This window comes from Schistosoma haematobium, chromosome ZW (assembly GCF_000699445.3).
Source record: "Schistosoma haematobium chromosome ZW, whole genome shotgun sequence".
Taxonomy (NCBI): Eukaryota; Metazoa; Platyhelminthes; class Trematoda; order Strigeidida; family Schistosomatidae; genus Schistosoma; species Schistosoma haematobium.
The window spans coordinates 70,779,400-70,851,488 of record NC_067195.1 but is presented as its reverse complement, the minus strand read 5'-3'; the positions used below and the strand labels follow the sequence as shown (position 1 = coordinate 70,851,488).

The window sequence follows — 72,089 nt, the reverse complement described above, 5'->3', positions numbered from 1 at the left end:
AATAGGCCGGCCCCAACGAATCCACCGGACATCGTGGCAGCACACACAGATCTTCCTATAGATGTCAATCCAGCAACGACGGAAGAAATCAGAATGGCTGGTCATCAAACAAATCAAGAGCGGGAAAGCAGCAGGACCTGACAACACACCAGCTGAAGCACTGAAGTCAGACATCGAAGTAACTACAAACATGCTTCACCTTCTATTGAAAAATATTTGGGAGGAGGAACAAGTGCCGATGTACTGGAAAGAAGAGCACCTCGTCAAGATTCCAAAGAAAGGAGATCTGAGCAAATGTGAAAACTACAGAGGCATTACACTACTGTCAGTACCAGGGAAAGCATTTAACAGAGTGTTGCTGAACCGGATGACACTACGGATCATCATCGAACAATCAGTTGAGTGGAACTCACCACTGTACATCAACTTCATTGATTATGAAAAGGCATTAGACATTGTAGATAGAAGAACATTATGGAAACTTCTTCGACACTACGGAGTTCCTGAGAAGATTGTTAACATTATCCGGAACTCATATAACGGACTACAGTACAAGGTCGTGCATGGAGGACAGATGATAGACGCATTCCAAGTAAGGACCGGAAACAGACAAGGCTGTCTACTCTCTCCCCTCCTCTTTCTTCTGGTGGTCGACTGGATTATGAAGACCTCGACATCTGAGGGAAAACATGGAATAAAGTGGACAGCTCGGAATCAATTAGAAGATTTGGACTTTGCAGATGGCCCAGCCCTCCTATCACATACACATGAACAAATGCAGATAAAGACAACCAGTGCAACAGCAGTCTCTGCATCAGTAGGCCTCAGTATACACAAGAAGAAAACCAAGGTTCTCAAATTCGAAGTGGAAAACAACAATCCAATCACTCTTGATGGCAAAACTCTGGAAGATGTAGAATCCTTCACATATCTGGGAAGCATCGTCGATAGACATGGAGGTTCAGATGCAGACGTAAAGGCGAGGATTGGCAAAGCAAGGGCCGCATTCCTACAATTGAAGAACATATGGAACTCAAAACAACTTTCTACCAATATCAAAGTGAGAATCTTCAATACGAACGTCAAGGCAATTCTACTGTATGGAGCTGAAACTTGGAGAACTACAACAACCACAATCAAGAAAGTACAAGTATTTATAAATAGCTGTCTACGCAAGATACTCAACATCCATTGGCCGGATACCATCAGCAATAGCCTTCTGTGGGAGAGAACAAACCAACTTCCAGCTGAAGAGGAAATTAGGAAAAGACGATGGAAATGGATAGGACATACATTACGCAAATCACCAAACTGCATCACGAGGCGAACCCTAACTTGGAATTCTGAAGGGAAGCGGAAAAGAGGAAGGCCAAATAACACATTACGTCGGGAAATAGAAGCAGATATGAAAAGGATGAATAACATCTGGAAATAGCTGTTAAGGATTGGATGGATGGACAGGGTTGGATGGAGAATGCGGGTAAGCGGCTTATGCTCTTTCACGAGGAGTAACAGGCGTAAGTAAGTAAGTAATGCATGGTGTAAAGTAGTGACCAATTTGATTATCAGAGCTTAATAAGAATTGTTACATAGTAACCTCTTCTTTATCACTATACATGACATAAATGTATGGGCGACTTCGGCCATTGTTTTAAGGCTATGGAAATCGATGCATGTTGATTCAGTTACTTATAGACAAATCGACTTAACCTTTGATCTATATATATTCAGAATGAACGAATTTGAAGTGAACATAAGATTGGGGATACTACAAAGATACATGTTAGACCGAATGTTGGTTTTGATATAAATGATATATTGAAAAGATGTGATAACACGTTAAAAACCTATGGAAGCCGGAAACTCTGAATGTCATAAACATAGACCTATAGTTTGACATAAAGTTTCCAAGTCCCTACTTAAAAAGTCTTCAATTCCTGAAGTTACTAATTACAAGTGGACATAATATACGTAGTTTTTATCTAAGATTATTTACCCATTTATTTTAAATTCTAGGTCTAACTACCTTTAAAATAATGATAATGAAACTAAGTTCAAATAGGACTTGTTTGGCTGGAATCATGTTTGAATGTGCGTTTGTCAGTTTGTATCACTAACGTATTTAACATAGATTTCACACATACTTGTTCTCAGCTTACTTTCAAGGTGCACTGTCTATAAACACGCTACATCTAGTTACTGACGGACTTTAAACTACGTGCTTATATATATATATATATATATATATATATATATATATATATATATATATATATATATATATATATATATATATATATATATATGGTTTCCGGTGTCGATTACTATCGAGTTCTTATTCATTGATTCAATAAATATGTGTAATTACATAAGTATGTATCATTATGTATTCGGTGGTATAATCTAATTGAAAAAAAACATGAATAATGTAAGTTATTTTTATTCTTGGTAGTGCATTACATTGAGTGTACCTGACTACATAAAACACAGCACATAGTTTTAAGTTTGTCAATAACCAGATGCAGTTTTCTTACAGCCAGTGTACCTTGAAAGTAGACTTAGTACAAGTATGTATGAAATCTATGTAAAATACGTTACTGATATAAACTGACGGTTGCATATCATTAAATTAGTAAGCAGTATCTGGGCATTAACGTACAAATCTTTATCGTCTAATCTGAATGATTTATAATTAGTTCTGATCAATATCTTTAGTTAAGGAGAAATATAAAAATACAAATGGAAGTATGTTTGCTCAAACAGTTGTGATATTCTTTATCAGACAAGTGTTGTTGATTGATCGGCTGAATTTGGAAATATCAACTACTGTATCCAAACTCAGCCAATTAAAAGACCGAACTCTCATCACAAAACCTTATGGTTCTAGTCTCGATATTTAACGAGACAAAAAACCAGAACTATTTGAAAAGATTATTCTCGGACAAACTACACGTATGGTACCGCCTGGTTACCATGTTAATTCGGTTAATATAAAACTGTGACAAACATCACCTACAAATGTTTTGTTCCCTGCCCATTTATTGTTTCTATTACTGCTCAAAATGGCTTTTATCCTATGATAGATGAGTTTTTTAGTACCTTACCTAATAATTACTATATTTTAGGCTAGTAATGAAGAAAGCACTATTAAATGAAATGTATTTTATATATAAAACAAATTTTTTCAATGTTGGTGAGAAATAAATAAGAAACCGTTCTCTTCAACAATTAAAACTATAAATATAAGACATTCTCACAATTATACGAATGCATTTTATGTATGCTTAGAATAAATGAAATTTCTTATGTAATCAACCACGGTTAACATGTGCAAATTGTTAAAATACTGTTGATGGATCGATACTGTTGATTGATTATTAACGAAATACTTCTAATAAAAGTAACGATATTTAGACAGTCCAAAGTAATGTGGGAGTCTGATAATGAGTAACATTAGTATTTATCGAAGTTAAAATGTGTTTGTAAGGTAAATATGCGTGGTAACACTATGTTAACGTTTAAATGGTATGGCAGTGCTAAACTAATCGCTAATATCCGAAGCAGCGTACACATAAGTTTTGTTATGCATTGTTGTTTTCTAGTACGGGATAATAGATCATCTGGAGCGTCGAAAATTCACGACAAAATATGCAAACCAATACTATGGAGACAACAGACACAAAGTAGTATGATTGTATTTCTAACATGATTTTCTTTTTGAAACTGACATGAACGTTAAGAAGGTAGGAGCATTAGGAAACGATTTTGTGAGATTTTTCGATTCAATTATGACATGAAACCTTGATGACCTACAAAACTGAACCTACAATTTAAATGTATCTCTATATAAACAGTATTTTAATGTCGGAATGGGACGGTTTATGATTTTACATTTGGTCATATGTGGATATTAAAAAAAGAATTTAAAACAAATACTCAGTTGTCATGGATCTAAAATGATTTCTTCTTCTTCGTTTAGTAAAATAAATAAACTACAAAACGCATAACTCTTTCAACAAACTATTTTATTTAATAACAATCACATGTTATAAATTATTTCCGTTCATTCTATCGAAAAATAAGATTCCATATGAAAACATAAATTTAACGTAACAATGAGATTTAACTAAACAAAGTTCATTTCTTTAGTTCAAGCACTATATATATGTAATTATTAATTATTGTAACTAAGTTAGTTCCTTGGTTTGCAAAAATATAGAAAAATTTTAATTAGTTTCAGTAATATTCATGTGATTGCTTAAAATTTAAAGTTTTCTTTGAATTGTGAACATTTTAAAGTTAACTGAAATCTTATCATGATATTTACTTACTTACTTACACCTGTTATCTCCCATGGAGTGTAGGTCGCCATCCAGCATTCTTCAACCCACTTTGTCTCAGGTCTTTCATTCTAGTTCTATCCAATTGTTGTTCATTCTTCTTATATTTGTCTTCATTTCTCGGCGTACTGTGTTCTTTGATTCTTCTCTTCTCCTTTAGCCTTGTGGATTCCAAATAACGGCTTACCTTGTGAAGCAGTTAAGTGCTTTACTCAATAAGTGTCTTATTCAGTTCTAGCGCTTCTTCCTAATTTCTTCCTCCACTAGGATCTAACTGACTTCCTAAAAAAGCCATAACTAGAAAAAAAAGATAATTCAAGATATTTCACTTATTATTAAAGATAAGTGTAAGTCAAATACTTGAAATAAGTTAGATTTGAATAGATTACATGCAACTGATCATTTTAGTTGACTAAAAGAATAAACTATTTAAACATTTTTCTTAAAAATGTCTATGTTATGTTACATTTCTTGAAACGTTTTTTAAAAAAAGAGGTGAAGAACACCCTTAAGATTTTATTTTACTACTTACTTATGACTATCACACTACTCATTATGTAAGACTAAACTGATATAAAAGAAAATGGTAGTTATTTTCCAATGATGTTTTATGAATAGTTTAACTGTATATTTACTCTATTCAAAAAAAAAATAATAATTTTGACAAAATCTATTCCTTTGTAATCACGGGAATTAAAATGACAAGAATGTTAAAAACGAAAAGAGATTTATTTATTTGGCGTCGTTCTATTAACAGAATATGAAATTCGTTCATTTTGATGACGATTATAATGAAAATATTTAATGTTTATGACAAGTCACATTGATACGAATAAATATATGTACGTACAAGTGGAGAATCTTTGGTGGATTGTGTTTTATGCACGTTATATATATATATATATATATATATATATATATATATATATATATATATATATATATATATATATATAGAGAGAGAGAGAGAGAGAGAGAGTTGCGTTAGTAACGCCATATTAAAATGCAATCTGTAAGATGAATAAAAGTGATATATTATCAACTAAAATCGCTAAATAAATTTCCCTTTATTAGAAGAAACCTGAATGCTCTCATTAGGATCTTCAATAATCTATCAGTTATTTCACTTAGATTGTATTTTGAAATAAATAGAAACGAAATATACCAATATACTAACAATTCTTTGAACGCATCAAAGTTTTGCGCAAAACTTTATCAATATTCTTCAGGAAATTAAAGATCACTAATTTTCGGTAATAATAGTCATATACTAATAATTGTTTCAATGCGTTGAGTAGTTTTAAAATCCACAACAAGAACAGTTTGTCATGATTATATATAAAGGTATAACAAGGCATTCCGTTTATTTAGATTTCAAACGTTACTTTGTTTAATGTAATTAATAACACATCTGAGAATGAGATTTAGCTATCCAATCTTCGTTCGTTTGTAATTGTAGTGTTATCGAAGATGTTGTAGACAGATAATATCTGAATACTTTTTCATTGGATTTTCTTCAATATAACAAACTTGTTATCACCTATTTAAACATTAATCATTATATGAGTTGGTAATAAGGTTCTGTGTAGATTTTTCATTGTCCTAGTGAAAACTAACAAATTGTGCAGTTAATTGAGTTTAAAGTGAATACAGTTATTACTGGTTATTAAATATATTATTCAATTTTCGGCGAGACTCTAATTTATGGATGAGCCAATCAAAGGCGTTTAAAGGATTTCACAGTTACGGCGCCAACTTCAGTGCTTAAGGCTAACGCATGATGGGTTCACAAGGAATTTTGTACAAAACGTGATAATTGAGCAGCTATAATAAATAAAACGGCGAGACTGTAATCTGTGGACGAATCAATAAGGTATGAGATAATAGATCTCGGATTTTAACGCAAAAGCCTTTCATCCATTTGGCTAAATAGATTTCTGGCATTATAGCTGATATCAGTTAGTGATGAAAACCCAATATATAATTCCTAACTGAGGCAAATTATGACAATTATGGCGAACTAGATAATAAAAGTACCAGTGACATTGGCTGCAGCCAGGTACTACAATATATACGGATGTTTGGAGAGCCTATAGACTCCCACATAGGCTTGGATATGTGCATCGTGTCGTCATCCACAAGTGATATTTTGTGTACTCAACAACCGGAGTGCTCACAAGCAATATTGAAGCTATGTGGTCGAGGGCTGAAAGAGTTTTTGAGACTTTATCATGGATCCAGAGGCCGACTATTCTGTAGCCATATAGATGATTTCCTCTACTGCATGCATTAGGATTTTAGAACCTCTGAACCTCTTTCTAACCTTGACGAGTTTTTGAACCACGTATAAGAAGTGTATCCGCTATATTTTCTTGGTTTTGTATAATATATTTTTACTCTATACTTACTGTTCGCTGATTGACTAATATTCTAAAGGTCACTTAAAATTCGTTCAAAGGTCGTCCATAAATTAGAGTCTCGCCTAATTTTCTTTGTAACAATCTCTTTGAATCAGCTAATCCGTTTCATTTTTTTTCAAAAAAAAAGTCTCAATTTATCAAAATTTATGTGTATGGTCAATTCAAATAAATAAACAGAAAGATCTCCTTTTTCCATAAATAAGTTATTGATATTATTTAGTACTTTCATTAAGTCTGTCCATAAATCATAAGATCAATTCACTTTAATTGGCTGCCCCTTCATTTCTTAAAATGTAGAATTTACTATACAAATTACATGTAAATATGTCATCCTACAAATTGGAAATAGATCAACTTTGACTAGTTATTAAATCTCTTTTGAAACTTAATCCATTTAAGACCACACATAGATTCAACCGATCGATGACATTAAGATAAATTAAAAATAGATTCTTGTTAATATTAAAAAGAACAAAAAGTAATTTGTAATCAAAGTAACTAATTTTGTTACTTACTTACTTACTTACTTAAGCCTGTTAACTCTTGTAGAAAAGAATAGGCTACCCACTAGGATTTTACAGCTTAAATCATTAACTGATCTTAGATAACTCAAAAGCAGGAAGCACTTTGCAGTTCTTACTTCTTAAAATGGGTTCCCATATCAATGTGCACTCACGACACTACTTGAAATCGAACCCAAGACCTGTAGATCTCTCAGCGAATTCTTAACTTTTACTCCACAGATTTGACATGTAATAATTAAGATTCAGTTTCAGGTGTTCTAATAAGAAGCTATGACTAGTGTAATTCCAATGCGAAATACATCAAAACTGAATTTCAGTATTTATGCTTCATTGTATAGATCATTCCTAATGAAAGAAGCACCATAATTCATAAAACAAATCAGAAATTATTTACTCAAGTCATGAGAACTAATCGAATGTTAGATTCAAATTTCGCATTCATTAACAGTATACCATTTAACTTAATATATTTACTCTACCAATTTAAAAATGAAACAATTCAATGATTAAAAAACAATAAGATGGCAGGATAATAGTGCATTTAGAGTTCGCAAAATTTATTACGAATACGTGAAGTTTACGTTTTTTAGCAAGTTTGTTTTCTATGGGATAGGGTTGCTGACTCCACGCTCAACTGTCCTCCTTTGTGTGGGCTCTGGACCGGCTGTAATCCTAGGAGAGCTACTCACGGTACTCAATATACGTTTATCGGATACCATCAGCAACGAATTACTAAGGGAGAGAACAAACTAACTTTTATCTGAAAAAGAAATTAGGAAAAGACGTTGGAGGTAGTTAGGACATATATTACGGAAATCATCAAATTACATCACATGGCTAGCTGTAAATTGGAGTCCTGCAGGGAAACGTATACTGTTTTCAGTAAGGCGCGCAATAAAACTTGAAAATTGTACAGATTTTAAAAGTTTAGGACGTTCATTCATTCAACATCCATTCATTTTTTCGGTGTTTCTATTAAAATTTATTAACATCAAACCATTTCATTACCTTAGTTCACAATATATCTACATTGATATTCACTGTGTACAAACACTTGAATGAAATCACTACATCGTACTTAAAATTTCATTAGTTTACCATTTTCGATTTCATATTATTTAATGAAATAAAAATCGATTCATCTCTTTTACTCTCACTTTATTGATTTTGGTTTGCGATTCAAGTATTTCAATATTGATTATTCAAAGTAAATAGATCTTAAAGAAAATTTTAACATTCTCAAATAATTTCAGAGCACTTGATAGATTTTGTAAGTAAAGCACATGTTAATAGTGTTATATTGTTTCGCACACACAAAACAAAAACAGTTAATACCTTCAACATTATTAACGCAGTTAATGCATTCGTATGTACTCATATCTGGTTCATGTTATAACAAGCCTTAAAGAGAGCAGTTTGGGATTGACAACTAAATGATATATATGTAGTTGTGTGGCACAATTTAAATTGTTACTAATCACAAATCAAATAAATGGTTATATTTAAATTGACATCATCAACCACAAATGTTTTTATTAAGAAATAAAGATAAACATCTCATATAAGTCTTTTGAAACGCTATTAACAGTTTTTAAGATTAGAGTATATCCATTTTATTTTAAATGTTCAATAAAAAATTCGAAAAGAAACTGCTAGAAGGGGTTTTCAACGTGAAGACAGGCTCATAGTTTGATCTCTCCTGACAATAATTTAATTAGTATGAAGAAACTTTTGGAGGTTGAGGTATTCTTACAGTTTAAATCAGGAACTGATCATAAGATAAACTACCATTGGTAACCTGAAAGCAGTGAACAGTCTTGTCATCATAGTATGGAAATCCTCAACAGTGCTTATCAAAGAGTTTGCATCAAAGATTCGGATTAGAAACATTCGGTTGCACACCCGAACATGTGACCTCTAGACTGCTAATTCAGCATCTATTCAAGAACAAGATGGTAGGTTTTAGGTTTTAATAATGGGTGCTGAGCCAAGTCCCTTACTAAGATGAAACGGGCGCCCAATATTTTTTAATGTTCAGTGTTGGTTTTATTAAGATCAGTTTATGGTTTAAACTTTAAAAAAATTATTTGATTATTGGTGCAGGGTTATGTGAAGATTGTTAAATTTTCTTAGTTTTCGTGCAGGTGCACTTCTAAGATTTCCCATTCTAGGGTAAAACAGCTATCCTTGCCTTCCTGATCAATTATGATGGTTTAACTAAGTTCAGTCCATGGTATAAATCAGAGGAAGTATATAATTCATAGAATTAAAGAATAATAGCTTAAACGTTTCAAAAACCAATTCACCTAAAGACTTTATTTCACAAAATTTCTTTACAATTAATTGTACTTTTTTATTATGCATATGAAAATTTATAAGTGAATTACAAATGCGAATTGCGTAATTGATTAATTTAATGAAGAATATTGAGAACGTTTTGGATATATTATCATTCATAGAGAAATAGTTCGAAGAAAATATACGTGAACCTTTTGACCAAGTATTTTCTTTGATTTTGATAGTAATGTTGTAGTGAACAAGAACACCAGTGGGGACAATCGAATGTACTTAACACAAAATTACAGGACTTGTTAATAAAATCTAACAATCATAAAGTAAATGCCTAATTTGCAAAATGTCCACCAATTGTCTCAAAATGACTCAGACTTCATTGTTCTTGCATTTTCATATAAATTGCATTCTGTTTCCATTCTTTACTGTTTGATCCTCTTATCTCTCTGCTTCCAGATCTTCTGTTCACGACTAACATTATATACTACTTATGTCAATATAAGTAGCACACACCACAATGTCACCTGTTATTATTTAGACATGTTAGCTTTCCTTTAGAAAAACTGTTAAGCTTGACAAATCTCATCTATTTTTACTTTTGTAAACAGTAGATACTTACATTGTTTGCCAATTATTAGATGATTATTTCTCTGCCTGCCTAAAAGTTGTATATATTCTGCATTATAATTTCATCTAAAACTGAATATGTTGCTTGAAAATAGCTCATCATATATTTATTCACGTAAATTTTCCTTTTCCGGTGATAGTGTGATGTGTGCTACTTATATTGACATAAGTAGTATATAATGTTAGTCGTGAACAGAAGATCTGGAAGCAGAGAGATAAGAGGATCAAACAGTAAAGAATGGAAACAGAATGCAATTTATATGAAAATGCAAGAACAATGAAGTCTGAGTCATTTTGAGACAATTGGTGGACATTTTGCAAATTAGGCATTTACTTTATGATTGTTAGATTTTATTAACAAGTCCTGTAATTTTGTGTTAAGTACATTCGATTGTCCCCACTGGTGTTCTTGTTCACTACAATAGTATTTATTAGATTTACTTTCGTAAGTATATCTCACACTATCAAACATTTGTATTTCAACCTATGAAACTTCAATAAATAGATTTTGTTATAGACTTTCATATGTTCAAACATATCAGCTCAATATTTTTTTAAAAATACACCGGTCATAAATAAGCCTAATGAAATTTACAGAATCACCTTAGAAACTGTAAAGTTCAAAGCATAGAAACAATGGCTTGTTATCCCTAGACGTCGTTAGTAAAATCGTTAGTTTTTAATAATACATTGATCAGAATTTACAATGGTCTTCTGTAATCCCTATCGTCAAAATTTGTGATTTAGAAAATCTTATATTTGAACTAAATTATATATTGAATATATTTTTATTATATCCCAATAAGTAGAAAAAAAATTGTATATCTGACGTTTCGTAACTTAATATAAACTACTTCTTCCGAGTAAACAAATAAAATATATTCATTATTCACTCTCTATCCAATACTCAATTTATTTGAAACTATTCAGTTCAACTTTAGCATTAATATCTATCACCAACTTATATACATATAGAATTTCATTTATTCTTTACATCTCTTTATTCGTTTCATTGTTAACTATGTATTTTAATAATAGAACTAAGTAAATTTGAAGTACGTTTAACTTGATAGGCATTTCAAAAGAATTTCAATTTTTTTTTGTTTTTGTAAAAGGTAAAGACGAATTTATATCTAGAAATTTAGATATAAATCTTTCATTTGAACTGAATTGTAAAATTCCATTGAAAACTTACATTTTGTTTTATCTTGACTTATAAAATGATCTTATGAATGATACTAAAGGTAAAAAAAACAATTTCAGTATGGTTAATTTATATCTGCTTCTTATTAGTTTCTAGTGAATATATATATATATATTGTGAACATGTAAGTAATGTATTTGTTACGGGTATACTGTATAGCTGCATACATTATCGATAATTTTGAATATATATATATATGCTACGTAAAGGTAAAAGTATTTTGACTTGATTCATGATGGTATCCATAACTTCTAGAACTTCAAAGAAAGTTAAGAGCAATTAACTACTCTAAGATTTAATTATCTCAATCTAAAATAATAATGTAAAATATATATTTAAGTAAGAACTGACCAAGCATAATAATAAATGTTAAATTAATGTATCTGTGAGCCTAGCAAAATACAATGTACCATCTGTAAACATAACTGCAAAATAGGGTTTAAGAAATAAAATAAGATCATAAGCACACATAACTTATTCTAGCTTCTGGACAAGCCAATTTATTCATTCTTTTTGAGTCACATTTTGACCTTATCAACCTTGACTGTTTTCATATGATCGCATTTGTGTGTACATCTTATCCTACTCATCATATGTCTATAGTTTATTTTTGTGTGACTATAAATATTGATTAACGCATGATTAAATCGAGTTGGCACACACGCTTTCTCCATTGTGCGTCATTTTGCTTCGCTCTATTCTATTCGTTTCATCTTATACATTTCCTGTTCCGATAAATAAGTGTACAAAATATATGTATTCAAAAATCCATTCTCGTATTTGACTCATTTAATTCCATTATTCATCAAAATGATTTAAGTCGATGAAATATACGAGGACAACCGACATGTGTATTTCGATAACAATCAGCATACAATTCAACTGAAATCAGATGATAGATCAATCAAAAAATTGTAATGATATTCAAATTTCAGGTGTTTTGATATTTCAAAGCTTCTTAAAACATTAAAGTAATTTAACTCCATTCATTTCTTTTACTAATTCAATACACTTACTAAAAATACAGCTTGATTCCATTCAGAAGACAAAATCGAAAAATTCAACTAAAAAAATATTGAAAGCTCATTGAATAATTTACATGGTATTGTTTACTCAAATATTCCTATTGATGTTTAGCACTGTAACTGATCAGTCTGTTATTGGCATATGTGCATACTGTGTGTATTGTCTCGATATAACATTAATTCACAAGTATCATATGTGAAAATGGATAGTTGCTAGCAGCGGGACTCAGAACGTGCGTTTCGTTCCATCCGGGACTCGTCAGTTGGAAGTACCTGCACCTGAGAGTTAATGATCATTCTGGAGCTCGAACTCAGTACCGTTCGCTTCAAACACCATCGCCTTATCCACTTAGCTACTGAGTCCTGATAGCCACCTGCATGTGTAATGGGGTGACGTTTAAATTCACTTGGTATTGTTTGTTTTACTCTTCTCATTGATGTTTAGGACTGCCATTGATTGATCTCTTAATGGCATATGTGCATGCTGTGGCATTCGAAGCGAGCGGCACTGAGTTCGAGACTCAGAGTGAATATCAACTCTGAGGTGAAGGTACATCCAGCTGACGAGTCCCAAATAAGACGAAACGCACATCCTGGATTTCACTGCTGGCCACCTCCATCTTTTCATTAGATAATGTTTAATAAAATATTGAATTATAAAAAAATGTCTAAAATAATCATGTTTATTAACCAAAATATAAGTTTTATTTAAGTTTCATAAGTAAATTAAAGTACACTTAAAAGTTTCTTCAAGTCATGGTGACTTTAAAATATCTTTTTTCTTCCGCTATTAAAAATAAAAGTGAATTTAATTCACATGAGTACTGACGTATTAAAAAAATGCAACTTTTAACAAAGAAGATGTAACTTAGTAACAGATTCTAGGGAAAATACATGATACCATTTTGAGTAGAATTTCAAGGATAATAGAAATACTACAAAAAACATAACTTTAACGCTAAACGGATCATGAGTTTTTTTGACAAGTCAATACAACTAATATGGTGTGTGCTACTTATATCGACATGAGTAGTATATTAAGATAGTCAAGATTAGAATGTCTGGCAGCAAAAGGTTGAGAAGGAAAGGATAGGAACGGAAAACAAATGGTATAAAAATGCAGCAACAATGAAATCTGAGACGACTGACCGATATTTGGGAAAGAAACAGCCAAGTTTGAAACTATTTACTATTTACTGGGAAGTTCTCAGGTTTTACTAAGATGTGCTGTAATGTTGGGTTCAAGCGACTTCAATTTGTATCCCACTAGAGTTCTCGTTCACTAAACTAATAATAAATAAACCTGATAATCGAACCTCAAATACATAGGTTAGTAGATGATTTGTTAAACCAATATCTAACAACTATGCTCATTCATATCCATTTTATATAATATAGTTTTAATATACATTTGTCATTTGTATTGTACACAAAGACTCATAAATCTGATATTTATTTATTAGGAGCTTTATGAGTCAATAATTTGACTCTTGTGAGTAGTTATTGTTCAGTCACAAAACTTTATCAATTAAGATGATTGACTTCATAATTCGCGTAGCATTTCTTTTTATGTAACAAACAAAAGATGGTAGGAGGTATATGAGGATGAGGGTGATGAGATATATCTATTCCTACTTCAATGAAATTTTTTCCAAAATATTCTTAATTAAGAATTCAACTTATTTCTCTAATGTTCAAATGACTAGGATTAGAAGATGTACAGAACTACACAAATAAACTGAATTTTGCGACCCTTCTGTAACGAAAGTGTTACTGTGATGAATCGTATGTGAAAAGCATTTATCTATTCATTGCACTGTGGAAATTTTAACTAGATACAGACAAACCAAAAAGACTGATCGAAATTTAGTCAAGAATATTAACAATGAAATAATTGAAATCATTTTAATAATAATATAAACATTATCCTTTCTAAATAAGTTATTGGCTATTTGAACTCAATAGGTCAGTGGAAATGGAGTTATGAATTTGAATCTCAGTGTGAAAACGAGTACTAATACGCAAGTACATCTAGCTGATGAAACCTGAATTAGAAAATAATTACATCCAACATCCCACTGTTGAGCTACATCCTTTATTGTGCTGATGTGAAAAAGAAAGATGAACTCCTTTTATTTACAATACAACGTACTTTCTAAACGAATCAGTTTTAGTGCAAACAAGTTCAAACTATTAGTTTATAAAAAATCCATATTAAATATCTAAACTGTGAATACAGACGAATTCGCTACGATAACTCAGTGTCTGTGTTTCAAAATTAAATTTCTAATGAACGTATCATAATATTCCATCAAGTGTATCATCTTATTATTCTGTCTTTTGAATAATAAAGTATTGTTCTATTCTTATAATCGCCTGATAAAAATACCGATCACCATTAACGTAAAAATTCTGGTGTTTTTTTTATCAAACCGAGTGGTCTTTGTAAAACTTGCAATTCATCGTATCGAAAACAACACCATAGATTAAACATATTAGATATATACATCAATTTGATGTAAATATGATAAATAACTTTTTATCAAGTCAGGTTAGACATTAACATCGTTGGACGCCAGCTCTGTGATCTAGTTGATTAAGGTTTTGTGAGCGAAACTGAAGGCCCTGGGCTCGAATCCTGCCAGCGGGATCGTGGATGTGCACTGCTGAGTATTCCCAAAATAGGACGAAACGGCCGTCCAGTGCTTCTAGGTTTTCAATGGTGGTCTAACATCAATCGGTTCAAGATCTCAGTCGATCAATAACTTTTTGTTATTCCAGACATTTTCGTACATTTGAGTTTTGCAAGCTTTAATCACAAAGTTTTCATTATCTCTAGATATCATTTTTCGAAAAATTCTTTATTACAATATTGTATACAACATAACAATAGTCTTTCGAAGTATTTTCAGATCTTCATGATAGAGATCATATAGAAGATTTACGACGTTCAGTACAGTGATCAATTCACCAAATATTAGCCTTAATATCATATTACTAAAACACTGAGAAAATATGTATATTCATTTATTTTATAGATTATTTTCTTCTTAGATTATCAAAATGTGATTTTTTAGCTTAAGTAATTATTATATTTATTTTTGGTGATTGATAAACTTCATTGTTCCAGGGTGCACTTAGAACTACCGGCAGTTTCCCTTCATCCTTGACTATTGTCGTGTTTATTGTAACTGAATCAAAATGATCAATATTCATCTGTTTGATATCTTTCTTTGAAATAATATCGCCTTCACATGATTCTAAAAAGTAGAAAGTGACTTGATAATATAAAGATACTACTCTACAATTGGATAGTTTTCATTGACATATTACATAAATCTTGAACAATGGAGTTCATTTTCCGCATAAAATAGATGTCTAACATCAAAATGACTACAACTACGATTGTAAATAAACTGGTATTAGTTCATTGGGATTCAGGAAGTTGGTTCAAGTACTAGGAATTTTCCATGTAGCATCGCCAGATTTTATTAATGATAGAGATGTGAAACATGAACATATGTACATTTAACCGAATGTTTTCATTTAGAAAAGTTATTGATTTAATGAAATGGTATCATTCATTGGGATTAAACATGAAGTGATAATTAATCCTGAGTCCAAAAACCATTAGCAAATATGAATATGATATCACCGAAGGAGGTAAGCTTCAAACTCCATTAGAAAACTGTTGTTAATGAAAGGAAAGCAAATCGTAGTTACAATAACTGTTCATCTATGATATGTGACAGTTATCTCTTTCAACAGTTATAATTAAATTTACTGGGAGGATGAGAGGCGAAATGTGTGGAACCACGGTTGGGTTAGACATTTTGTGATAGTTGGGTCGTTGAGGTTCGTTTTTATAAGGAACTGAAATAGACTAAGTAGTGGGTAGTCATTTTGTTCTCCTTTAACACCCAGCACGTAGCTATATTATCGAACCTATACTAAGATGGAAGATCTGTTCAATCTTCTTTGATTTTCAATGATCGTACAATCGTTGTCACTCCGTGATGCTGAATGCGAATTAAACAGTCATTCACTAACTTAATTGTGTGTTTATTGCTTACCATTTTTGCAAGATACTCTCTAAAACTTAATGAGAATCCATAGTCAGCGCAACTCAACCATTTTGAATATGGAAATATTAAAAGTTCAGGTACTGTCACGAATTCGTTGTTAATAAGAATGTGTAATATTGAATGATAAAAAAGGAATCTAAAAAATAATGTACTTGTTATGAGTTCGACCTTTTAACTTAAATTCAAGTAAACATTTGTGGACGGTAAGGGAAAAATAAATTTTGCTCAGAAGCCACATTATAAGGAATCTTTATTTGATAGTTTAGTTTTTTTTGTTGTTGAATTTCTTGTGACAGTGACAAAAAATAAAGTATACACTAACACTTTAATGTAAATCAAAGTGTAGTTTAGTTCTTAAAAGGCCTTTAAATCAAATTCAAATGTTGTATGAATATCAAATTACTACTTGAACGCAATTATGAATATGCAGAAATGAAGTATTTCATGTCTTATATATGGGACTTTAAATATAATTGACTGAATCTACCTGAAGGGTTACGATCAATTAACGCTTACCAAATTTGCCTCATTCAATGATTAAGCAATAAAATAAGCATAATATTTTGTCAAATGATGACAAATTAAATACAAGTTGTAGAGCACGTGCTCAAATTATTGACCGTGTGTTAGTCATGTGCCGTTTCATATTCATATGATGTAAGCTAACAACTAATATATATTAGGCGCTACTTATTCCATTCTTTTCATAATGAATTTGTACTCATTCTGAAAGGCTTTTCTTTGTTACTGTTTAGTGGTGATTTTTTCATACACTAGCTAAATTGATAAAGTTCAGTGTAATACATTGTCTGAAGGGTCTTAGCTAAGTTGATAAAGACATTTTTATGTGAAAAATGTATACGAACATTACATTTGAATATATATTTATGTTTAGGAAGATAATTAGTATTTATGACTGGTAAATAATATTCCAGCTCATTCTCTGAAAAGCAAAGCAGAGGAGGTAGTTACACTGCAAATCTTTGTACTAAATGGGATTTATCAGGTATTTATTTATTATGCTAGATTTCAGTACATAAAAACGTTTGGTTCCTATGCAAAGGAACAGTTCTCTTAATAATAGTATTCTGATATCATCTCATTTAGAGCCAAGAAATAAATAAATTCACTTTAGTCGGTTATCAGTACTTGGCTGTTTCTTATTAGCTCAATCTCATCGATAATGAGTGGAGAAAGTAACTTGAGCTAATACTCTATTCAAAGCTCTTTTAACCGATGGTTTTAGACCCAGAATAATGATTTTATTTAATAACACTTGCAGCTTAATAAAGTATTTGAAATCTGTTAAAATATTTCAATTAAGAAATGGGATTGTTTTAAATGTAATTCATATCAACTTACGAGTATACAGATAGTAAATTAAACCCGTTCAACAACGATGACAAAGAAAAAGATTAGTAAACCTACAAACCAATTGTATATTGATGGAGTTTTGTTCTCTGAGCTGGATGGTTTGGTCGTGGAGCTTTCATCGTTCTTCTGAACGACATCATCATCAAAAACTTCAGAGTGAAGTGAAGTGTTCGAATTTCTCCATATGCATTTCACAGCTTGTTCTGTACACCTCGACGTTGATTGGTTCTTATTGACCTTAAATTTGTCATTGTTTACTCCTTTGTTTTGGTTGTCTCCCATTGCTTTGATTTTTGTTCCTATATTTGTGAATAATTTTCTTGATTGGTTGATAAATTGGATCGATCCACGTGGACAACTGCGGACACTCATTTGATTGGAAAAATGTGGAAATCTTGGATAGAGGAAATTTAAAAAACACCAGAGAAATTTTAGAAGCCTGGCACTCATCTCAATCAGCAATCAACAAGCACATTGAAATCGATCCAATTTATCAAACAACCAGGAAAATTATGTAAAAACATAGGAACAAAAACCAAACCAATTGGAGACAACCAAAACAAAGGAGTAAACAATGACAAATTTAAGGTCAATAAGAACCAATCAACGTCGAGGTGTACAGAACAAGCTGTGAAATGCATATGGAGAAATTCGAACACTTCACTTCACTCTGAAGTTTTTGATGATGATGTCGTTCAGAAGAACGATGAAAGCTCCACGACCAAACCATCCAGCTCAGAGAACAAAACTCCATCAAAATCATCCACCTGAGCCACAAATCTTCTCCACCACCTCAAAATCAATTGTATCTCAAGATCATAATGAAAGGGTTCATAAGATCTTTTCAGTTATATGTTTGTATGCACTATGAATCAACTATAAATATTTAGAAAAGACATTCATCTATGGCAACTATTTATGCAAAACCTCGTTTAATGATTTTCAAGTTTTTGTTTATCGTGAAAATCCGGATTCAGTTACATTGCACTTAAATTATCCTCTAATTATTATATAGTGAACAGTTTATTAGAATGTAACTTTACAATTAATTAAACAAGTCTAAAGAATTTCCAAGAAGAAATTATATAAAGATTTTTATATTCACGTTAATTTTCTTTTTAAAACGTGACATGATGCTACTGTAAGATCAATAGGAACAAACTGCAAGTGTATACATGGAGGGACTTTCACACACAAAACATTCAAAATGGATCTTACACCGGCCCGCAAAATCCCTCCATACTACACAAGCCACCTTGATGCCCATGGTCATGGTTCATTCTATAACATATTCTACACTATAGGAACGAGCAGGGCTTACAACAGTACGCCTACGCGACCTGCCTATATTGATATACCAAGGAGCTAATTCGAACCTTCAAGGAGACATACCTTGCGTATATCCCTTCTAACTAATCCATTATTCGTACGAACAGTTATTGTCCTAACTTTTCCGTCGTTATCTATTTCACAACCTTCTACTACTCCTAAGGGCCACTTTTCGCGGGTAGAAATGTCCGAAGTCACGATTGCTGCATCTCCTTTCTGAAAATTGCGATGTTCAGCTGACCATTTTTGACGTTTTTGTAGGTTCGGTAAATATTCTCTTAACCACCTTTTCCAAAACACATTACCTAGATAATTAACCTGTTTCCAACGTCTGTCATGTTTATCTCTGATGCTACCTTTTTCGACTATTCCGTCACATTCTCTTAATAACAGAAAACTATTTGGCGATAAGGCTAGTTTATCGTTAGCATCTTGGACAACTGGGGTTAAGGGTCGATCGTTCAATATCCTCTCAATTTCGACCAAATAAGTGCCTAAGGTCTCATCACTTAAAGTCTGTCCTCTGGTGATCAACAATAACAGTCGGCGTATTGACCTAATCATCTTTTCCCAAACTCCACCCCTGTGGCTGGATGAGGGCGGATTAAAGTGCCACCCACGATATTTGATCGATTGTCAATGTACATTTCTACAGGCTTCCCTCTTCTTCCAATAAAAAGTAATAAGGCCATTATAAATGAATCAGTATTCAAACTACATGTCATTTCAATATGTACTGCTCGTGTTTGCAAACAAGTAAATACACATCCATATCTTTTTTTCAATGACCTTCCTCCTTTGACTAAGAAAGGTCCAAAGTAGTCTACTCCTACCGCTGAGAAGCTATACCAGTCTTGTTGTAATCTACAAGCTAGAAGCGATGCCATCAGTTGTTGTCCTGGATTCATCGTAAACCGCCGGCATGTCATACACTTTCCTATTACTCTCCTAACCGTGCTGGTTCCTTTTACTATCCAATAGCTTTTCCGAACTGTGGACAGTACTTGAGACGTTCTTGTGCGCTTGTAAAATGTGATCGATAGACGAACCTACCAATAATAAAGGGAAACTCCCACCACCACATTAACGCCTCTTGACCTTGTACGACTGTATCTCTTTATTAAACAATCACAGTTTGATGTTCATTGTAAAACAATATTGGCTTGTTGACCCATTTTTCCTATTCTCTGGCTACTGTTCGGTATGTTATTTGTCTGTTTTACCCTGTATTAATAGACCGTACTGTTTGTTTGTACACTAACGATGTTAATTTATGTTTTAGAAACAGATAAAGTTTATATAGTCAAATAGCTTGCTTGTTCTGACTTTGGCCAAACCAAGACTCTGTATTCGACGGTCTAGAGAATAGCTCAGAATTAAACCTGTAGGAAATTGCTTCCTACAGTGCCCTTGTTCTTTATGATAATTTCTAATTATCATCTCCGTCACTAAGTGTTGACTGGGTAAAATTATTGAATGTTTAAAAGCATTGAGGAAATCTGAGTAGCTTGGGAGACCCCCAACACAGACTAAGCCGTCAAGCATTATCGGTGATAAACCCTTCAGATCATTATGACTAACTACTTTACTGTTGTTTTTAAATTCACTAAGTAATTCTCCATCCACCTCTTTCTGAACCATCGTTAAAACTTTACGCTTGGCGATATCAAGCTCCTTTACTTTTAAGCATCCTATATGAACAGATCTTTAGTGACTCGGTGAACACAGTACCATCAGGAATTCTAAGCCAGATTACAGCCCTGACTAATTTCAACCACTCAGAATAATAAGAAAGAATGGGTGACATGTTGTATTTTATGCTACTCAAGTTAACCCCAGCAGTTTTTCTAAACTCAATACTGTCAGGAGTAGGTTCCGGACAGTCATTAATAGTTATACAAAAATCGCCATACAGTAAAGTAGGACATTTAAACGAAGCTTCAAGATCGGTCAATTTTTGTATACTCCTTGAGGTTCAATCACCTGGGTTCTGTGACGACTTTACATAACTCCATTGTTCAACTTTCGTATACTAGTGCAAAATAGCGAAGCGGTTGGTTTGTGGCAAGCCCATTTGGCCACTGTATCATTTGTCTACTCATTGTAACTCAGACACTTAATTCATCATGTTAATTTCTGTGTGCATTTCAGACTCTTAATTCACTATGCTAATTTCGGTGTGTATGATCGAATGCATGTCTGTACATTAACCCTTAAGCTATCCTCCTATTGGTTACAATGTACCGATAATCGATAATTTATCCACACCCGACTAACTCTCAAAAATATATATGGATTTTTAACACAGACTTACACTCACTCACACATACTCACTTTGTTTCATCGTGTGCTTGCTTGCTGTACGCTTGCGGATTTTTATTAATCATTGACAATAAATTATCTCTACAACTGGTGTTCAGGCTTTTGAATAATCTCGCGTAAAATCCATAATTCAACCAGGAGATTTGGCCTACATTAAATACTCAGTTAACGGAATATTATTTATTGGAGTCAGATATAGAGAACATTAGCCTCAACAGGCTACATAGGTACTATACCGGTTTTCGGTATTCTTAATGTAGTATAACACTATCATGGAATCTGTATGGAAGTTTACTTTGCAGAAAAAATCGGGCAGACTCCTCCGTAAGACTTCACTCAGCCTTACACTTAACACCCCTGCCGACATCTCAAGTCTCGGTATAGTGACTTGTTTGATAGGTGTTACTCTAGATTTGCTGTTCAACTAAACCGTGCGTAAACAACTGCTCCATAACCAATCTCTGAAGTATCACTGAACAAATGTAATTCTACTTTCGCGTCAGGTTCGTCGATTCTGTTCTTGATCCCCCAAGCTACCGTAACATGACCTATCTGACGCATAAAATTCACCCAAATTAGCCACGTGGACATGTATGGCTCGTTGAGAGGCTGATGCCAGCCTATTTGGGACTTACATAATTTTTGCAAGTGAAGTTTGGCAGTAAGGCAGACTGGATCAATTAGACCCAAAGGATCGAACAGAGAAGATACTACAGATAGCATACCTCTCCTAGTCAAAGGCTTTTCCGGTGCATCAAAGTGAAACATAAATACATCTTGTTTGAAATCCCATTCTACACCTGGGGTTTGATGTGTGGTATCGTAACTCGTTGACATTTCTATCAAAGACTCCTATTTACATACATCAGGCAAGATAGTCCTTACTTCTTCCGAGTTAGTAATCTATTTCTTTAATTTAAAACCTCCTCTATATAATAATTCACTTATCTGCTTAACGAACTTCTTTGCTTGATCACAAGTAGAAAAGGATATCAAGCAAACATCAACATAGAAATTTTTTTGACAGCATCTACGACATAACGATCATAACCATCATAGAATGTTTGGGCTGTCTTATTCATGACAAAGTTCACACAAAACGGCGATAATGTGACACTAAATGGATGAAAGGTCATTTGAAATTCAGATGTTTCCCTCGATATGTCTTCCTCCTTCTACCACAGAAATCTTAAAGCTCCTCGATCAGGCTCAAGAACCTTCACCTGCATGAACATTTCCTCAACATCTACAGAGATCGCAACTGCCTCCTTGCAAAAACGTAATAATATACACACTAGCTCAGCAGTAGTGTCGAGTCCTTGATAAATCATATCATTTAGGGAAACCCTTGCAAACTTGGCGGCACGATCACGGACCACTAAGTTTTTTTGGCTTCTTCGGGTTTAACACTGCATGATGAGGTCGATACCATCGAGGGCGATAATTTGGCTGCAATTGTATTTCAGGGACCTTCTCCTCATAGCCCTCAGTAAAGTTACTTTCAATACTTTTGGTATACCTGACGTGCAGACTGTCATCCCTCAACAATCTACGCTTCAAACTCTGCAATCTACTGTTTGCTACTTCATAATTCCCCACTTTCCTATTTGGATTCTTTTTCGATGGCATCGGAACAATAAAATGACCATTGTCGAAGCGTATGCCCCTTTCCACAATCTCTGTAGCTGCCTTATCTTCTACTGATACTGATTTATCACTTGAATAGAAATCAACAAACTACATATCATAAAGCTTGCGTATATGGTCCTCTAACGTCTGTACTTTACTGGTATGATTAATAACTCCTTTCCTAAATTCCGGGTATGATGCAGGTCCGAAAACAGTCCACCAGTAAACTTTTCACAGCATACGTGTTTTTCCTTCCACCCAACCGCTGGTCCAACACCCAATGTGCCTCCGGCACGTCGCAACCAATCAACAGTAGAACTTCTCCAGAGTCTAGGCTATCTATTGGTACGTCACTTAAATGTGGCCACTTAACTAGATTGTTCATTGCCGACTTAGTCGGCTTATGCCCTGGTATACTTTCCATGGTCGGAGCTCCTTCAATCATTACGAGTTCAGACCGATCCAAAGAATATACCTCAAAGGGAGCGCTCGTGACCTTCGTTGTTCTATTACCACTCACAGTCTGAACTACCACTGACTCTTGGTCTTCCTTCAGCCCGAGCGACCTCAAACAGTCTGACTTTATCAATTTTACATCAAAACCATTATCCAAAAGCGCACAACCCACAATTTTGGCATTTCCCGATCTCAGTCGTACGGGAGTCATTCCTAAACACACTTGACTGTTTAGTGATTTAGTGAATCCGCAATAATTCTACGTACCGAGTTTATCATTCGAGCAATTTGTTGTAGAATCGTTGTACAACAGGGAGTGATGTTTTTTCTCACACCTGTCAACGTTACAACTCATTGTCAACTTACATTCATTAACTTTATGCCCGTGCCTAATACAGACACAGTAAATACCTTTGCTTTTTGTGTGAGACCGTCGATCTTGAACTGGAAACGCTAAGAATCGTGGCATTTGTCAACAGAGTGGTAATTGAAACACATACTGCACTTAGATTTTACAGTTGAACTGTTCCACTGTCCCGATTGCAAGTGACAGTTCGTCTTCACGTTATGTCCCTTTTTCGAACGATTCGCCAACTGTCAAAAACTGCTACTGGCTACTCATGCACGAGGTAGACTTCTACCTGAAGTTTGTGCTGATTATGTTGTTCAGAAAAACGATGAAAGCTTCATGACCAAACCACCCAGGTCAGAGAACAAAACTCCATCGTAATCATCCATCTGAGCTTCAAATCTTCTCCACCGTGTTAACGCCAAATGTATAAATGCATATATCCAAAAAAATATGTCATTCATTTGGTGATGGGATATCATGTTAAACCTTCTATGTATATGCTTTATATAAATAATAATATTTAAATAACAGCGTTTATTGAACTTAACATATACACAATTTTATAGAATCTAGATAATCGTAGAATATTTCCCTAATAGATATTTTTGTATTTCAGTACGTGTGTTGGGTTTATTTTATATTGCAATAGTAAAGCTTCTTAAATAATTTATGTTTGTTTGTACAGAGTTATGGAGATTGTTAAGTTTAAATTGATATCAAGAGTGGATCAATGTTAAACCACCATAGAAGCGCTGGACGTCCATTTCGTTCTAGTATGGGACTACTCAACAGTGCGCGTCCACGATCCCGCTCACAGGATTCGAGCCCAGAGCCTTCAGCCTCGTGCGCGAACCCTTAATCAACTAGACCGCTGGGCCGGCATCCAACGGTGTTAATGTCTAACTTTAACCAATCCACGTTTATCTACATTTATCCATTATAGTCAGATGAAGACTATTAAATATTACAGAAAACATTAATAAGTAAAATAAAAACGAAATGGCTGTATTGAAATATTCTGGTGTCATGACCTAGAGTAAATTATATGAGTCAAACTAAGTTTTTAAAGGCAGAAATCTGCATATATATGCAAATATGTATTGTAACGACAAAGAAGTCTTGAAGTTTCCGAGCTTTAGTGTTAGAGATAATCAAATAGAAATGAGTATCACATTAGTTTTAATGAAAATGTCAAGTGTTAAATAAACATCAGCCGTTGACAAATGTTCCTTTAACGAATATTTAAGATTAATAATATCCAATAATTAGAAGGTTGCAAATGAAAGAAGCCTTATAATATTTATAATAATATAAAGGAATATGGGTACTTATACTATATTGGTGAGAAGGTCATTCGTAAGTTAAGGTAAAGAACTATTAAAGGGAAGGTAGGAGGTTATCAGCCCGTGATTCCTTAAATCATCTGAGACCTTTTATTCATTTTGCAAGTAAACAAGTGTATCGAATTACCCTTAAATAACTTTTTAACAACTTCCAGTTCCAAACATTAGTTGAAAATTTATTGAATACATGAATTACATGAATACAATAAACAAATGAGCAAATAGTTTCGTATCAGTAACAAAATCAACTGTGGATAACCTGTTGCAAAAGGAATGATGTATTATCAAAGCATTTACAATGGTAATATTTATTAAAAGTTGTATATTAAACCGCAGCATGGTTTGAAAGTAACAGTATATATTTATGTATATTTATAGGTTGAAGATATTATACAACTTTCTTCAATAATTTAAGTTGTCCTCAAGCAGTTTTATTGTACTTGTTTACCAGGAATTATTCCTAACTAAGTGATTATGGTTTGTGATATGATTAGTAGCCAAGAATTTCCGCTATTATACCGATTCAATAAAAATGTCAGATATTGCATCTGATTATTTTAACCATCCTCCTGAACTGGTAAATTGAACTTGTTAGTACTCATCTGGATAAACGCATATTTGTGAAAGCTTTATCGAAAGAAATGCGAATCTATTTAGACACTAAATTAATTTTAACTTGGATAGGTGGTTAGGGTGATCTGGTTTTATTTAACATAATGTTTATGAACATTTGTGTATTTTTCGTCATCGACCAGTTATTTTTATCCTTATTCCTTCAGTAATAAGTTGCATAGTGTTTGGAGCAGCATGACTTAAAGCCTTCGGAGATTTTTATAATAGGACGAAACCTCTGTTTCGGATGTCATTATAAATAGTGTATTCAATGATTTCCATATGTGATATAATTTGTTAAAAGTCAATGTACATCGTTGAAATAAAATTGAGAATTCTTTGAACTGTGTTTTTTCCAATCCTTTCAAATCTACTTTGGATATTTTGCTATCAAAACAGAAATAGTAATGTTCTTTGGTAATTGATTTTATTAAATAACATTCATTCTTGATACTACTTACAGTAGTAAAACATTCAAACCTAAAAACGTCTTATGGTAACAATTATTGAATAACAATTAAACTAAAGCGTTGATAAGCAAAGCTGGATGATGGCTAGCAGTAGAATCAAGGACGCGCGAATCATCCTATCTGGTGCTCGTCAGCTGGATGTACTTGCGTCCTAGATTTGATGCTCTCTACGGGACTGAAATCAAAACGTTGATATTCATACAGATATTCCTTTTCATATCTCCGTAAATGCTTATTTCCTCTCCCTGATACTTGATAATCTATTTTCGTTTTCTCTGAGACCGAAAAAGATTCTTATCAGAAGAGAGACTCACTTCGACTTCTTACGTTTAAGATACTACTCACGACTATAATCAGTAAGTATTTTTAGCTGATCAGACATTTAATTATCAACCGTTTTTTAAGGATGAAAACAGTTTTATTGTACCGTAACTACCTTGTGTATTTCAAGGTTTTATTTGAAATGTTTATTTTTCAATCTTTTTGATAAACACGTGTTTTAGTCAATTCATAAATTTAGAAAAAACTTAGCAAAAAATTAAGTGTTAACTAAAGTTCACAAATATATAATACAAGAAAATGGCTATATCAATTACAATAGAAATCATAAATATATCAATATAGTCGGTTTACTGGGATGGTGTGTATGTACACATATACGTAGCGTAGGGGAAAAATATTTAGTCGTCTTCTGGTGTGTGCTACTGATGTCGACAGATATAAGTAGTATGTATCAATAATCGACATTGGAATGCCTAATCGTAGATGGTTAAAAAGAACAGAGGATGATTGGTGGGAAAAATAAGGAACAATAAAGCCTAAGAAAATTGACTGACATCTTGCAAATTAAGTATTTTCCGTATGATTTTCAGACTTTACTAAAAGATTCTGTAATTTTGTGTCCACAATTTGGTTGTCCCCACTTGTGTTCGCGTTCACTATCTGTGAAGATTCGTTCTACTGAGAGAGTGATATCAAATGGTGGCTTAGTGAAGAATCAGAACGTTCTGGATAGTTCTCTATCTGATTTTGATTAAACATTCTCAAGAAATGTAAGTTGTTCAGTTAGAAAATTATACTTGCTGTTGTTGCCAACTCATTAAATTTGTAATACAGTTATTTCACGGAATGTCTATGATTGACCGTGACCCAGGAAGTTAATTAAAATTATTTTGTACTAGTTTTGTCTTTTGTATTAACTAATGTACTGTACTTGAATTACTTTTGTTTGAGTGATTTGTAGGGCATGTGTGATAAATAGCACTGTATGCCTTTTAATTCCTCCAATAGCCATTCTAGGGTATCTACCGGTCCCAACCCCGAATAAAGGGGGAAGGTCAGGCATGAGGTCAGCAACCTCATCCTGCAGAAAACAACCTTGCTAAAACAACGTCGTCCTGAAAAAATCATTTAAACTCCCGCTGGAAGTCAACCGATCTTCATTTAGAAGATTTATGATGCCTCTTGGTGAAAGCCAAGACCTGAGTGACTTATGAGATAGCTACGGAAGTGAGGAGATAAAGTTTGATGATCCATGGAATAATTGAGACCCATTGAACCCAGGCTGAACAGAAAAGGATAGATTCGGGAGAGTTACTGTTGTAATGAGATGGTGGAGAAGATTTGTAGCTCAGGTGGATGATTTTGGTGGAGTTTTGTTCTCTGAGCTGGATGGTTTGTTCGTGGAGCTTTCATCGTTCTTCTGAACGACATCATCAGCTCCACGACCAAACCATCCAGCTCAGAGAACAAAACTCCACCAAAATTACTGTTGTAATGCTCCGCACATTCTGGCAGTTGCTGTTCGAAGAAGTACGAAGTGCACTTGTAGGATGAGAATCTCATGGATTCTGTACCATCAAAGTGAAGGAGGAGGGGATTACAGTGAATATTATCCAGTGACAGGCGTCCAACTACGAGAGCAACGAAGGCGATGATGATCATAGCGAAGAGCTCAGGAAAAAACCTGACAATATTGATGGGATACCTAAGCACCCAAGTCAGAATGGACAACACCGTATATGGAGATGTCATTGGAAGACATCGACTGACTGGGAGAAAGAAACAAGAATGATGAGAGAGTTGGAAATTTATGGTTATAGGTGGCACTATGTTCCCACACAAACGCATTCACAAAGCTACATGGGTATCACCGGATCATACGACATAGGACCAGATCGACCATACTTGCATCCACAAATGATCGAATAAATCAGAATGGTCATTAGACAAATCAAGAGTGGGAAAGAGGCAGGACCTGAAAATATGCCAGACGAAGTACTAGAGTTACACATAAAGGCAACCGAAAACATGCTCTACGTTCTATTCGGGAAGATTTGGGAGGAAGAACAAGTGCCGACAGAATGGAAGGAAGGACAACTCATAAAGATAGCAAGTTATGAAGATCTGTACAAATGTGAGAATTGCAAAGTCATCAAACTGCTGTCAACACCAGGAAAAGTTTTCAACAGACTGTCGTTGAACAGAATGAAAAATCAGAAGACGCCCAACAATGAAATCAACAGACCGGATCCCGTAGGGATTGGTCGTGCGCAAACTAAAATGCGACACTGAGGATCATCGTTGAACAATCAATTGAATGGAACTTGCTGATAAACAACGACATTTGAGCGTATAGACAGAAAAATCACGTTGAATCTTGTTTTGGACTAAGGAAATAGCTGAAAAGATCGTCAACATAAAAATTCACATGACGGACTAAAATGCAATGTCGTGCACTCTGGACGGCTGACAGATGCATTCCACGTGAAGACCAGTGTTAGATCAGGCTGCTTATTTCCTCTGTTTCTCTTTCTTTTGGTGGTCAAATGGAATTCGAAAACCTTCACTTCTCAGAGGAAGCACGGTATACAATGGACAACTTGGATGAGACTAGATGATTTAGACTTCACAGATGATCTAGCTTCTCTGTCCCAGTAAAAATGGCGGGCCAAGACAACCAGTGTAGTAGCGGCCTCGGCAGCAGTAGGTCTCAACATTTACAAAGGATAAAGCAAAATCCTCAAATACAACACGGAGTACAGTAGCTCAATCACACTTGACAAAGAAAATCTGGAAGAGGTAGAAACGTTCACGTACCTGGACATCATCGGCGAAGGAAGAAGATTTGATGCAGATGGAAAAGCGAGGATGAGTAAAGCAAGAACCGCATTCCTACAATTGAAGAATATATGGAACTCAAAACAACTGTCAACCAATATCAAAGTAAGAATCTTCAATACGAACATCAACACAGTTCTACAGTACGGAGCTGAAACGTGGAGAACTACTACAACCATCATCAAAAAGGTACAAGTATTTATAAACAATTGTCTAAGCAAGATACTTATTGTCAGTTGACCGGATACCATCAGTAACAACCTACTGTGAGAGCGAACAAACCAGCTGAGTAGAAAATTAGGAAAAAACGATGGAAATAGACAGGACATACAGTACAGAAATCATCAGACTTCTCGTGGCAAGCGCTAACTTGAAATCCTGAAGGGAAACGGGAAAGAGGAAGATCAAAAAATACATTGCATTGGGAATTGGAAGCAGTCATTGAAAGAGTGAATAGCAACTGGAACACAGCTGGAAAGGAAACCCCAGTAAAAACGTGGTTGGAGAATGCTGGTAACTGGTTTACGCTCCTCCTCGTTTGGTGACAGACGTAATGTGTAAGTAAGTGCGCAACTATATATTTTCATATTTTTAATCTGATTGTGTACCGAAGACAAAACGCTTATCTGTTATAATCAATCTAACAGAAATGTGTTAAGAACGCTGTTAGTTAAAATAGAAGTTCCAATTGTAGATGCCTGTTATCCAGACAAACTCATGTAACATATAGGTGATTTTCTAATAAACCGGTACAAAATAGACATTGATTAAACTTTCCACCATAGTTTCGTCAGTCCATACTACCTTTTACATAATATGGATAACTCACTTGTTAAATGAATGACAAGAAAAGTTAATTTTATTGTGCAGTGAAATCTCAGATACTTGATTTGTCGTTGTTTAAATCAAATCACTTGTGGTTATCATCAACCAAAATTTGTTAATTTGAAGACAACAATCTTATATACGTTTATGGTTCACACTTATGAATCTAGTTTCACCCAATATGAAATGTCACTTGAAACATACATAGTCACCAGAGTATGATGGATTAAAGCAAAACTTATTTCTCATAAGTAATTTTTTACTTAACTACAAAGTAACTTTTCATTTAATAAATAATCTTGAGATGATGAAGATTTGTAGCTTAGGTGGATGATTGTGATGAAGTTTTGTTCTGAGCTGGATAGTTTGATCGTGGAGCTTTCATCATTCATCTGAACGACATCATCAGCACAAACTTCTAGGATGAAAGCTCCACAACCAAACCTTCAAGCTCAAATAAAAAAACTCCATCAAGATAAATAATCTTTAGTCTGATTTCTTTCATTGATGTAAAAGCAACTAACTCAATATTCCGTTAGAAATTTATAACGACAAGATTTTCCTGCCAAAATATTTCATAAATTTTTTTAGTATTACAAATCAATATTTGGTATCTTATGATTTAGTTCAATCAAAAACGTAAGCAAACGTTGTCATATGCAATAAGCTCACAATTTTATGATTATGATTGATAAGAATAAGCTTTTCTATGTGTACTATGTTCAAATGGTTGTATTAAAGTGTATATTGTAAACATTTGTAATGTGAGCAAATCAATCAGTCACTTTTGTACACATAAAGTGCTATTTGACTCATGTCAAAACAGTAATATTCAGTTTGTTTTTTTCTTTAAATTCATTTAATTTTTGAGCATTTTTCAATCAGAATTGAAAACAAAGTAATATTTAACAAATTAGTTTTTTATGAAAATAAAAAGAGTACAATTATCTTGTTTTGTTTGTTTTCAATCTGCAGGTAGATCTTGGCATAGACCCAAATGTACTATGGAATGAATAGAAGTATAACCTACACTGATGTCATTTAAATGACAATTTGTCAATGGGTACATGCTTTACTCAACATGTTAACTATCTTAGAACATTTAAAGTGAACAAATCACCACAAAAGCTTAGATTGAACAATAGCTAGCCTTAATATAGATTTATAGAAATTATAGTTAGGCAATGTGAAGTAATAAGTAATTTACATAGGTAAAAAACGTAATTTTTCATTGACATGATAAGTAAAGGTTATATAAATCTTTTTTTATGTTTGTTAAGCTGAATATTTGAAGAAATCACTAAACTATACTAACCTTTCCCGAATTTAGAAATGACTTGGATACTAAGATTTATTTCACTGGTGCTATATTATACAATATCATTGTGCCTGCCCGTTTTAGCGTTTTGAACTATAACAAAGTTGAGATTAACTCAACAATTTCTACAAAGACTCAAACATAGCAATCGTCTCTGTACCTTTAATTAAAGCCCCATAGATATACGTAGGACAGTTCTATAACCAGTTATATTAAAACGTTCTTAATTTGCTCAGTCCCAAAGACGAGAAATAGCAGTCTCTATGGATTATTAACAAATTATTTACCTAACGGTCTGGAATATTACCATATATCTTGGCACTGCTAAAGAAAAGCTGCTCTACGAGCCGACTACAAATACGTACATCATAGCAATCCTGGGTCTTACATAACAATTAGCAACTTATATACACTGTAGAGTATTTTCTCTTAAATAAATTGTGAGGCTAAAAGACGTCAAATGATGACTGTTTTAGCTAGACGAACGCGTTTAAAAAACCATAAGATCATAACAAAACGAAGACTATGGAAAGTTGCTTTGCAAAGTTTATTATTTACTCTCAATGAATAACAAATTTAAAAGTGGTCTGTTACTAAAGTTATTAACCAGGATAATGTAATAAACTCATTGGGCACTCCAGACCAGCAGGCCTGGGCTAGTCACAAACTTAGAGGTCGAGACAAATTATGACACATATAAAAGCTCTTCCCTTCTTTCTTCCCTGTGGCTAGCTCAGAAAGATATGAGAGTCACTTTCATCTACCAAAAAGCATCCAAGATGGCACCGTTAAGTTAGAGACCAATTTATCATTCAAAAACGTGATTGTAACAAACTTAAGAAGAATCGCTAAAAAGATAACTATGAGCTTCCCCTGAATACACCCTGTAATAAATAGTGTACAGAACATCATCAGAAACGATTTATCGATAATCGTAAACCTTCTGTCAATAAGACATAGCCACACAGATCTACTCGGTTTCAGCAAAATTTTCGATAAGTAATTGCACACCATCCCTCTAAAAAAGTTGAAAACTTGGGATTCACCTGACTCCTGATTAGGCACACTGGAAAAGTTCTTGTTTGTAGGCTAAATAGAATACAAACTACCTCCATAGTCATTTATTAGAAGCCGGCACTTAGGGAGCTATCTGTGAGGACTATAATAAGTCAAAGACTGTTAGTCTCCTACGTCAAAAAACTTCCAGACATCGTCATCAATTTAATAAAATGTGCCTCTACGGTAGCTAGAAAACCTAGATGATGCTCTAGCAAACCACATTTCAAGTTAGCCTTTATTTACAAGTCATTGTAAATAAAGACTTGAGGACCATGGGTAAATATATTTCAGTTACAATTAAAAGTTTTAGAATGATATCGGCATTATGAAAGACTTTGATAAAGTTGGATAAAATATGTTCGCCACACTTTACAGAGAAACAATGATGAGCACAAATCTAGAAGATTGAGCATAAACCCCGAGTTTGTATCTGCTGAATAACTTTCGTCTCTTGGAAAGATATTACAGGACTTCTAATAGTGCAGCATCACAGATGTTCGGTTTAACGAGGAATGAAAGAATTGATAAGTTCAACCAGATTATTTTTTAGTAGTTTAGAGGGTCACTTTATCATGATACATACAGTACAAAGAGATTTACTCTTTTGATCTGTTAACTGGATTAGAACCACTTAGGAGACACAGTGGACTTATTCAAAAAGTAGGTTCGATCTAAAACCATATTGAGTACAGGATTTAAAATTAGATAATCAACTCTTGAAATCTACTCAGTGGCGCCTACATCCCAGGATGTTTTATTTATAAAGAGATTAAACATCTACTGATGCATATTGGAAAAAACTATAGAAGGTTTTTATTCTTCTCTCCACAAATCACAAATATGAATAGAATAATTTCATCATGGAAAAAGCACTTATGTTTTCAACCAGTCGTTTAAAATGTGATACGCATCAAGACAGCATTCATTCAGTGTTTAAATGAAATATTTCCACTTACACCTAGCAACTATTATTTAAAGTCATTACTTCATTTCGTATTATGATTTGATTATTTAAACATCAACTACATAATGTTTGCATCCTTTATATATTGAAATCGCTCACAATTTCTTCTGTACTCTTCCATTCATTTAACTCCTCTAAAGGCCTTCTTATGTTACTGACGGTTTCAAACCTGAAAAAAGTAGGAGGGTTGAACATGAATTTAGCAACTCAATCACATAAAAATTAACCTTGCTTAAAAATACTAATTCTTCTATCCACTTGTGATACAAATTATTTCGAAAGATACTATTTTAAACAGCATATGTATTTTCAGTGCAGAGCTAGTAATGCTTTTCTGTCCGATATTTTCAAATAAGACTAAATGACTATATGATAAATGATTGCAAGCAATCAAGATTCAGAGAATAAATATATAGTTACTTGGTATTGTTTGGCTTGTATCTTCCCATTAAGGTTGAGGACTGCATATGTGCATACTGTGCGTATGCCTCGATATTGCCTTAATTCACAAGCTTTTTGTAAGCAGTGGTGGATAGTGGCTAGCAGTGGAACCCATGACGCGCGTTTCGTTCTATTTGGGACTTGTCAGCTGGATGTACCTGAATCTCAGAGTTGATGTTCACTATCGGACTCGAACCCAGTACCACTCGCTTCAAACGCCATCGCGTTATCCACTTAGCTACGTCAACTCTGAGATGCAGGTACATCCAGCTGACGAGTCCCAAATAGGACGAAACGCGCGCCCTGGATTCCACTGCTAGCCACTGTCCATCATTGCTTATAAATATAAATATTAAATGTGCATAGTATTTGTTGAAACTCAAAATAAAGTGAATGTAGACAAAGAGTTCGTAAATTGATTAAAAACTCTTAAAAAACGTATAAGTCCCATTTGTTATTTGAAACTCATTGAATCAATATGAAAGATTGCAAATATAATTCTTGTCAAAATATCAATTTTCATTCATAACTAGGTTTTAATTTCTATGTTAACAACAATACCGTTTCTTTTCATGGAGTTTTTGGCATTGCTTTCATTTGCAGATTCCATAAAATCATGATATTGTCTAGCACACTTATCCAGGCTTCAGTTAATTTCTTATTTAAAGCTAATCATCTGGATCTATATGAATCAATTTTTATAACTCAACTAGAATTCGAACCATACTCTTATTGCTTTAGATATAGATGTGAGATTCTTTATTTCTCTAGTGACTTACAAAAGCTATTCACTTGTGTCAATATCAATTTTGAGTACCTAATACATTCAATTCATGTTACTAATTTCTAATAAAATTCACATCATACATTCTATTGCTAAAGAAAGAAAATGAAGTCTCTTTTCTCTTTGTTTTTGTAATCATTTAAATCAATTATCTATAATCAGTGTTTTGCTTTCCAAGTTTGTTTTTTTCATTATTGTTTTATGAAAATCAATAATTCAAGTAATCATTCATATATGATACATTTCTGCATAGAAACACATCCTTAATATGATGATTGATTTTCTTATGATTGTAAAAAAAGAGGTTTTCAAATACAAGTAAACCTATTATTATTACTATTATTATTTTTCTCTATTACAAATAGTAATACAAAAAACAAAAATTATTGTTGTTGTTGTGTGAAAAATATTTTTTTAACTTCATATTATCAATTGGTTACTTAGTCATTCATGTTGAAGTTTTCTGGAAAAAAATGTTTTTACATTCATATCAGTGATGTACATGAGTATATATATATATGCTCATATGCTCATATATGCTCATAAATAGTCCTTATAAAAACTTTCTTAACAGATTTATCCAACTGGATACATAAGTTTATACTATATATATAGTGGTACATTTATTTACAAATATTAAAAAGTGAGAAAGAACTTAACATTTTTCTTTGAATATGAGGAATAAAGAAGTTGTCTCTTATCAACAAGAACGTGATTATATTGATGATTGTTTACGTCATGTTGGAAGTAAACAGCATTTATTTTATGAAACACATATTTGTACAATATTTCGTGTGAATGCTGGCCCAGCAGAACATTTTTCTGAAACAAGAGCATTATATCTATTACAAAAATATCGTCGTAAACGACAATCTCATTGTACTGGAAGTTTATTAGAAGATCGTATTAGTTTTGAACGAAATAAAGCATCTGGTAAGATACCATTTCGTCCATGGGTAACATATAAAGAAATTAAAGAATTATACATAAATAGAGCTACTCCACATTTTTTTGTACTATGTATTGATTCTATGTATAGTTCTATGAGATATTATGAAATATATAAGTGTAAAATCCCTGAAACAGCACAAACCGTTTGTGAATATCTTAGACGAGCAATGAATGATACAGATAAAGTATTACGTGATTTAACATCTATTCGACAAGTTTACGTTGATGATGTGGGTCGTGTACGTTCAGTAAGTAATTTTGAAGTTGAAAACAATCGTGCAACAATTTCAATACCTGAGAATAATCAAAATTATTATACACATAATAATATTAGCCCTGTTTATTTACCATCACCAGTTATGGTTTCACCAGTTAAACAAAGTTATAGTCCATCACTTAATGCCAGTGCTAAACGTCGAACTATTGACAGTTTACATGATGTAACTTATCTCACTTATGATCCACACAAAGGTATAATAACCAACAGATATGGTCCAGTCTATTTATATTTGTATAGACCAAAAAGTCAAGGAACTTTGGGAAATAATTCTATTTACTCAGATAGACGAAGTAGTTATAGTTATGGAAATGAAGATCATCATAGAAACTCACCATACAGGTATTAAAATAAATCAAACTATTAACTATTTCATATATTCATTTATAAATCACATAATGGTAATATTCTTTTAAAGAAAACAAATATCTAACAAATATTTCAATGGTGTTTTGTATTTATTTCTCAAAACTTATGTATCGATCTACAAACATTTTAAATCATATAATGATAGACTTTCGATATCATTTTTGTTTTTCGATCACTTTTTTTCTTTCTTTCATTAAACTATTCATCTATACTCAAATATATAAATTTTTTTCTTTTCTAAATCAAAAAAGAAAAAAATACAAGCCATAGATACAATAATAATCAATAATATCACCATTTCAAATAGTTTCGTTGTTGGCTTATATCATTGACCATATGTATATAAATCTGTAAAAGCAAAACTAATTTTCAGATTGTAACCATGGTCAAACATTTTCTTTCAAAAACCAAAAAAATAATAATAATTATGATACAGTATAAAAAAAAGTTAATTAAGAGTTTATAAGTAATGAAAATATAAAATGATTATTTATCTAACGAAATATACAAATGGTAGATAATTAATGTAAGCTGAATAGAAAACAAATGGAGTGAATCTATATATCTATATTTGAATGACTGTGTCTTGTGTTAACCGAATATACGCCAGTATTACTTTTGATAATACTTTGTTACTAACTTCAAGACTTTACATTATCACTGTTGTTTCTTTACTTTGTTCTATTTCTTTTTCGCTCTCAATAAAGAAGCCACTCAGTTGTAGTTGTTTAATTCAATAAAACATGTATGCTCATATAGTTTATTTAAATAATTGAAATACAACTAGATATTATGAATTGGATTATTGGTTTACATCTTTTCTTTATATAATATAAAAATATATGTTCATTTAAGTGAACATTTAAAGGCTTTTGTTTTTTTTTAAAAGAATTACATAATGATCCATTGACAAATCATCTAATTATACATTTATAGATGAAATCAGGCTTACAAGGTTACTTAAAACAACTAAGATTATGAATTGAATCAAATACTTATTATATCTGAATAGAGGTCTTAATCATATTGAAATGAATTCTTAATTATTGTTTGTTCCTAATCAGTATATTTTTTTTATTGCTCACAGTTTTATTGTTCATTGTTTTTACTTTCTGATCAATAATTCATTATATAAAACAAACAGTTTGGATTTTTATACACCAATGGTAAGCATCTGCATGAAACGTAAACATCGTTATTCTTCTCTTACTCATAATTATTATAGTGTGTTGATAATCATCGCTGAAAATCCATTAGTATTGTTATTAAGTAAAAACATACATTAGATTCACTCAGAGAGTGATTTTTCAAAAAATCTTTCGATTACTTCATATGAAAGCATGTGATATAGACATTGTAAATAAAAGTTCCTTTATTTTTCATATAGAGCTAAGTATATGGTCGAAATTAAACTTAATAACGAGAAAATATAAGAACCATTTATGTAAATGCTAGACTAGGTGGGTCATACAACTCGGAGCGCTTTCACTTCTCAGTAATACTGGATTGTTTTACATATAAAATATTCACTACATCGTTTCCTTAAAGAATGGTTTATATCTAAAAGATTCCATGAATTAATTCGATTGTTTTTAATATTAAATAAATATAAGCGGGATGGATCGTGGCTAGCAGTTCAATCTAGGTCGTGGATTTTACCCTATTTTTAATTAATCAACTGAATGTAACTACACCCTAAAGTTGATGTTCATCCTGGGACTCGAACCTAGTACCGTTTGTTTTTAATCTCATCGAGTTATCTACTTGGTTATTGAGTCGGAATAATCACTGGCTTGTGCAATAAACTGAGGTTTGATTTGTTTTTCTTGATTGTTTGAATCTTTCCATTGACGTTGAGAACTTCAAGTGATCAGTCTTATTTGGCATATGTGAATCCTGTACGAACTACATCTATATTGTCATTAAACCACAGGGATTATAGGTATAGATGGGTGGTGGCTAGCCGTGAAATACACAACGCGCATTTTGTATCATTTGGGACTGGCCATATAGATGTACCTACATGTGACACCTAGATTTTCACAGAAAAACATCTTCATAATTATCAAATTAGGATATGCCACTTAAATACCTCTCATATTATCCTCTCTGGGGCTTAACATTGTTCATTAAAATATCTAATTCGTAATCATACCGAAAGTATGAACTGAAATAATAATTAGCTTAACAATATCAAATTATTTCTGTAAACGTCAGAGTGAACATTATACTTAACGTCTATTTTTGCCAGTGTTTATTCAATATTTTAGCTCCTATTTGAACTATGCCAAAACAGAATCAGTTGTTCATAATCCATATTGTTTTATTGACACTTGAATAAAGTTGACTACTGATCAATAAAATCAAATGACCTAAATACATAAAAACATCACTTACGTTCAAAGTCTTCATATATAAGTAAATTCCTGTAGATTTTCAAAGATTTTAATTCAGCACCTATCATTGACAACTGACTGTCAAAACAGTAAATCAATTTATAGATTCGAACTTTTAAGAATAATAGCACGATAGATATATCTCATTATTTGTTTATTATCATGGCCTATACCTAATAAAAGTGAGATCATACAAGGTCTTAAGTAAAAGCGTAGAAATTGAAAATTAAGCAACTAATTTCAGTCACTTTCTGTTGACTATATTACACAATACATTTTATCTGTTATTCATGTTGAGGGAGAATGAGCGAAGATGTCAGTAGTTTACTTTCAGACATCCAGTTATGTTTAATTTACTGTTAATTGAGATAAAATAGTGTCTGTTACACAAATCCAAATAACTTCACTCTTACTTTGAATGTATTAAGTTCTATGAGTTTTTATATTCATTCATAAGTGAATTACAACCAGTTTTCTGTTTGGCGAAGTTCATTAAAACAGAACTATTAATTACTGATTCATGGACGATTATTTTGGATAAGGTAATTCATTACACGAAGCTCAGTATCTAAACACGTATTCACTTATTAATGCATTAACAGGTTCAACAAACATTATTGTCCTATTAATGCTGTTCATGATAATTTGGAAGAAATGTCATTTTTCAGTTATTTTGTTAATGAATTTCCAGTAGTATTTTGTTCACCCTCTTGATCGAATCATGGATGCTTCAATTAATAGATATATTAGCAACGTTGTGATAAGAATATTTATATTTATATGAATTCAGAAAAAATTTAAAAAACTTTTGTCCTTATATTTCCACAAAGAAGAATAAGTAAACTCGGTACCAACTAATTTCATTATGTAACCTTGGGCAATATCATGCCCCGAGATGCCCTAGTACGGCAGAGAACGGGAAGAGTCGGATCTCCCTCCCGAAATGCTCTCAAGTGGCCACGCGCATACAACCACTGCCAACGAAGTCCTACTTACTACCTTTTCGCGGCATTACTACTGTTTACGAAATTGAGAAGATGAAAAGCGAATGTCCGGCGCTTTAACCTGTTTGGTGGGCACGGAGAGTCTAGTTAGGTGAGTTGGAAAACCCTTATTTCAAACCAACAGTGCACGTAGACTCCAGGATCCTAAGGGAACAAATGGCGTATGAACCAATTATTGGTCACCGGCTCCTTACGTTGTTCTACTGCCTTGTGGATCAGATCTTTAGGTCAAAGACTCGGTGTGTGGCCCTCTACGAAAACCACCTTCTTCGGTTTAGGCACCCGAACAGTATCACAGTCCTCACATAAATCGAATGATTTACATGACGCATATCTGTTTGATGCGTTCTTGTACCGATGTTTGTGTTTAAATAAGAAACAAATAACTATATAAATATCATCTAGATTTGTAAAGAAGTATTGCATGATTCAAGTCTTATGATCTTTGGAATTTCATCATTTTAATACTTCTTTCTATATGAAATAAACCTGATGATCAGTTTTTCCATTATTTTCTTTATTTTATTATTAATTTGTAGTTCTTTTATTTAAAAATATTTTTTTCATAGCGTCTTCAGTTATTTATACAAAGGAACTTATAAAAATACTGTTCCTTAGAACCATCAATTAACATTTTGATGAAGGAAGGAAACCATTGGTTAATTCATAATCAATGTTTCCACGATCATATATTGTCCATAATATCGCAACTAACACCTATGAGTAGTATGTATAAAGTTACGTAAGATTAATTGATTTGATTCATAGGCAGCTTGTTCAAATTTTAGCGTCGATTTTACTACTGTCCAATTATTCTATGAATCAGATTTATGGAAATAAGTATGAACTAAAACTAACGTTGTTATCAAATAGGTGTCACAAGGCACTATTTTAAAGGCAAATATAATGAATTAAAACTTTGAAACTTTGAGTCTTAACCAAAGTCTAATACTAAATAATCAATAACGATAAGACTGGTCAAAGGTATCTTTTATTTTTACTCACTAAGATAGATTGTAATCCAGTACAAATCAACTTTACTTTTCTTTCGTGATGAATGAATCTGGGTGGCTTTGATAACAACATTTTATTTTTTAAGTGATTTTGGATTTTATATGTAAGTAGGCTACCAAATGTGTCTTCTAAACGCATATTTCTACAAACTAGTCATTTTAGAAAACACTATAAGCTAATAAAAAGTTATAACATATACGGAAAGAGTTACATAATGTGATCTTAGATGACGTTTGTTCACTACACTTCTTCATGCAATCAAAGCTATGATCAATGGAGTTCTGAAATAAGTGTTTATTTTGTTTAAATGTACGTTTCTTCAATGAGAAGACCTGGAACCAAGTTAGAAAAATCTTAATAGAATTATCAAGTGAATGTCATGGGTTGCATCAAATTATCTTCAATATGTACCAATAATTTACTTTGTTCTGCATGTTAAGTATAAACGTAATTCGCTTCATCAGAAAAGTTCACATCCGTTCATGCACTTAATGACTTACTTACTTACGCCGCTGTGGTGTTTGAATGGACTAATGATACCTTTGTACTGGTTGAATGTTTGATTTCGAATTCTAAATACAATACATTCGTTAGTGCCTGTGTCTTCTTAATTCAATTGCGTTAATCCTGGAATTCCTAATTCATACTATAATTAGAATACTATATTGGCGTCGTGATGGAACCTGCAATGGAAAAGTTGGATATTCATTCAACTTCGGAAGCATTTGAGGATTATTTGGGAAGGTTTGAAATCTGGAGCATGACTAAGAAAGATGTCAAAGGTGATAAAATTGTGGCACATTTTCTGACATTCATTGGGCGAGAAGCGTACAGCTTATTAAAAACTTTGGCATATCCAGAAAAACCTATCTCACTCCCTTATACAACTCTTAAAGAGCTATTGTTAAGTCATGTAAAATGCACCAGTTTTGAATGCCGTGAAAGGGCGAAGTTTCATAAGATGGTTCGTCAAAATGACCAAAAGGCTCGGGAATTCATCCTTGAATTACAGAAACAAGCTGCCAAGTGTAATTTCGGTGATCAACTTCATGTGCAACTGAGAAATCGATTAATTGCAGGAATTAACATACCGAGTTTGGAAAGAGAGCTGTTAAGAATGCCAAACTGTTCCTTTCAAGATGCTAGAACCGCATGTATTAACTACGAAGCAGTCAATGAACTTGATATCCAGTCGATGAAGATTTCTAATACTTTGCTTAGTCGTCGTGATGAACTACAATCTCAGGGTCAATCAAACTTGCGTTCATTTAACAGTGATTCCTATTCTCGTGTAAATATGAAAGGTGTTTCAACGAGGAATTACAAAGCAAATCACAAAGGTGAGATGAAGTTTGGTAAATGTTTATCATGTGAAAAGTTTCATGCTCGCAATTCATGTGTATTTCGTAATGCTAAATGTTTTAAATGTGGTAAGGTAGGACACATTCAGTCAGTATGCATTGCTACTGTCCATTTTGCTTCAAGCTGTACTAAATCTTGTAATTTAAATTTAAATAATTCGGATGTTTCTAATGATCATTTATCTTTATCAACGATTTCAAAAGACAGTGCAGAGTCATATGACAGTTCAGAGTTAGATGAAATCCAGAATTCTTGTGAGACAACAGTTCCTAATCAACCGACTTATCAGAATTCTCATGCTATTGTACCAGGTATGACTTTTCCTAATGATTCACATATTTCTAATGAAATTACTTGCAATATTGAGGAAAATATGTTAAATGAACCTAATCATGATCGGAAACCTGGTGTGGTTTGGATAGATGCTGGTTTTTCTAACGATCCTACGCTCTGCAATGACAGTCCTAATGAATTTCATGAGAATATTTCAGAAGAATCAAATCCTGATGTCATATCATATATTACCTGTCCTCATAATGCATTTGATCCTTGTGAAAAACCTGCTCAATGCGAAGCACGAGTACTAAGTGACCTCGAGTTTGATTACATATCGGATGATTTCATATCAACTGCTGTTTACCCTTATCACAAAAACAGTTCTAATGTTTACTCTAAACAATGTGAGAAATATGTTTTAAATGAAGCCACATTATTCATAACTTGGGGATATAAAGATCCAACATTATTTCGTGGGGGAGGATAGGATTGAAAAATCTATGGTTCAAATTCTAGATATTAATGATTTCAGTACAAAACCGATATGCTAATTGTATACAATTCCATGTGAGTCTGTTCCGATTTCGTTTGTTAATTCCAATACTAATGAGCACTTTCTAGATACTACAAAGTTTTTATCTTATACAATGTCGGACAGACTCAGGATGAACTTAACAAGAAGACGTACAACCGATTACAAACACTTATACTTCTATTTAAGCTGTGGCGGATGTGGTGTTTGAAAGGACTAATGATACCTTTGTACTGGTTGAATGTTTGATTTCGAATTCTAAATACAATACATTCGTTGGTGCCTGTGTCTTCTTAATTCAATTGCGTTAATCCTGGAATTCCTAATTCATACTATAATTAGAATACTATAGCCGCACACCAGCGTTTTCCAACCCACTCTGCCTTGGGCCTTCCTTTCCAGTTCTATCCAATTTTCGTCCATTTTTCTCATGTCTGTCTCCATTTTTCGACGTAATGTGTTATTTGGTCTTCCTCTTTTCCTTTGACATTGAGGATTCTTATTGAGGGCTTGTCTTGTGACGCAGTTGGATGCTTTCCTCAATGTCGTCCTATCCTATCTTCTTCCTAATTCCTTCCTCTGCTGGGATCTGGTTTGTTCTTCCCCACAGTACGTTGTTGCTAATAGTGTCTGGCCAACGCATTTGACGTATTTTGCGTAGACAACTGTTAATAAACACCTGTATTGTTTGGATAATGGCTTTCGTAGTTCTCCAGGTTTCTGCCCCATACAGTAGAATTGTCTTCACATTTGTATTGAAAATCCTGACCTTGGTGTTGGTTGACAGTTGCTTTGAGTTCCAGATGTTCTTCAGTTGTAAATATGCTGCTCTTGCTTTGCCGATCCTCGCCTTCACATCTGCATCAGATCCACTGTGTTCATCAATGATGCTGCCCAGATATGTAAAGGATTTTACATCTTCCAAATCTTCTCCGTCAATTGTGATTGGGTTGGTGCATGCTGTGTGGTATCGGAGGACCTTGCTTTTCCCTTTGTGTATATTGAGACCTACTGCTGCTGAGGCTGCTGCTACACTGTTCGTCTTCTCCTGCATTTGTTGTTGCGTTTGGGATAGAAGGGCCAGATCATCTGCGAAGTCTAGATCATTTAACTGCATCTTAGATGTCCATTGTATCCCACGCTTCCCTTCAGACGTTGACGTCTTCATGATCCAGTCGATCACCAGGAGAAAGAGAAAGGGTGAGAGTAAGCAACCTTGCCTAACACCGGTCTTCACTTTGAACGACTTTGTCAACTGTCCTCCATGCACGATTTTGCAGTGTAATCCATCATAGGAATTCCGTATGATATTGACTATTTCCGTAGGCACGCTGTAGTGTTGAAGAAGCCTCCATAGTATTGTCCTATCCACACTATCAAATGCTTTCTCGTAGTCAATGAAGTTGATGTAGAGTGATGAATTCCATTCAATTGATTGTTCCACAATTATCCGTAGAGTTGCGATTTGGTCTGTACACGACCGATCCTTACGAAATCCTGCCTGTTGGTCACGAAGTTGGGCGTCTACACAGTCCTTCATCATGTTTAACAATACCCTGTTGAAGAATTTTCCCGGTATTGAGAGAAGAGTGATGCCCCTGTAGTTATCACAGTTTCTGAGATCGCCTTTCTTTGGTATTTTGACCAGAAGTCCTTCTTTCCAGTCTGTTGGTACTTGTTCCTCATCCCAAATCCTATTGAAGAGAATGTGGGGTATCCTTGTAGTTACCGCTACGTCTGCTTTTAGTGCCTCTGCTGGGATGTTGTCCGGTCCTGCTGCTTTTCCACTCTTGATTTGTCTGATGGCCATGCTGATTTCTTCAATTGTTAGTGGGCCAACATTGATTGGGAGGTCCGTGGGTGCTGCTTCGATGTTGGGTGGGTTCAGTGGAGTTGGTCTATTCAAGAGTTCTTTGAAGTGTTCTACCCACCTGTTTTGTTGCTCTTCAATGTTGGTGATTACTTTGCCTTCTTTGATTTTCACTGGTCGTTCTGGTTTGCGGCGATTTCCAGCGAGTTCCTTTGTTGTATCGTACAATTGTCTCATGTTTCCTTCTCTTGCAGCCTTTTCCGCCGTCGTTGCTAAATCTTCCACATATTTACGTTTGTCAGTTCTGATGCTGATACACCAATACTAATCTCTGATGAATACATTAAGATAGTATAGGTAAAATAACTTTTAAAAAGTAATTTTAGTGACTGATATAAAGACTATGAAAGCTGTGTTTATCAAGGGTAAGTATGTAGTACAGTATTTTTGAGAAAAAGAACATGCTTGTAAGCCTAAAAATTGCTGAAACAATAATGCAAATTTTGAGAATTTCAATTAACAGGAAAGGATACTAGACGACTTATGAAATTTTGTTTGCATACATATCAAATCTACAAGGAAATTATTGTAATAACAATAAAAAATATTTTCTTCACTGAGGTACAGAAGGTGATGTTATTGAAATCGATAACTATTTGTGAGGAAACCTTAGTAACTAGGTGAAATAATGGATTTTTTCTAGACAATGTTTTCTTTTTAACCTTAAGGGTTCCTTTTAAATCACTTCCAATAAGCTCACTTGTACAGATGAATCAACATTTTTCACCATTTATTAACAATTAGCTAGTCATGTGGTTACGTTTCACCTTTATAACTTAAGTTCATTATCTACAAAAACACTGTCAGAATGAACTATTCATAAAATTCATAGTTGATTTATAAAAACAGCTTCAGTAAGACAAAAGTCAATATCACTGTCGCTCACCAATGACGATTCTTGTGACTTGTAGTTTATTGCAATGCCAATTCCTAGTGTAATTTTATGTTCAGTGATACCAGTTTAATATATATAATCAGACTTCATTGAAGTTTACCACTACTAACAGCCTAATTATTAAGTCACTTTTCAAAGGATCATTTTAGATGTTGATTTAAAAATGCATAAAATAGAAAGTTCTTCAGAAAGTTATAATAATTATCCAACAAAATTTAGAGAATATAGTCACTATAAGTATTAATTTATTCTGAAAGATTACAAAAGTGTGATTACGTAAATTCTAATTAATATTCCGTATCATTGGTTCAATGAAATCAGAATAAACGATAACTGAAAAATCAATGTTCAGAAAAGTTCGTTTCACAATAAATTGATTTAAAGAGAGCTCTACGACTAAACCATTCAGCTCAGAGAACAAAACTCCACAAGTTAAGTCCTAGTGTGGTGTGTGCTACTTATATTGACAAAAGTAGTATATGATGTTAGTTGAAAACAGAGGGTCTGGTAGCAGAGAGAAAAGAGGATCGAACAGTAAAGAATGGAAACAGAATGTTATTTATATGAAAATGCATGAACAATGAAGCCTGAGTTACGTTGAGACAATCAATGGACATTTTGCAAATTAAGCATTTACTTTATGATTGTTAGATTTTATTAACAAGTCCTGTAATTTTGTGTTAAATACATTTGATTGTCCCAACCCGTGTTCTGTTCACTACACCAGTATAAAACATATTCTTCCCTGGCCTTAGCACTTCTTTATTATTATTTGTAATGATAACTATTGATTAACTGACACTTCATTTACCTACTCATCGGAAGTACTATTTAAAGGTTTATTGATAAAAACTCCCTAACAGGCAATCGATTATTCAAGCTAAATTAACTATAATCATTAACACAAAATAAAAGAATAATATAATTGCATCCATTGAATATGTAACATTTTCTTCTTCAAATTAAGCAATCACTCAAAATTACATGATCACAATATACTGATTCATACAATCAATCTGTTAACATATGAGATGTTCAAATGTGTAACACACATACACCTTTAAATAAAATGAAGTGAAGATCAATGTGATATTATTTGAACCATTTAAGTAAGACAAGGAAACTCTAGATAAATCATTTATTTGAAATTTTTGGCAGAAACAATGTAGATTACAACAGAAGTTATTCAATAATAGCAATGGTTACAAGCTTATATCTACTAAAATTGCATTACTTTTCAAAAGTTTGTTACCTGCAATTGAATAATTTAACTTTCAAATCATATTTCTATTGTAATTTCAAATGATTGCTATTTTCAATTCTGATCACTTTTGTATTATAAATGAGAATGATAGAAATGATTTGTAGTTGAAGTGAATAATTTCGTTGTTAGTGAATCCTCTGTGCTAGATAGTTTGACTGTTTAGTATAATATTTCTCATAACTAGTACAATTTATTTTGTAGATAACGATAGATATGATTTCTTCCACTGGTTTGTCGTCTAAACTGCACAAAATCAAACAGTAATAATGTTGTTACCAATATATTAAAGAAATTCCAAGTTACAGAAGCATTAGTATCAGTTGTTCTCTTTCTGAACATGAAGCTGAAGAAGATATGTAAAGCTGTAGATGCGATAATTAAGCAGTTACAAGAAGATGGTTTATCTTAGATTTGTTAGCATGTTGCTAAAAGCCTTAGAACCAGAGAAAGAACAACTCAAATCATTGCAATTACCAAACATCTCTTGGATACACAACTTTAGGTGATTGATAAACAGTTAAACTCCAGTCTTCTGAAGTTTACTAAAGCTGTTGTTCAATATGTTCAAAAGGAGATGGTTACTAACCTCTCCTTTGGTGACAAATATTTCTTTCTTAAACTCTTTCCCGTATTCATTACACCACTGAGTTTTTATTTCGACTATCTTCCAGATTAGTAGTCTTATTTCATTGACTGAGCTTTACTCATTTTATTCTTATCAGAGTCTATTCATTACATAATTAATTGTTTGAACTGTTGTAGAATTTTCCTTTACATAAGTTAAATATTCTTATTATTCGGTCTGTTAAATTTGTTTACACCCTTGATATACTACATAACATAACATAACTTCCAACTAATTTCTTTCATGTAAGTAATTTAAACCCATTTCGTAATTATCTTTTAAATATTGTAGGCTGTAAGCAGCTGACGAGAACAAACGAAATAAAAGGACTTCATGCTGTTCTGCTGGAATCTTTGTCCTTACTCTTCCCAAATAATTATTAAATACTAAAAGTTTAGAAAATAACATAATTAACGAAACACAAAGTATGAAAGTGGAAAATTATTTGAGCCGCTGTAGGATGAGCCACTCTTCCCCAAAGAGTGCAAACTTGAATCTTTGAAGCTTCGAACTGGATATATTTTTGAGTTGTGCTCCCAATGAGCATGATCTCTTGACGGCGCAAATAATTTCGAAGGATATTTTTAGCATAGCAATGTGTTCAAAATTGATGAGATATTCCTGTAGTGATCTTTTAAATATTTTTTCCTCTTAAACAGCGCACTCTGTTGTACTTAGAGACACATCTATAAAGTGAGTCCTTTTCGAGACTAATGTAAGCTTCCCCATAAAAGCAAATAAATTTATAGATCAACATCTTTGTAGCCCAAAGTAAAAACAGAAATATTTTAAAACTAGAAGACAGCTAGAGAAGAAGACAGGGGATGGCTAAGCAAGTTCGAATGTTTTTCTCAAATATTCCACGAGTCGATTTTCTAGAATTTTACCATAGTAGCTGCTTCAAACTCACAGTTTTCGAAAAGAGTTCCTTTAGTAACTGTAGCCAATTTTTTACATTGCAGTTTTGCTTCCGGGTTTCTCTGAATGAATATTGAAAGGATACCTATTTCTGATTAATATATACAACATATTTGATAAGTCATCATTAAAAACATGACCTAACATTTCCAATCAATAAATGTTTGCGTTGGCTTAGTATATCAAAGAGTTGAATCATTTTTTTTCTACTATAATTATATGCAAACGTTAATGTATCATCGTACGGAATCGTTTTGTTAGACTCTCTTTCTATCTGTCTGTTTCACACACACGCACACCCACTCAGCAAGATCAATCAATAACTCGTTATTGATATTTCGTAAACATTGCTTGGTAAATAAACACTTACATTTTGTCAGTAATTTAATTTGTAGATACAAAATCTCATTGCCAAATAAGAAGTACACAGACTCTCATTTGTGAAATTTACATGATGTAGTGTGAATAGTTCTTAGAAAGAAATAATTTAGATTTCATTAACTTACAATCCATATAGCTACATTGTAAATAAGTAATTGAAATGAAAGGAAAATGTAGCATTCATAGCTTGAATGGTAGACAAATATGAATATCCAGTGCTTCAAGCTTTTCCATGGTCGTCTAGCTTCAATTTACTCTCAACTATTTAAAATATTAAGTTACTTATGTTTTTGATATGAAACAGTTCAATTTCACGTATTATCTTCATAATGGTTGAGAAATGCGTAGTATGATGCATATGTTTAAGAACTTCAGCTGAGTAGTGAAAATTATATGAGACTATTACGACTCCTCTCGATGTCTACAGGAAAGTGTATTGATAAATCGATGAAAATACTGCCAGTATATTTAATTTTTATCATTAGGGTTAGGTACTATTCTTAGTCTCTTTCCTTGTATGATGTTTCCCGTAAATAGTGATGATTCTAAAATGTAGTACAATATATTCTATAAAGTTAGATTAGATTCATTTAGCTAAAAAATTTGTTACGAAATAACTTTTTAAAATAAAATAGAGCCATTACAAAACTATCTTTCGTTATTAAATAACATAAAACAAAGAACCAGCGAAAAGCAGAGAGCACTGAAAATTCGTTATATCCCAATTTCGGACTATTTAACACTACCTAGCCAAAACCTTTTTCATGTCTTCAACTCCAAACCATCTCACTAAAGCACTACGTAGAACTCCTCGATATGTGCTGCAAAATTGAGCCAATTCTATTTATTCCTCAACAAAAATTAATAAATATCGAAAATATCTCTCACATTTCAAATATTGTTAAAATATAACCGTCACAGTTGTCCAATATTACTTCAGAAATCCCATCTCTAAATTTATCAAGTTTTAATATGTACAGTTTATGAAGATTGTTGATTTATAGGCTGAATTGGAAATAATTGATAGGCAAAAGAATGGCATATCAGTGTGATCCCTTCCTGATCTATTAATAATTGATGCTTTCATAGTTAGTCTAGAAAACAATAAACTTAAAAAGACCGATGGTAATTTCCACTTGAAAAAAAGATACGTGGATGATATTTATATCATTTGTGACAATAAATATGATGTGAATCATCTTTTAAAGGCATTTAATAACTGCCATTCATTATTCAATTTCATACTTGAATTTGAAAACAAATAAAGTATTCACTTTCATGATGACCTAATTAAAAAAACACGACGGAATTCTAAGAAGATCCATCCACAGGAAACCTTTGTGAAATGGTTACTTGTCAGGTTTTCACAACTGGGTTCGCATTTGTCGGAAGCAAAGCTTAATTATATTTCTCGCTACATGGATATGAAGAATTTGTAATCCTGAGGTCATAGATGACGAACTGAGCATACTTAAGAAAATGCTCATTAAGAACATGAACCTACCGATATTTATTGACAAGAATATAAAACTCAAACCACTTAAAGCATAAATAACCTCCATAGAAAGCAAAACACATTATATGAAGATCACGTTCGAAGATCATATAGCTGAAGACGTTCTGAGGAGAAGAATTTTTTACTCCCTTAATTGAACGTTCTTCACACCAACTTTGTAAATGGTTTTTGCTTCAATGTTCACCAATAACCTTAAGGATAAATTATCTTGATTGAAAAAATCTATGTGCGCTTATCAATCTAGCTATTCATGTAGAGGCAGGTATATAGGTTATTCGATGCGTACCTTATACAAAGGATTTGAAAACATTACTCGGTTTGGCTGAAACGAGATCTGAATGGCTAATTAAGAAGTTCAATGAGCAAACACAGTTCATTCAGTCAAACAGAATTCTGGGTTCACAGTCGTTCACAATGTAAGTGAAAAGCTGCCAAAGGCTATTTAATCCCATCTTCTTTGCATTATCGTAGCACTAGCAACTAATCTGATAAAACCAGAGTTATACGTCCAGAGTCAACTGGCACAACCTCTTCTCATACCATGGTCCTAACATCTCTTTTTTTCTTTCTTCTTTATGCTTCCCTTTATCTACAGTCCTTAATTTCCTTCGTACCTTTTTTAGAGGCCTTTACCACCCCCACTGGTTATCGCTGTTTCTATGATCCTCTTGATTACAGTTCATCTAAATTTCAACATGTTATCTTATCACGCTCAGCCTTCCCTTTCAAAAACTATTCCTTACCTATTGTCATGATAAATATTCAAGATCTCAACAACAAATTTACTCTTATTTTCTTCGATAACATTTTTGTAACCCCACTATTACCATGTTTGACAAAACTCTTCCCGGAACAATTCTTTCTTATTTTAATTAGAATGTGACACTAAACGACAACTTAGTGTTTTAATTGGAAATTATCATGCATAATATATTTTTTCAGAAAAATCTCAAGAGCATTTCTAAAAATTTCTGATTCCACTTTTAACTATAACAGCGATGAATATAATTGTATCAAGTGCTTAATGTAGAATACTTGATAACTGAATCAAATCATAACTAAACATAAGATATATATTAGAAATAATATACTTCACTTGCATTATAGATTTTTGATATTAAAACTTAACTCTCAAATAGGTAAATTGATACACATTACAATTTCGAAACAAAAAGACATTTTAATGTAATCCGTGATATTTATCATAATAACAAACACTGGCGATTTGATTCTGTACAGCTCTTCTATCGTACAAAAATTAGTCTAGGGATTAGTTTAGTTTTGCTGGTAATAGTATTGTTGGTTTCAGGTAATAAAATGTTATATCAAAAAGATTTTCCGACCAACAAGATAATAATAGAAGTTTAAGAGACTTAAAATAGAAGACATAAAAACGAACTAGAAGTTTTGATAATATAATTGCATCCCTTTATTATGTAACAGTTTCTTCTTCAAATTAAGCAACCACTCAAAATTACATGATCACAACATACTGATACATACAATCAAACTGTTAACATCTGAGATGTTCAAATGTGTAACATACATACACCTTAAAATAAGATGAAATGAAAATCAATTTGATATTATTCACAATAAATTGGTTTAAAGAAAGCTCTACGACTAAACCATTCAGCTCAGAGAACAAAACACCACCAAAAGTCATCCATCTGAGCCACAAATCTTCTCCACCACCTCAAAACCTGATACTCTCCACCTAATCAGTGATTTTTAGTCGCAGTCTTATGATATTTTTGATATTCATCTGGTTTTCTATGACATTTCTGTGCATATTTTCATAAAGTTCCTTTTTTAGTAAAATCTAGGAAAATTTAAACTGTGTTCTAATTGATATGGAGAGAAGACTTGAGTAAAAATACTGGTTTCTAATTCTTGAATAGTATTTGAAAATCGGAATGTTATCTAGACATACTGAGACCCCACAAATGGCTTGGTTTGACATAACTTTCGAAAGTTTTATTGTATAAACAGCATATTAAAATCACACTGTTAACTGGAACTTTGAAAACTTCCACAACTTGCCTTTATCTAAATTGCCTACTACAAATTTTCGTATTATTTGTCGTGGCTTACCATAGAACTAACCGCAATGTTGAGAGTGTTTGTTTACTCGTAAAGAAAGGAAATATACACGCACTGCTGAGGAGTCTCATGCTTGGATGAAACGGCCGTCAAGTGCTTCCAGATTTGCAACGGTGGTCAAATATTGATCGGTCCATGATCTCAATTGAAGTACAGGTTTCTAAACAGAATTGAAATTTTTTAAAAATATAGACACTCACTAGATGTTAATGTTTTAAATTGGTTAAATTCAGCATGAAATCAAACAGTTCGTAGTGCTGATATATTTATATATATCCAGTAGAAATGTATCCCTTGATCAAAGTGAGTGGTTTTTGAGATACACTCTATGTAGTGCTAGAAAAGTAAAAGTAATCCACAAGAATCCCTGAACATAGAACTCATACTAAGGGGAACTTGTTATATAGTTGGATAGCTAAGTAATAATGCCTATGACTATGAAATGGATTCCACCTACTCTAGGAAGGCTATTTCCATCTCGACTTAAGATATACATTGTCGATAAGTGTTAACTTGAATTAAACTTAGAATTAAGCCTCCTTAATAAGTGACTCAAACACGTCCAGTACGAAATCAAACCGGGAAATAGAGAACGTTTAATTTTGTCACAAACATGAATTGTTTTCAACTTACAACCTACATGTAACAGCCAAAGATACTAACTCAATGAAGATGAACATATTTTTACTATGCAAGTCTTAAGATTTTACCCCACTTGATTTTTAAGCAAAAATATTTATGAAAATCGTGAACTATTAAATACAACAAATGAAAATGTTTGTGTTTTCATTTATACATTTTTATCAAGTGTTTACTAAGTATCACACAACTGAAAAATGTTTAGTCAAAGTGAATCTTTAAATTATTTGAAATAAATACACATATATTGTGGGGTGTGCTACTGATATCGATAGATATAAGTAGTATGTATCATCAATCGAAAGTGAAATGTCTGGCAGCAGAAGGTTAAGAAGATCTGAGAAAAGAGAACAAGGACAGAGAACGATTGGTGTGGAAACGACAGAACAATAAATTTTGAGAAGATTGATTGATTTTTTGCAGAAGGAACGATCAAGTTTGAGACAGTTGATTGGCATTTTGAAAATAAAGAATTTACCGTATGGTTGTCCAATTTAACTAAGAGATTCTATAAATTTGTGTTGAAATACGATAGGTTTTTCCCGCTGTATTCTCGTTCACTACATTGTGTGTACACACATTGGGAAATTAAAACCAATATTGAATCTATGTTGGGATTGTTACTCCATCTACATGTCTCTAATCTATCTCACTAACTCAAAAATCAGAGTAGACTATTTGTTACTAATTACAACTACATTCTCAACACATGATTGATGCATTGCTGAAGGTAAATAATTATAAAAGTGAATATCTACTTATGTTTTAAATTTTTTTAGTGAACTAAAAGCTGAATAGCCTATAGTAGGAAGTATTGACAGTTTTCAACCATAGATTAGTCTGTTAATTTACAATCAGTACGCACGTACATAATGTTAATCTCTCTCCAAGACAACAGACCGATATCATTTCTAATCTAGTTAAGTGTGAATATGATATCCAGTATCAGAATTGACTTAAAATTCTCTAGCTTCACAAATGCTAACAAATCATTTAAGATATGAATTAAACGTTAATCTAGAAGCAGAATACACTCATTCAAAGCGAAAAATTTATAAATCTGGTGAAAAATACGAAGATTCGATTATTTGATTAACCATATGAGTACAATAGAATTAATAGAAGCTCATTTTACATTATGAGTCATAATCTTTACTTAAAACCCTTAGCTAAAGTTTATCTATCTGTTTTACATACTAATAATTATCAGAAGTCATTATGTGGACATTTTAATAATTTCAATAGTTGAAATCATGAGTCAATTGAAGCTAGACCACCATCGAAAACCTGGACGCACTGGATGGCCGTTTCCTTCTAGTATGGGACTCCTCAGCATTGCACATTCACCCTTGGATGCCGACCCAGTGATCTAATGGTTAAGCGCTCGAGCGCGGGACTGATGGGTACTGGGTTCGAATCTCGCGTCTGCGATCGGAGATATGCACATCTGAGGAGTCCCATAATAGAACGAAACGACCATTCAATGCTTCTAGGTTCTCCATAATGGTTTAGCTTCAACTGACCCATGATTTCAACTACTGATACCAATAATTGAAAATCTTCAATTAAAATGGATTCAAAATTGGGTGTATTGTTAAATTTTTTTAAAACTACCACTATAAGTGATAAAACCTGATACATATGTTAACAATCAATACATATTTGGCTACATGTTCATCTATGCTTGGTGAATATTTCTTTAACAATAAATCATTATACTACTTATTCACTACTTTCTTCAATTGATTAAATCTATTGAATTCTAAAAAGGATTCATAAAATTTATTACGAATTTGGAATCAGTTCTTATTTGTATCAATTAATTATAGACTCAATGATATCATTATCATTATTATCATTATCATGATACTGAAAACATTATTTTTTTTAAAAAATGTTTAATTAGTTTATTCCAAAACCTTTTTAAGGTCATGTGTACAATTTGATGAACCATTGTAATTAGTACATTTTTTTGTTTTCTTCATTCAATGAAATAATTTACAATTTAAGAAAATCAATAAATAAATGAACCATTTCTAAAATACATAACTACAGTTACATAAATAGATACCATTACACAATTATATGGTATGTATATACCTTTCTTCTTTTCTTTTCTTTTCCTTTTTTTTATTAAAGAAAATTCTTAACATTCATTTTTGTTAAGATATGATAATACGATTTGAAATAGATGGGTTTTATTAGTTTCTTTCATTTGGTATCAATAATCATATATATATTCATCATCTCATTTATATGGGTGGTATCATGATATACTTTATACAAATGAAGGAATAAGTAAATGGATAATGAATAGATACAATTTCAATGAATGTTTAGTTGTTATGCACTTTTGTGAATATACAAAGCTCAATCAATATGCTTGTTTATGCATTTATTCATGTGATGTACTTTTAAGAAAATTTCAAGATTTTGAAATAAAAAAATGTTTTATAAAGTTTTCTTCATTTTCTTTTTATTAACAAAAAAAATAATCATTTATAGTATAGAATACTAAAACCGATAATACGTAATATGTTGTAACAAAAATTGAAATTGGCAATATTCACCTTTGCTCATATTGATAAATGAATCAATCAGTTAATTATTAAAACAAAACAAAACAAAATAGAACAGCCTAATATAAATGTAAGTTAAATCAAGTTGCCATACTAAATAAGCACAATGAAATGAAATCAGCTTAATGAATAAAAGATAAGGTTTAATAATTGTAATAGCAATAATAGTAAGAACTCCGCCTGTAGCTCTTCTAGAGTTACTGCCGGTCCCAAGCCCGGGTAAAGGAGGAGGGTTGGGCATGGGGTTAGCGTCCCCATCCCGTAGAAAACTAACTCGCTAAAAAACGCTTACCAGAAAAAATAATTCAAACCATTTTAACTCTGCCCTGAGAGTTAGAAGGTCTTCACTTAGAAGAATTATGACGCTTCATGGTGAAAGCCGAGTTCGTTCGGAAGCCACGAGGCCGATGCCCCTTCTAACAACCAGAGCAAAAATTTTTATAGGTACATGGAACGTTAGAACAATGTGGGAAACCGGGAAGACCAGTCAACTTGCAACGGAAATGAGGAGATACAACTTAGCAGTACTGGGAATCAGCGAAACCCACTGGACCCAAGCTGGACAGAAAAGGCTAGCTACGGGAGAGATGCTGCTATACTCCGGTCACGAAGAGGAAAATGCTCCACACACACAGGGAGTTGCTCTAATGCTGTCCAAAGTAGCACGAAATGCACTTGTAGGATGGGAATCCCACGGATCCAGAATCATCAAAGCATCATTCAAAACAAAGAAGGAGGGGATCTTAATGAATATTATCCAATGTTATGCACCCACCAATGATAGCAACGACGACATTAAAGATCAGTTCTACGAGCGGCTGCAGTCAATCATTGAGAAATGACGAAGAAAGGACCTAACTATTCTGATGGGAGATCTAAATGCCAAAGTCGGAATAGATAACACTGGATATGAAGATATTATGGGACGACATGGACTGGGAGAGAGAAACGAAAATGGAGAAAGATTTGCAAATCTATGTGCATTCAACAAATTGGTCATAGGAGGCACAATATTTCCACACAAGCGTATACACAAGGCTACATGGATCTCACCGGACCACACTACAGAGAACCAGATAGACCATATTTGCATCAACAAAAAATTCCGAAGGACAATGGAAGATGTGAGAACCAGGAGAGGAGCTGACGTAGCTTCAGATCACCACCTAGTTGTAGCCAATTTAAAACTGAATCTAAAAAAGAACTGGACAACTGGACAAACAGCAATTCAAAGGTTCAATACAGCCTTCCTTCGAGATACTGACAAACTCAATGAATTCAAGATAGCTCTCAACAACAGGTTCCAAGCCTAACAAGATCTACTGAAGGAAGAAGAAACTACTATGGAGGACAACTGGAAAGGCATCAAAGAAGCATTAACTTCAACGTGTCAAGAGGTTCTGGGACTAAAGAATCACCATCATAAGGAGTGCATCTCTATAGAAACACTGGACAAGATCAAAGAAAGGAAGAACTAGAAGACAGCAATTAACAACAGCCGAACACGAGCAGAGAAAGTCCAAGCACAAGCTGAATACATAGAAGCAAACAAGCAAGTGAAGAGGAGCATTATAACCGACAAGAAGAAATACGTGGAAGAACTAACAACGACTGCGGAAAAACCTACAAGAGAAGGAAATATTAACCAGCTTTACGATACAACGAAGAAACTAGCACGGAAATACAGTAAACCAGAGAGACCGGTCAAAGACAAAGAAGGCAAGCCAATCGTCGAAATTCAACAACAGCGGAACAAATGGGTAGAGTACTTCGAGAAACTCCTGAATAGGCCGGCCCCAACGAATCCACCGGACATCGTGGCAGCACACACAGATCTTCCTATAGATGTCAATCCAGCAACGACGGAAGAAATCAGAATGGCTGGTCATCAAACAAATCAAGAGCGGGAAAGCAGCAGGACCTGACAACACACCAGCTGAAGCACTGAAGTCAGACATCGAAGTAACTACAAACATGCTTCACCTTCTATTGAAAAATATTTGGGAGGAGGAACAAGTGCCGATGTACTGGAAAGAAGAGCACCTCGTCAAGATTCCAAAGAAAGGAGATCTGAGCAAATGTGAAAACTACAGAGGCATTACACTACTGTCAGTACCAGGGAAAGCATTTAACAGAGTGTTGCTGAACCGGATGACACTACGGATCATCATCGAACAATCAGTTGAGTGGAACTCACCACTGTACATCAACTTCATTGATTATGAAAAGGCATTAGACATTGTAGATAGAAGAACATTATGGAAACTTCTTCGACACTACGGAGTTCCTGAGAAGATTGTTAACATTATCCGGAACTCATATAACGGACTACAGTACAAGGTCGTGCATGGAGGACAGATGATAGACGCATTCCAAGTAAGGACCGGAAACAGACAAGGCTGTCTACTCTCTCCCCTCCTCTTTCTTCTGGTGGTCGACTGGATTATGAAGACCTCGACATCTGAGGGAAAACATGGAATAAAGTGGACAGCTCGGAATCAATTAGAAGATTTGGACTTTGCAGATGGCCCAGCCCTCCTATCACATACACATGAACAAATGCAGATAAAGACAACCAGTGCAACAGCAGTCTCTGCATCAGTAGGCCTCAGTATACACAAGGGGAAAACCAAGGTTCTCAAATTCGAAGTGGAAAACAACAATCCAATCACTCTTGATGGCAAAACTCTGGAAGATGTAGAATCCTTCACATACCTGGGAAGCATCATCGATGAACAAGAGGTTCAGATGCAGACGTAAAGGCGAGGATTAGTAAAGCAAGGACAGCATTCCTATAGTTGAAGAACATAAGCAACTCAAAACAACTGTTTGTCAAGCAATATCAAAGTGAGAATCTTCAATACGAATGTCAAGGCAGTTCTACTGTACGGAGCTGAAACTTGGAGAACTACTACAACCATCATCAAGAAGGCACAAGTGTTTATAAATAGTTGTTTTCACAAGATACTCAACATCCATTGGGCGGATACTATTAGCAACAGCCTTTTGTGGGAGAGAACAAACCAGCTTCCAGCTGAAGAAGAAATGAGGAAAAGACGATGGGAATGGATAGGACATACATTACGGAAATCACCAGACTGCATCACGAGACAAGCCCTAACTTAGAATCCTGAAGGGAGGCGGTAAGGAGGAAGGCTAAAGAACACATTACGTCGGGAAATAAAAGCAGATATGGAGAGGATGAGTAACAACTGGAAGGAACTGGAAAGGATTGCCCAGGACAAGGTTGGATGGAGAATGCTGGTGAGCGGCCTATGTTCCTTCACGAGGAGTAACAGGCGTAAGTAAACAAGTAAGTCATAATAGTGAAAAAGAGTAAACATTAAACATGTCATTTGAGAAGACAGAATTGAACTGTATATATGAAAGAGTACTGAAATGCAAGAACTAGAGAAGGGTAAAGAACAGATGTATCTGAACTATTATGACCGATTATAAAATCATGTTAACCAAAGTCTCCAATCATTGTTCGAAATAATCCCTTGAACCTCACCTAGGTATTATGGGATTATGTTTATTTGTGATATTAAATGGGACATCAAAACAAACATATTGTGGCATTGTAAAACTGTTGAACGCTTTCTCAATGGCCATAATGTTGATGAATTAGAATTTTTTGAAGTGATATTATCAAACTAGATTTTGCCTTGTAATATACTGGAATGATTGAAGCAATTTATTAACATTTATTGCTACTGAATAACTGACTGAAATTCAAAGCAAACGTTTTTAGCTCAAACACCACTAAATTGAGTTATGAATTAGACGTTCTTCACCATGATTTTAAAAAATGAACAATAAACGTAGAACAATAAGATGACACATTGGGACAAATGTTTAGAAAATGAAAACTGATGTCAGTGTTACGTAATAACAACCGTGAAATTGTACAAATTAACAAAATAAGATGAGTCAAGTTAAAAAAAAGGATCTGGTATTGAAAGCAAATTTTTAAGACCAACACCGAAGTCAGAATTCTCAATACAAATGTCAAAACAATTCTACTGTATGTGGTGGAAACTTGGAGAATTACGAAGGCAGTCATCCAGAGCATACATGTGTTTATTAATAATTGTCTACGCAAAATACTTCGGATCTGTTGGCCAGACACTATCAGCAACAACCTACTGTGGGAGAGAACAAACCAGATCCCAGCAGAGGAAGAAATCAGGAAGAAGCGCTGGAAGTGGATAGGACACACATTGAGGAAAGCATCCAACTGCGTCACAAGACAAGCCCTCACATGGAATCCTCAATGTCAAAGGAGAAGAGGAAGACCAAATAACACATTACGTCGAGAAATGGAGACAGACATGAGAAAAATGAACAAAAATTGAATAGAAGTGGAAAGGAAGGCCCAGGGCAGAGTGGGTTGGAAAACGCTGGTCGGCGGCCTATGCTCCATTGGGGGTGACAGGCGTAAGTAAGTAAGTAAGTAAGTAAGTAACTGAACCTCTACGTTTCATTGTTTAGTTAATGAACATCCTATTTACCGTTGTCAATAGCAAACTTCTTTCTTTTATTATTCTTCAGCCTTACTCGTCTTGCTCTTTTAATTTATCAAATTTTGTTTGTCACTACATAACTTCGACAAAAATTTTCATTCCCCAGTAACTTGTCTCCATGTGCTATAAAATTTATTTTCTAGAACCTTCACATTCAGTAACACATCAATGTTCATCCACTTTACCGTTTTATAACTCGTTCATAACTGTTATCGATATCCTGCTAATTTTCTTTAGTATGACAAAACATATGTCACATTGGTCAAACATAATAGTTATCATTATTGTTTCTAGGCTTCAAGGAACTGATAAGAATGCAGAAGATAAATAAATTCGTCTTATTCTACTTTGTTTGTTATTCTTAATTGTATGGTAGTTCTAAAAGACAGTTTTAGTTACTGCTAAGTAGATTTAACAACCGTGTCTGTTGTGCGGCAGTTACTCACTGAAGACAGTTGTGGACGGTCGCGCGATATCGGGGATTGGTTGAAAATAGACATTCACACCGTTGGATACCGGCACAGTGGTCTAGAGGCTATGCGTTCGTGTGTGAGGCCGAAAGCCCTGGGTTCGAGTCCCGAGTGCTAGATCATGGATGCGCACTGCTGATTAGTTCCATACTAGAACGAAATGGCCGTTCAATCCTTCCATAATGGTCTAACTTTGATCGACTCATGAATTCAGTCATTAAAAATTACTACAATCTCCACAATCCCCTATCCCGATAAAAAAATACATTCTTCGTAACAACTTTGAATCTATGAATTCCCATTGTATGTAAGGATTATTCACCAGCATTTACCGTTTAAATTCAAATACAAATATATTTCACCTCTGAAATCTATTTTTCATAATATCCTAAAAGTTTGGATAATCTACTGAGTTCTCGTATAATTTGTCGGCCTAAAGTTAAAATTACTCGACTTCATTAATATATATCATATCCAAAAGGATACTAATAACCATTTGTTAATGACTTTGACAAACTGTGTAGGATATTACATTTCAATATCAATTACGTTCCAATCCTAATCAGTGATCGATTCAAATATGCGTCATACATAAAGCTACAAAACATCGTAATTTCTATTGGGCGAATAAAAGGTTTAGCACATACACCTACACCCATAAGCTTTAACATATTCACGCATATATACAAGTGTATCTGTTCTTTACATTGTTGCTATTTTAATTTGTGATAATTTTGAGTGTTTTCGACAATTCATTAAATCATATTTAATCTTTTGAATTACAAATACAAAATACATACATATCAAAATTCCTCAGTGATCAGTTGATTTTGGAATTCCAAAGAGATCCAGATTATGTATGTTCACGCCTTTTATAATACAAGTAGCATCACATGACTCACAGTAAACAGAACTCATTAATGTTAACCAATCAACTTCGTAGACACAATTATTCGTCAGAACGTAAAAAAGCAGAATATTTACATGAAATTGACATTTCACTACTTAATTCTGTTTTGTTACCGCCTTATGAAATTTTCTCGGAATCTAATGCAATTTCATTTATCGAAAAGTATCATAAAACAAAACCAGTCAAATATAAGGCATTTGTTCTTCCAGATAGATTTGTTCTGCATAACAAGAATCGCAGACTAATTACTTACCCAAAACCATGTATCATTTATTCTGAAGTGAAATATATTTTCACCTCACCAAGCAAATCAACCCTTGGCTGTTTTGTATTATGCATCGATTCATGTATTGACAAAATATGTCGTTATGAGTTGTACAAAATAAAAGATCCAACATCTCACGACTTCTTTATAGACTTTTTAACATATGTTATGGGAGTTAAGGCTCGCCAATATTGTAACATTATCAATAGTTATTATCATCAGCGTCATTCCATTACATATAAGTCAAAAACTTCAAACACTGGTAGAACATCAAGCCCTTCTCTAGATGAATCTGAATCTTTATTCAATTACGAGTTATCAAGTTCAAATCCTTCATTTAATCAATTAAAAAGAAAATATAAATAAATTTGATCATTTCATTATATCTTGTGAATTGGATAGACTAGTATACTATAATATTAGTTTTTATACTCAGTTTTAAATAGTACTTACATACCTATCTTTACTAAATGAATTATAATAATAGATTATATCAATACAATTTTGATGAAATTCAGTATTTGTGTGTTTCATATCCTAAAATAAAATTATGTCTTTGTTTTATATTTTATCTTTTGAAATAATCGTTCTTCTTCTTTATTGAATACAATAAAAGTAGCTTCAGTAAAGTAAACAAAACTGAACATTAATTAAGTTTGAAAGTAACTTTTTGAGATGGTGGAGAAGATTTGTAGCTCAGGTGGATGATTTTGGTGGAGTTTTGTTCTCTGAGCTGGATGGTTTGGTTCAGCTGAAAGAACAAAACTTCACCAAAATGTAACTTTTTATCACTAATTAATACCAGTTGGAGATAATTGAAAACTTAGGAATCATCTTAGAGCTATTTTCTTAATGATTGAAACTACTCAACGATACTTATGATAAATCCAAATTAACTGAACTCAAAATCTTGAGATATTGTATAGTGTGTACAATATCGTCGAACTGTAGTATTCAAATGAAATGTTCTATATATTTTAACTAAAATCAATTCATGATAAATTGAGGCTTACATTTATTGTTACAACTGAATTATAATCATACTTTCAATATCAGTACTTTTACAGTTCATGGCTTTTATTCAAAATTACGTTAAAGCTATCTAAATATAGTTGCCAGTGGTTACATAATCATAATTTAGATAGGCATCTTATACACTTTGAGACTAATTATTTCTCAATGACTGAAGATGTTGAAATTAGATCGAACATCCATTGAATGCTCTTTGGTTTTCAATATTTCCTTGTTCGACATCATATGATATGATATGAGTTATTATCAAACTGTAAACAGTTTCTGGAAACATACCTTAACAACTAAGTATATTTGTCGTAGATATTCAAATTTTTTAGAAATTTGTACATTCTCTGTAGATCGAGAACAGTGATCAGGCTCAATGCTCATTTTCATAATAATATTTCTCTTTGATTGAAATTAAATGAGCTCACTTCGACATTGGTTTTCACGAAACTTAAAAACTTAGTCTCTATTGTTATTAACAGATAAATCGTAACAACGACAGTCTTCTAATGATATTTGAGTCGATTTTTACCCGTCACTATTATAGCACGCGTAAATAACCAACTATATGAACGAGGTAGTTAAAATATAAAATCATACTTTTCACATTTCGGCGGGTTTCTATTATGTGGACAGAATTTAAATACACTTTCACAACTGGTAAATTTATGTTGTTCACTAGTGATTCACTGTAAATTCAGTCATAAAAAAATAGACTAACTATGAAGCTCAATAACATCCATTATTAAAATTCCAGTTAATGCTTATGTGTCACGACAAAAATACTTTTTTCTATGTTAATAAATATTGAAAGCTGGTCTAAACTTAACTCATTTTTCGGTGATAACAATGCAGAAACTTCAGAAAAGTCAAATGATTAGACTGCCAAGATAGATTTTAATGTTCTTTAAAGAAAAAAAACGTGTAGTTAATCAATGAAGTATTTGTTATTGAAACAAGAAATTCTTCTACTATTCTGAGTGAAGCATATAAGTAGAAATAGAAAAAATACACAAGTTTCCTTCATAAACGGTAAAGAATGTAGAAGCTTTGTTTGTTTACAAAATGTGATGAATAGTATGTTTTGTTGACATAGCTTCAACTGTGAGTCTAAAATCCCGCGTTTATACGGAAAACAAGTAATGTAGATTACTTAAGGCTGTCTTGATAACAACATTTTACCCGTATTATCCTTCAAAACACTTTCTTTTTTCTACACATACTCTTTGAAAAGATTAGCAATCTTTGTCAACACTTTACATGTTACCATTTATGTTGTTCAGTGTAGTTGCATTTTCATGATGATTTCATCATGATTAATATCAGCATTGTTTTTGTTTTCAACAATTCAGAAACATGCAAGTTTTTTATCATCATCAAGTAGGTTGTTATGCACTTTTCGGATTCTAACGTCATATTGAACTATTTTTGAAATTCCTATTATCATCACAGATACTTTAAAGCTGCCTTTTTGTAACTTATAACCAATTTTATCAGCCCGTCTACCATACTGATTAATATTTTCTGTTTCTATATAAATTAAGTTTGTATCAGTAAATGCAGTAATAATCATCATGGTTAGTTGATTGACATGAGGTCCTATAAATAAGTCCCCTCTTAGTTCACTCTTTTTAACAATGGGTACCTGAAGTCGTTACGAAACCCATGTTAGACGGCAGATTCGAAGACGATTCATAAGCTAATTAATTTAGAGGAGTTACCATTAAACTATTTGTTTATTACCAGGTGATGTCAATGTAAATATGTTAAAACTACTGGTGGTTGATTAGTCCTCGACTACCTAACTAGGATAGATCTATTCTCCGTATTATATAAAAGGATATGTGTCTATCTGGTCTCAGTTTTGAGATATATTATAATGATTCGTTTCTACTGAAAAACGTGTCCATTGAATATCGACTTTTAAATCATATTATTAACAAGTGAAACTCACTAACTTATTGAGTAATGACAACTTCTTCCGTAAACGTATTCAGAAGAAGTTTGTATTAACTAAGAGACTATATGATATAGAACAATACAAGACTTTCAATTTTCTATGCACACACTTTATCTGTAAGAATAAATAATTTCATATCAACCAACAATATTTTATTCTTTAATTGTAAGTAAAATATTGAAGAACTCAAATATATATGTAAACATTTACTTAGGTTTACAATACTATTGAATAAATTCTCACTGTATTCTACAACATGTTGCAATGGTTTTATTGTTGGTTTGAAAATTCAGTCACAAACAAAATATTCCTTAAGAAGAAATGGACTATATTTCAGTATGTCAGTAAAGGAATGGTATTAAATGGATGTATTTTTTGTTCTGTACTTCATTTTCCATTAGTTAGTGGGATAATTGTGTTGACATATGTTTCTTTTTTGATGAGATTATTCACCTCATTTTCAATGAACTCGTTAAATTATAATAACATTTTTGGATAATCCAATTAACTGAACAATATGGAAAACTTGAAACATTTTATCAGTATAGAGTTGTGAAGATTATCAGGTTTTTGATTGGGATCATGAACCGATTGATGTTTGACCACCATTGAAAACCTAGAAGCACCTAGAAGCATCCACGATCCCGCTCGCAGGATTCAAACCCAGGGCCTTCGATCTGGCACGTGAATGCTTAACGTCTAGACCACTGGGCCGGCATCCAACGGTGTTAATGTCTAACTTCAATCAATCCACGATATTGCGCAACCATCTTTCATTGTTCACGTTAGCGCGCGAGACTAAAGGCCCTGGGATCAGATCCTGATAAGGAATCCTACAATAGGACGAAACGGCTGTCCAGTGCTTCAAGGTTTTCAATGGTGGTATAATATCAATCGGTTCATGATCTCAATTAAAACGTTTTTTCAATTTATCATATTTTTATACGTTTTGCGCCGTAAAGTTTTAAACCAGAAATAATGTTTTTGACTTATCGGACATTATTAGTATGATTTACAATCTGTTCCATACAATGTTAAAGTAGACTATAGCCTAGATGCTGAGTAAAGACGTTTAGAATTATAAACACTTTAAAACATAAGTAGTAAAATAGCCAGAATATAAAATCAACATGAGGTAGACATGTATATTTGAAGATCATGTTCACAGCCATATTGAATAGACGTGCAACCAGATACCATATATTCTTTATTCGATTTTATGTTACATATAGAAGCAACCCAGTATCCACGGAGTAAATTTCCACAGGACTGAAGAAATTATAATTGCATGTTATGAGTCAATTTAAACTGTTTTATCATTAAACCTTTTATTCATATTTTTCATATATATTGTTTACTCACTAACCTTTAATGAAATACAGAAGACAACAATCTAGCTTAGATTATCAAAATTCGAATTGTATTACATAACATTAATTTAACTATGTATTGTCTCAAAATAGCTTGAAAGTAAACTTTTGACTGTCCACGTAGTTAAGGGAACCATTTCAAGTATGTACTTTATAGTTTTAATAGGCTTATTAATTTATTTATGCAGTAGGAGATATTTTCTCTGAAATCACTGATTTCTTCTCATTTCCTATGTTTTCTTAATTCAATATTGAATATATAATGTTTTGTCTCATCCACTGTTAGTTTGTTGAAACAGATTTCTTCGAATTATTTCAGTCTAAACTATGTTTAGCATTCAACAAGTTTAGATGGTGGTTGGAGGTAGTCGACAGGAAACCCTGGACCCAGGTTTCGTGTTACTTGGCACTCGTCAGCAAGGTGTACCTGTAATCTTGAGGGAACTGTTTCTCCCTGGCCGATTCGATCTCGTGTCACCCAGCTCCAACCACCATCTAATCTCACAATAGTGCACGCAATGTCAAGTCACCTAGGCTGGTGGCCACATTGCAGCATTGTCGACAGCATCCGATCTGCACCAATAAGGACTAGACACGCATGACATTGATTGCCACCCAGTGCTCAATCAATTGTGACTCAACAAGTTTATTATGTTTTGAGAAAATCGATACCAACTAGCGAAAATCTATATAGCAACTAAAATACTGATTGTATAATAACCTATTTTTCTTGAATATGAAAAATAATCGATGTTCCAACAAACAAAATTTTCTTAGACATTTTGATGAATGAAACCATTCAAAACAATAATATGTTAAACTGCTAATCTAGTAGCCACATTGTAACTCGGTCGATAGGATTCGATCTGCACTAAGAAGGACCTGACATATATGGCATTGATCACCACCCAGTAATCAATCGATTGTAAACTGCTGATCTATTGAACATTAATTTATTAAACTATAATCCTATAATATAAAAAAATATTTCTATTAAGATCAAAAGCCCATTTTAATGATGAAAAAACCGTTCCGCTATTTTTTTTTATAAATTCAGTCTATGAATGCCTGTTGATTATATTGAAATTCAACTTCAGTGTAATACTTTTGGTTACAAAGTGTTGTTAAGTATAGCCTTGATTTTTTTTATAATTTTCGCTAGAGAATAACCAAATAAATAAATATTTATGTTACACATCAGAATGATTATGATTATTTAAAATAATCAGTGTATTTTATAAATTTTGACAAAGCAATAAGATCAACTCTGTCATTTCATTGCTTGATCAAGATCAGAATTATGTTTGTGTATCATTAATTTAATTGTCTTAACATTTATTTCTCTAGACTGTTTTCAGAAAATGTGGGAACAATATACGAATATTTTAATTGAATGTATTAAACCTTCCAGAACCTTAATTCATATTCCATGAATACTGATATGAAATATAACAATCTGCATTACTCTATCAATTACATTCACATATACTTTTTAAATTAACCTTATTTCTTTCACATTTATTTAAAGATTAATAAAGTTAAAGAAAGTTTTAAGAATCCTTTTATATATTAAAATAAACCTTTCCTAATATGAATACTAATTCACAACAGTTATATTAGATCTTATTTTGGTTATAATCCAATTCATTAAAAAATACCATTCGTTTGTTATAATTGTAAAAGTCAATAATAGCATAAAACTTTCAAAAGAAAAACAAAACAAAAACAAACAAAGAAACATGATAATCAAGTAAGAGCATTAAGTATAATCTAACGTTTCATGCTTTTATTATGAGTTGAATCTCATTTCAATTATTCTCATCAATGTTCAATGAACAAACAAACTGTTACCATTATTGTCAGCAAGTCATATAAACATCATTATGAAGGCAGAATTTATAAATTTTTAAACATAAACTATTAGTCAAAACAAATAGAAGGAGAAAAATAAATAAATAACTAATAATACTAGTATTAGTACTATATCTTATTTATAACAAAAATTTCTTCTTTAATGGATGTTTTTTTAAAGAAGAAAAAGAAAACAACAACTTCTATCCATAAAGTATAAACTAATACTAAAAATAGTTTAATAAACAAACAAAAAGAAAAAAAGAAAACGAAAAAAACAACAAGAAATATTACAACAATAATAATAACAATAACACTTTTATCATGTGAATTTGCTATGAGTAGAACTATTATCATTAATTCAATGTTTGTTGTAAACAATGTCGCATTACCTTTCATAGATACTTTCATCTTTCTTTGAATATAACTTTTGTATGATAAATAATAAAAGAAAAGTTATGCTTTTTTTTAAAAAAAAATAGTTTTTTTCTTTTTTGGTAAACAAAATTAATCTTGTTTCTTTTTTTGTATCGAAAAAAAAACTCTCCTCTTCGTGTTTTTTTTTCGTGTGTGTTGTATTTAGTTACTGATTATGATTCATGTATTAAATGTGTCATGTCAGGTTGTGATGGATGTCTAACCATAAACATATAAATTGGTCCAACTTCATTAATTTGTGGTCCATGAATAGGATCATAGTCGAAATATGTTGTATTTGTAGTCATTTCAGTTGGAGCAGATACGTAAGCTGAAGTATTCACTGTATTAATTGGTGTAACTACTAATGGTTTAATTTGAGATTCACGACTCATTGGCGTTTGAACAGGTGATCGATAAGAAAGTAATGGTGATCGAACTGGTGAATCGGTTGATAGTTGTATTGGTGATTCATTATGTAATTTTGGTGTAGCCCAACCATCGTTTAAACTATTTGATAATGAACGATTCAATAGATTTTTATTTGTAACTTCTGAACTGATTTGAGTATCAATGTATGACATAGATTGTGCCTTTAATGGAGAATCCACTGACGGCATATCATGTACCATGTTATCAGATTGTTTAGATGCATCATAAATTATTTCACATAAACGTTTAGTATCATTAGGATCTTTACATTTATATGTTTCACAGTAACTTGAATATGGAAATTCCGATTTCACTGATAACATAAACATATCTGGGTATTCTTTACACATAAAAAAATGTTCTATATCTTTGTATAATACATGATCACGAAATAATGATTTAGCAACAAAATTTTTCTTTCGAAAAATAATTCGATCTTGTAAACATATAAAACGAACTTGATGGCTTGTACGTTTCTTCATATGTGAAATAAATAAATCACTTAGATTATTTCTTTCCTTTACTTCTATACTATTCACTAAAGTTCTATCAAGTGCACATACAATACATCGATAAATTACTTTTTGATTTGTTTTTCGATCATATTCTTGTTGATGAAGTGAACTATCCGATTTAGCAGTACGTAATGCTTGATTTTTATTTGAACGTCCAAGTGGCATAATTATATAATTGAATAGTTAATTTGATTATATATATATATATATATTTATATATGTATGTATAATTCTATTTCTTTTTAGATGGATAAAAATCAGCCAAATGATAATTTATTATTGTGTACACAGAACTAGTATAACACAATATGTGAATAAAACAAAACAAGGTAAATGAGAAATAAGAATGTTCAGTTAGTTATTTTAATTTACTTTTTTATATGAGAACCGCATCGATTTTTGGTCGTTTTTTTTCTCTAGTGATATTTAATACAATAGTGTATGTGTGATGTAATTTAATCACGTTGGTTAGCTGAAAAAGACTGGACGGAAGACAGATACATAGTATATAAAAAAGAGTGATAGAGAAACATAGTGAGACACTAAGAATATCATCATATGGGGGTAGATAAATCACACTTATATTTACCGGCCATATTGATCACATACATGATAAGATATTAGATAGTTTTAATATATGTTTATATGTACACTAATAATATAAAATATTTTATAAATGGAGTTGTTTTTTGATTGATTAAATTTAATGAACTTGTTAACAAGTCTAATTTCATGATGAATAAAAATTAACTGGCTCTGAGTGTTTAGTAATAAAATATGTCTATTAGTCTATGTATTACGTCGTAATTTGAATCGAAGATTAAATATAAATCATTGTTTAAAATATGTACTCCATGGATGAACATCTTCATATTATCCGTAGGTATAATTTTTAGTCGATTTTGTATTTTGACTAGAGTAGCCATCTATGTTATGGGTTTTAACCTACCTTAGACTCGTCAGTATACATGATAACAGTGCTTGGTTGGACGCCGTTTAACAATGGTATAATACTCATCATTAAAAATGAAGTCGGCTTTGACTGGTTTGAATAAATAAATAGATTATATTGAAATGATGGAGAAGATTTATAACTCAGTTAGAAGTTCTATCTGAAGTTTATGCCGTTGATATCGTTCAGAACTACAATGAAAGCTCTACGACCGAACCATCCAGCTCAGAGAACAAAACTCAACAAAAATAGATTATACTCTGGGAATAATTATTTTTTTTATTTATTATAAGAACAGAAATGATAGCGCATTTAGTAAATTTTGCTAACAAACTCTAGGAAACTACTTCATGAATATCATATACGGGTAATCAGAATTTCAATACTCAAAATGATTTTCTGTTCTGAGGAATCCGCTCATTAATTAATTGAAAATCTGTTTTTGTAAGGAAATTACAATTAAAAGGTTTAAACAGATTCGGAAATTTTATCTCATTTTGATTATTCTCAAAGCTAACAAAATATGTTATACTAGCATTCCAAACCTTCTAATGCATCTCATATTTATTTGATTCTGATGACAGTTATGAAGGTTAATAGCCTCTGTTTTATACCTCTTTACATTTATCAACAATGGAGTATGTATAGCAATCAAATAATTGATTTGTTTATTGAAAACTAATCTGTTTAACTTGAACCTATGTTGAAACATAAATTTTTCGAAAGTCGCGCACAAACTTGGCTGATAAATGACTTCTGACTATTATTAATTCCTAAGCATATGGAAATTACTAGTTGCTATCTAGATTTACTGAAAACGTCACTTCTTAATTCATTATCTGTGTGTTAATACCAAAGTCATTTGTAAAATTATCTTGATCTTCTTTATGTTAATATCGACTGGTCATTTTGTGCTATAATACCATTCTAAGTAACAAGAATTATCAATATTTCACATCCTCTTAATTTATTATCATTAAGATAATCAAAAGTGTTTCCTTTTACAAATCCTTGATATGTCCATACTTGTACTAATACTTAAAGTGTTTGGCATACAAATACAAAACAATAAATTTAGCACATCTACATCGTTGTAATAAAATAATTATTCATTAATATAACCGCTTATTAAATTCGTATTCATTATTTTCACAAGACGGGCAAATCTTCCACAACCTACCTGTTTTTCGAAGACACCACCTTAGTTCTATAAGAAGTAAGAAGAAAATTAAATACTATTGAATTTTTATGAAAGCATCATGTTAGATCACATTTTTATTGATCACAACGTTACTTAACCTAGTCAGGTCATTGAGTTTTATCATTCAAAAACCAATATTTTGATAGAATTTAGGTATCTTTTGTAGGATGCATGATTATTCGTTTCTTATGATGTTTCTAAATAACATGGAGTATTTTAATATCGTAAGTTATGACTAGATAAAGTACAGATTTTTGACATCATTCGGTGTGTACCTATGTATTATGATAACTATTATAATCATTTCATATAAC

The 72,089-nt window shown here is 32.7% G+C and overlaps 4 protein-coding genes across 4 annotated transcripts; 3 read left to right on the top strand and 1 right to left on the bottom strand.

Annotated features, from left to right (window-relative positions):
• Window positions 1–35,453: 35,453 nt before the first annotated feature.
• MS3_00004289 (uncharacterized protein) lies at window positions 35,454–36,492 on the top strand (the record flags this gene model as incomplete). Its single annotated transcript, XM_012938596.2, has 1 exon — window positions 35,454–36,492. Exon 1 carries the CDS (start codon window positions 35,590–35,592, stop codon window positions 36,490–36,492), a length of 903 nt encoding a protein of 300 aa, XP_012794050.1. The 5' UTR covers window positions 35,454–35,589.
• Window positions 36,493–40,940: 4,448 nt separating this feature from the next.
• Window positions 40,941–43,378, top strand: MS3_00004288 (uncharacterized protein). Its single transcript, XM_051212203.1, has one exon. It carries the CDS (start codon window positions 41,603–41,605, stop codon window positions 43,049–43,051), a length of 1,449 nt encoding a protein of 482 aa, XP_051072355.1. The 5' UTR covers window positions 40,941–41,602; the 3' UTR covers window positions 43,052–43,378.
• Window positions 43,379–61,591: 18,213 nt separating this feature from the next.
• Window positions 61,592–62,423, top strand: MS3_00004286 (uncharacterized protein; the record flags this gene model as incomplete). The annotated part of the gene is made up of 1 exon (XM_012938592.3): window positions 61,592–62,423. The coding sequence occupies exon 1, from the start codon at window positions 61,776–61,778 to the stop codon at window positions 62,421–62,423; it is 648 nt and encodes a 215-aa protein (XP_012794046.2). The 5' UTR covers window positions 61,592–61,775.
• A 5,532-nt stretch (window positions 62,424–67,955) lies between these two features.
• Window positions 67,956–69,787, bottom strand: MS3_00004285 (uncharacterized protein; the record flags this gene model as incomplete). The annotated part of the gene is made up of 1 exon (XM_012938587.3): window positions 67,956–69,787. The coding sequence occupies one exon, from the start codon at window positions 69,785–69,787 to the stop codon at window positions 68,849–68,851; it is 939 nt and encodes a 312-aa protein (XP_012794041.1). The 3' UTR covers window positions 67,956–68,848.
• Between the last annotated feature and the right edge of the window lie 2,302 nt (window positions 69,788–72,089).

Coding starts and splice junctions, on each gene's coding strand:
- MS3_00004288 (XM_051212203.1), top strand. CDS start 41,603: ATGGAACCTGCAATGGAAAAGTTGGATATTCATTCAACTTCGGAAGCA.